Genomic DNA, 72,089 nt, shown 5'->3' on the forward strand with positions numbered 1-72,089 from the left:
CTGTTTATGCTTCACTGGCTGTAACCTGCAGCAGCTCTCTCATTTTTCACATTTTTTAGTAGAGAAACTCCACTGTGGTTTTGAGATCTACACAATATAGAACTAGAGCACTGCACTCAGAGCGCAAACCTCCACCAGCGGTAGTTTCCAATTCCACAAATTTTTACCTTTGAAAAAAATGTCAAGATCAAAGTCCTGTTAGAAGTCGCTTTTTGATGTAAAATTGAAATATTCACTAAATCCGCAATACAGATCAGATGCGGATCAAACTTAGTCTGTTCATTGAGAGTGCCAGTTTGAACTTTTGATTGAGATATAATGCAAAATGTACATCAAATGGGCTTTTCAATATTAAATTCAAATGTCCACAAAATCCACAGTCCGGATCAGATCTAGATCAAATTTTGTCAGGCAATAGTGAGTGCCATTCTGCACCTCACTATCAAATATGAGAGTGATTGTAGCATGTTTGATTAAGATATAATGTAAAATATACTATTAATTAAATGGTGTTTTCAAAGTTAAATTTACATGGCCACAAAATCTGTAATCCAGTTCAAACTTTGTGATAAGGGATGCCATCCTACATAACACTCTCAAATATGAAAGAAATTTGATATTTTTTGACAGTTATGAATTTTTGAAAATTTGTTCACTGTTAAAGATGACCTTTGACCTTGAAAGTTGAATCAGTTCTTGCCTATCAAGATATGAATCTTCGGTAAAAATTTCACAAGCATTTATGAAAAATTGTGGGCTCCAGGCTGTTCACAAACAGACAAACAGTTTAAAATTGCAATGCGGTCAAGCACAGAACTCGTGCACCAACACATTCTCACGACCAATTTGTCCCACTTTGGCACTCGGTTGATGCCCCTTTGCGTTGCTATGTGATGAGATAGGAACCCCTGGGGAAATGCGTTTTTTACAGTAGTGTCATTTCTCTCTGATCAGAGACAGAATTATCTCGACTTCCGCGTCATCAGGGAACATTCACCTATGGTTGGGTAATGATTATGGTCATGGTTGGATTCATGGGTCGCATTTTCCCGTGCGTCACATAGTAATGCAAATGGTCTACCCAACTCGTCACGTATTCGTGTTTGATCAAATGTACCTTTTGCATCAAAATGCAACTATAGTTACGAACATTGCTATCATGAGGCAGCATAAAGCGAGAAACATGATGTAAAGAACTTTTATTCTGTTATTTACACACCACATTATTTAGACATGACACACATACTATGGGTGGGTCCACAATGCGCGTATGCTATGCTATGAGTGCATTTTGCTACAGCAGAACCAAATTGAAAACAAAGTTTAAGCAAATAATAATACACTAATGGAAAATATTAAACTTTAAAAATTTGTTTGTACCATATCTTTATGCAGGTTTTCTTCCAGGCCGGAGACTAGCAACGCACAGCTAGCTAGCTGCAGTGTTCAGCTGGAGATCAGGTGGTCAGAATAGGTCATCAAATGCTTCACCTCATCCATGTTGCCACAGAACCCCCTTTGGTCCTGAATGGCAACCATCCAGGCAGACACCACACCGTGTAAATAGCTAAATGGGGTTGAACACACATCAAATGTATTGTGCTATGCACCACAGATCATCAAGATAGGGCCCTTACTCTTTTTCATACTTCTATCTATAGGTCTTTGCTTTTGTTTGGGGTTCTGGGCTCTGTTTTTACAAGGTTTTGACATTTTGCATAACAAAAATTAGTTAAGCTAAATAAGCTTAAATGGTTTAAGGCAATTGATTACCTCAAACTAAGCTGAATTCACACATCAAGTTTTACAGATATTACAGCTATGATGGGGTAGGTAGCATGCAGATAAATGGGACTGATATTTTGGTCAGATGTTTGCATTAGAAGGGGCGCCATCCAGTGGTACTGCAACATCAAAATACAAGCACCTATTTATAGAGTAAAGTTAGCTGTAACATTAATAGACAACACATCCAATGGAATGATCTTTCTGTACAGCATCATCCACATCGATATTTACAAAAAAAATATCATTTGTACAAGTCTTGTGCTGTTCAGTCTAAATTTACATCCAGATGTTTCCAAAACATTTAATTATATTATATTTCATGTTGACATCAGTTGATTGGCTGCAGAAAGCCACCTATAAATTAATAGGTTCAGTCAGGCTGCCTGTGGTTCACTCAGTCATTCATCTTCAACCGCTTATCTGGGATCATGTTGCGCAGCTGCCTTTAATTCTGAGGTTCAGTTTGTCTTTTGTCATCAGATATGTAACTTGGACACGTTTGATAGATCATTAAATGAGTGACACCTCATATGGCTTCAACAAATAGAATGTTGTGCCAAAACCGTTTATGTTCTTTCATATTTCAGGTTAATTCATTTTATGCATCAATACTAATAAACTTCCTGCCAAAAAATATCCTTTTGAAATCAGACTTAAGTCTACATTTGATTACCTCTGCCTTCTCTTCATTTAATCATAGAATTAATTAAAAAGACAATTTTTCCCAAAACAAATTTTAAATGTTGGTAGACTGTTGGTTATCTCATGTAACCTTTGTTCTCTGATGGAGGGAAACGAGGTACAACAGTGTCTTTGGAAGTCTGAATCTGACCTGGTCCTTCTGTGCTGGGTTGAGATGTTCTTCTCAAGTCAAGGTTTCCTACAACTTCCAAAGAAATGTGGGTTATGCTAACGGGTGACTCTGCTCAGATGTGAGCTAGAATGTTTTTCTTTTGGAATATGTGCCCCTCAGCCATTTGAACAGAAGGAATTGGCAAGGTGGAAATTACTAGTCATGAGTTAAATGTAAGGTGGTGAAAAGGTTTGATCTGTGTGAGAATAATACAAGTAACCTTGAGGAGGTCATGAACTGAATTTGTTGGTATGATCCTTAAAACAATTTGTCAGTCAAATGGCTTCTCCATTGGGGAACCAAAGTTCTAACTCTGCAAGGTGGGAGTTTCAGGACAGACAATGCTGTTGGGGAATTAAACCTGTGGTCCTGTGACTGTGGTTCACTTGGTAAACCTGTCAAGTGGACCTTCTTAAAGGAAATGCTTTATTACCCAACACATTTGCACACATTTGCTCTCTTCATCAGTTGACATGGTTATTGTTGTTGCCTTCTTCTGCAGCAACAAACTTTATCTCAGCATTGGCAGTCCTGGAAGCAGTGCTGCTATCTCGGACTTTGTGTTTGAACAGGAACGGGAAGGTCTTCCTGAAGGATTTTTGGAAGCTGGCGCCCATGAATCCGTAGACGATTGGGTTAACTGAAGAGTTGGCGTAGGACATGCAGTTAGCCCATGTCTTGATCTTATAAGTGGCGTAGGTTGGGCGAAAGTTTGGGCAGAAAGACTGGAAGAGGACAAAGAACTGGATGGGACCCCAGCAGATGGTGAAGAGGAGCACGATCACGACCACCATTTTGGAGACTTTCCTCCTGATGCTGATGGTCCGCTCAGAAAGGAGGTTGACCTGGGCAGCAGAAACATGCACAGCACACAACAACGAAGGGACTTTCAAGAGTAGGCTTATGCTGAAGGAACACAAACATGTTTTATTGACCTTTCTTTATACCTGATAGTTGTTGTCCACAGGTTCTACAGTGGGCTGACCCACTCTCTTCACCATCAGCGTGTAGCAGAAGGAGATGGTGAGGACAGGCAGCAGGTAGGCAGCAATGAACTGATAGAGGATAAAGGCTCTCTCATGTGTCTTTGAGGGAAATCTCTCCATGCAATATTGCCTCGGGCCGTACCAGTAACCCTCCTCAATACGCTGGTACATCAAAATTGGTGTGGACAAGATGAAGGAACCTGAGCACGAGAACAATTGTGTTAGTGGTAGGAACCATTTACATAATACACTGGCTTCAAAAGGAATATTTATCAGATGATCAGTACTGACCAATCCAAATGCAGATGCTGACAATCATGGCTACTCTTGGGGTGCGGTGACGAAGGGATTTCAAGGGGTAGACTGTGACGTAACAACGGTCTCCACTCATGGCAGTGAGAGTGATGCAGGTGGCTTGTACTGTCACCTGGAAAGGCAAATACTGCTTAAGATAACCATAAGATCGTAAAGGTATACAAAATGAGATGTCACAGTGCAATATGTATGAAGTTCTGTTATTTCTGTGGTAAACGGCATGTTATTGGCCTTAGGAAGCATCAAATCTAATGAAAGGCGTCAGCGGGCTGATGCATACCCTATGCACCACAGTATAAATATACATATGTCTGTAATTTTTTTTTTTTTTTTTTTTTTTTTGGACTATGACTTCATCATATGACTTCATTTTGAAGTCCTTAATACCACTCAATTACAAACATTTTGCCTATTAATATATGCTTTAGACCATCCATCTAGGCTTCTTGGTTAATGAGATATACAAATAGTGTTTTTCAGACCATATTTTCATTGATCTTTGACAAAACTACTCCAAAATCTAATTACCTCTAGATATCTATCCAAGTGATATTCCCACCAACTTTGATCCATCTAATATTTCTAGGTTGTTGAGCTACCAAAAAAGACGTGTGTAATAATGTTTTAATTGACTTTTGACCAAACTACTCCAAAATGTAATCAAGTAATATTCTCACCAACTCTGAAGGAAAACCACCCAGGGTTTTTTTATTTAACTTGTCCACAGACACACAACACACACACATCAGTGAAAACAATACCCTGCTCGCTGTTTCACTGACATTCAAGGTAAACAGCTTCTACTTTTAAAAATAGACATTACTCAGAATATACTCTTCAAATGTCACCTAGAATTATATTTATTGATAACCTAAACAGGGGAGAAGATGGCTGGGAGGTCCTGTGACCAGCGGATCCTTGGTTCAATTCTCAATTTAGACAGGAAAAATCATTAAGGTGGTCTTCAACAAGATCCTTAATTCCCAAGTTGCTCCTGGTGTGCAGCTGGGCATCTTGCATGGCAGCACTCTGAGCACTGATTTGTCCATTTTTGCATACAGAGGGTATAATTCTTCACACCCAGCAGTAGATGCAAAAAGTGTCAATCCAAGTCTCTTTGCGGTCAGGCTTTCATGCTTTTTGTGGCAGGAATTTTTGTGTTGCTGGCCTCTTTTGCCTGCTCCATCTGCATTGAAATATGTTCCCCCCCCTCAGAAAAACTCTTACTACTGAGTGCGCTCTTTGCATAGTGAATTTTAAAGGGGATTGTCAGTTTACAACCAGATTGATTTTTCATGTTATGCCCAAAAGATGCTCATGACGAATGCAACACCTTTGCAGCGTACACCCCAGTTTGCACTCAGATACACAGTAGTATGGATTGTAGATTGTGTCCCACAGATCAACAAGATAGAGCCCAAAGAAAATAAAGTGGAGGATTTTCAGCATTTTTGGCAGAAATCAGATGAAAGTGTAAAACCAGGAACTATGAGGCTGAGACATGGGCAGTAAAGGGAGTGCAGGAGAAGTTGGATTTTGTGGAAAAGAGAATATGAAGATGAATGTGTGGTGTTACAAAGCTGGACAGAATAGTAAAGGAAAGAAAGCACCTGTTGAACATGCTTTTCTCTTTGAAAGCCTGAGGAAAACGGGACGTTCAAGACGTTCAGAAGAACAGCGCAGTTTGATTAAAAAGATTATTGGAGAGGGGAAAACCTATACAGAGGTGCAAAAAATTATAGGCTGTTCATCTACAATGATCTCCAATGCTTTAAAATGGAGAAAAAAAAGACGCGTAGAAAAAAACCCGGAAAACAACCATCAAAATGGATAGAAGAATAACCAGAATGGCAAAGGCTCACCCATTGATCAGCTCCAGGATGATCAAAGACAGTCTGGAGTTACCTGTAAGTGCTGTGACAGTTAGAAGACGCCTGTGTGAAGCTAATTTATTTGCAAGAATCCCCTGCAAAGTCCCTTTGTTAAATAAAAGACATGTGCAGAAGAGGTTACAATTTGCCAAAGAACACATCAAGTGGCCTAAAGAGAAATGGAGGAATATTTTGTGGACTGATGAGAGTAAAACTGTTCTTTTTGGGTCCAAGGGCCACAGACAGTTTGTGAGATAACCCCCAAACTCTGTATTCAAGCCACAGTTCACAGTGAAGACAGTGAAGCATGGTGGTGCAAGCATCATGATATGGGCATGTTTCTCCTACTATGGTGTTGGGCCTATATATCGCATACCAGGTATCATGGATCAGTTTGTATATGTCAGAATACTTGAAGAGGTCATGTTACCTTATGCTGAAGAGGACATGCCCTTGAAATAGGTGTTTCAACAAGACAATGACCCCAAGCACACTAGTAAACGAGCAAAATCTTGGTTCCAAACCAACAAAATTAATGCCTTCCAGATGTGAAGAAATCATGAAAAACTGTGGTTATACAACTAAATACTAGTTTAGTGATTCACAGGATTGCTAAAAAAGCAGTTTGAACATAATAGTTTTGAGTTTGTAGTGTCAGCAGCAGATGCTACTATTATTGTGAACACCCCCTTTTCAGCTTTTTTTTTTTTTTACTAATAGCCCAATTTCATAGCCTTAAGAGTGTGCATATCATGAATGCTTGGTCTTGTTGGATTTGTGAGAATCTACTGAATCTACTGGTACCTTGTTTCCCATGTAACAATAAGAAATATACTCAAAACCTGGATTATCTTTTTACTCACATAGCACTACTATTATTCTGAACACTACTGTAAATTACAAAACAATTCACAAAACGAGAACACTTAGTGCTGACACTACAGACATCCAGGTACTTTGCTAAATAATTCTGTTACTTTTAAGTGTGAAAGTATCAGGCGTGGCACAAACCAGAGGGACACAAATGCAAGCTCGCAAGACTGATCAAGTTCAAATGGTTTAATAACAGGCAGGGGTTCGGTACACGGGTGGTCCAGCAGCGATGCAAAGGTAGCAAAAGAGCAAGAGGAGGCAAGAACAAAGCAAGGAATTGGGCTGGAAGGTGTACAGAGACAATGATCTGGCAGTGAGCTGTGAGACTGTGAGGGCTTAAATAACTGGTGGTCTAGTCAGTTAAACAAGATGCAGGTGTCAGTGAAAGTTCTGGAAGGGGCGTGACCGGGGAAGACAAAGATTGTGCACAGTGCAAGAAAGTGAAGGCAGGAAAACACAGAGTGGAGTGATGAAAGAGACAAAGACACGTGAGCAGGTGCAAGAGTGGAAGTGGTAGAAAACACAGAACAAAAAAAGTCATAGTCACAGACGAGGACACAAGAGCTGGTGTAGGGGAAACCAAAACAAAAAAACAAAAACAGAAACCATGGACAGATTAAAATACAACTCTAACCAGGACAGAGCATGAACATGAGAACTGAAAACAAAACTGGACATAACTGAAATCACAAAAGAGAAGAGCCAAAATAAACTACTGATAAACAGAGAATAAACAAACCCGATGACTACAGAATAATGCAATTAATGAAACAAGATAACTGATAAACAGAAATTGCAATACATAACAAATGGAACATAATCAGATTAAAAACACTGACGATAAATAATAACAAAACCCTGTGACTAAAGCATAATATAATAAATGTGATAAACAATGAAACTAAAACTAAAGCAACTAAGGGACCAAGAGTGAAAGCAAATAATAAACAAAGCAAAACAAAATATGTGGCAAAGAAAAGATACACAGAGAATAAATGAAACAAAAGCAAACATAACATGAACATGACAATGATAATAAGACATGGCATAGAGGTTCAGAACATGGAAAAAAGGTCCAAAATCATAACAGCTGGCCCCAAAAGGGCCAGACCATGACAGAACGTTACTATTATGGACTGAAATTGGTGAATTAACATTTAGGAACATTTTTCAAAAGTGTAGATGCTCTTTGATAATAAATTTGTTTTGTTTTCTGATTTTGGCAGCATCCATAGGCATAAACAGGCACTGTTGGGGTGTTTTTCCTCAAAAGCATCTGTTGTTGCACAGTTTTCTTATTCACAAACTTAAAAAGTGCCCTTCTACATCAACAAAACTGCATGGTTTCACAACAAATGCTTCAGACGCAGTGTGCATCAATTGTACCTTTCCATGCGCTCATGAATGTAAGAATACATAACAAAATTTTAATTTCTAGAGATAGGCTTTGAGGAAGTAATTCGAGAATAATAATAATAATAATAATAATAATAATAATAATAATAATAATAATAATCACAGATTGTTAAAATGTCAGTCAAACTCCGCAGCACCTAAAACTGAGACTAAAGTTAAGGGAATAATATATATATATATATATATATATATATATATATATATATATATATATATATATATATATATATATATATATATATATATATATATATATATATATATATATATATATAAGTGATGTGCTGTGGAATTGACTCGGCAGACTAGATGGATGAGGTTTCCAGATGGGATGTCATAAGGAAACGGAAAAGACTTGTTATTACTTCTGACCTCCTGAAGTTTAGTTGGAGGTTGAACATAGTGGGAGCTGAGCACCACCTTGCAGCTGTTATGCTTCCATCATTAGAAAGCAAATGAGACTTCCAAGAAGCTGCTTTATCCTTGAGAAACAGCTTTAACTTAGGTTATCTTTCCAACAGGTTTTACTAATGAGCTGCTGTGCGTATGAGTGATTCAGGCAGAGAGAGCGAAACACTGATGGAGGAACCATGTAGGGGACAAGAAAGACTGTTAGGAAGGCTGTTTTTGTGATAAGTTGTTTTTTTTCATTAACAAATCATTTAATTACATTTTTAATTGGATTCAATGGTGCTTGATCCAATTAAGCACAATACAAGAATGTGAATTTCAGAACAAATGTAAAATTTATTTAAGTTCAGAAATATATTTGTATATAGGCTTCCTGTTAATTCTAGAATAGAATTTAAAATTCTTCTTCTTACTTATAAGGTTTTGAATAATCAGGTCCCATCTTATCTTAGGGACCTCGTAGTACCATATCACCCCAATAGAGCGCTTCGCTCTCAGACTGCAGGCTTACTTGTAGTTCCTAGGGTTTGTAAGAGTAGAATGGGAGGCAGAGCCTTCAGCTTTCAGGCTCCTCTCCTGTGGAACCAGCTCCCAATTCAGATCAGGGAGACAGACACCCTCTCTACTTTTAAGATTAGGCTTAAAACTTTCCTTTTCGCTAAGGCTTATAGTTAGGGCTGGATCAGGTGACCCTGAACCATCCCTTAGTTATGCTGCTTTAGACGTAGACTGTGGGGGGGTTCCCATGATGCACTGTTTCTTTCTCTTTTTGCTCCGTATGCATCACTCTGCATTTAATCATTAGTGATCAATCTCTGCCCCCCTCCACAGCATGTCTTTTTCCTGGTTCTTTCCCTCAGCCCCAACCAGTCTCAGCAGAAGACTGCCCCTCCCTGAGCCTGGTTCTGCTGGAGGTTTCTTCCTGTTAAAAGGGAGTTTTTCCTTCCCACTGTAGCCAAGTGCTTGCTCATAGGGGGTCGTTTTTACCGTTGGGGTTTTTCATAATTATTGTATGGCCTTGCCTTACAATATAAAGCGCCTTGGGGCAACTGTTTGTTGTGATTTGGCGCTATATAAAAAAAAAGTTGATTGATTGAAGTTGATATAGACTACTGTCAGTGCTCAGACCACTTACTTATAAAAACTGAACTTAAAACCTACCTGTATTGCTGGCAAAATCATAGTGAAACCGGAAGGTGAGACAAGTGCAGTATATTGTGCTACATATACTGGCACAATATAGTGTATATTTCCTATTATGTGGTAAGCATTTCATCTACAAGAAATCCTTCTGGGGTTTGCCATCTGACCAAACACATTCACAATGTCTTTCTTGGCTGCTTGAGAGTTGTTTGACTCTGCTGCATTTATCATCATGACTTTAAAGTTTTTCATAGTGAAAACTAGTGTTCATTCAGGGTACCATTTCAATGCTTGCTTGGACTGGGTGTTGGGTAGGATTGTGCTTTTGTTGTCAAGTAAAGGTTTACAGACCCAAATTTCAGCACTTGAGAAGCTGAGTGAGAAATAAGAGTCTGGGTTTGGGATTGCCCTGGTTTAAGATTAAAACAGCCATCAGAAGTCTTTACAATAGTCACATTTTAAGCTTCCTATCACATAGTCAAATCTAAGTTGATCTTTCAATCTGTGTGGTGCTTCAAAGTTCTCCAGTTGCAATATACAGTTTGTTTAATTCAGAGAGTTACGAGATGCTAGTATTTATTATTTTTGAGTTATTATCTACAAAATTTGGCTAGAATGGACAAAAATCCCAAAATATTTAAATTTCTTTGAAATAACTCACCAACACTATTCATACATCAACTCTATATCCCAGTTGGATTTATTTGTACTTCCATCTATCCTCCAAAGGATGGCACTATAGTCTTTTGGAATGGATACATGAACACTATATGTTAGCTTCACCAAGCTTTCTGTTTCCTTAGGTCAGGTGAGGTGAAGTCAGGTCAGGTCTGGGAGCATGCAGCAGTCCTGAGCATCACTGCATCCACCATACTATGGAACAGCCTTGGATACTGGAAGGCAACCACCCAGGCAGAGAACCGGTTGCTTTCTATCTCTCAAAGGTCTCCATATATCTGGATCCTCAGTCTATTGTCTTCAAGACACCTTTACTATCACCATCATGTCAGATCACAGGGCATGCTCTGGTGCAGCATCCACCATACTGCGGAACCGTTGTAGCTCCTGAATTGCAACCACACAGCCAGACAACCATTCCATCTCCACCTGTCAAACCTAGTCATCTATCTGCTGCAGTCTGGGCAAAATTTCCCCTTAGCCTTTTCCAGCCACTCTGGTCACCAAAGCTGAGGCACTTTCCTGCTGGATAGACAAAGAAATGAGTTATGTGGCTAAAATGCTGTAGCTGGTGTTCGCTCACAATGCAAGTGATACTTCTCTTCTGGGTCTCCCTATGTAATCGTTTGTTTGACACAAAGTCATTCCAGTGGTACCTAAAGACGATCCAAAGAGACCTACTTATTGCCCCATCTCACTTGTTATGGTCCAAGTCTCGCATCCATACATGAAGACAGTAAGTACCAGGGGTCTTGTTCATGAAACAATGCCCAGGATTCCAAATAACAGTATTCATATGAATGTAAGCCAGAAATGGCGTGCAAAAAAACAAAACAAAAAACAGGCTATAACACAGAAAAGTTATCTGTATAAATCACACCCTACCTACATTAAGCACAAATGGTCAATGAAAAACACCTTATGAATATTTAAGTATAAACATGAAACCTGAAATGTACTTATCATTGCAGGAAAAGAAATTTTCTGCAACAGAAATCGAATACATTTTTAAAAAATTGTAATAAATTTGCCAAAAAAACAAAAGAAAACATTTTTCATGTTGTCATTATGGGGTTTTGTGAGTAGAAGTTTGAGGGGAAAAAATAAATTTACTGCATTTTGGAATAACACTAACAACAAAATGTGGAAAAAGTGAAGCGCTGTGAATACTTTTTGGATGCACTGTACATTCATGTTTGCGGTCAGTTAATGCTGTTATTTATTGGTTTTGGTTTATATCTCCTGGATTTGGCTGGTTTGGTGAGCAACTTTAGCAGTAAAGCTTTGCGTGATTGATTTGAAGTGGATGTGAACTTAAAACCAGCTTGAAAAACTTGTCACCTGTTCTCAGTGTATGACATTAAGTGGATTTCCTGGATGGTTTGGGGTATAAAAACTGGCTGCTGTTCCCGTGCCAACAATATTTTTCTGATAAAATTAGAAATGTATAAGGGCTCCAGATCCTCAGCTTGGTTGGTTGGTTTGGCTTCCTGAGCTGGAGTAAAAAAGTGACTCCACAATAAAATTCTATTGAAAAGAAAAAAACTGTAAAAACTGAACAATGGCATAAGCATGGTTCTGTATTTGAATAGATTATCAAGTACATTGTGTGGTATGTTTAGCTCAAGTCCTCACCTTCCACTAGCTGCACAAAACAAATCAATCTACTGCCAATATTTATGATCATTAAATAGTTGCTGTAGCCAGAATGAGAGACTTTAGTGCTTCATATATATATATATATATATATATATATATATATATATATATATATATATATATATATATATATATATATATATAAAAATATGATTATTTCTGAAAATATAGCTTTTTTTTACCACTTAAACCCTCTGACATGACCTCAGTCCCTCTTGATGCACATCGTGTTTACACTCCTACATATTTTGAACATTGTCTGTTTATTGCTGTCTATCAGCCTTTAAAGTACTATTGTGATTATGCATTATGAGTTTTAATGAGGTCTATTTGCCTTCACACTCCTTTTGAGAGCAGGGCTTTCATTAGCAATGAAGGCTGCTCATCTGATTAATCCTTCAAAATATTCCAGGCCATTCAGTGTTAATTAAAAAGACCTTTCAGTCTTAATGGCGACTGTAGCTCTCAAATTAATCCGAAATTCAGTGATTAGACAGGGCCACTGCTCAACCGAGAATTCTAGCTGACAGTTTTAGATTATATTTACTGACAGCAGACCTGTTATAGGCTGGCAGATCTACACCCATCACCTAAGACCTGTAGACCTTTGTAATACTGCTATGAAACTGAAAATTTGGGTTTAGACATTTGTGTCTTAGTGTTGGTTTGATCACTCAGGTCAGTAAATTAGGTGACATTCACTGAAGATGGTCCTTTTTGGGTTTTGATTCTGTATTTGGAAATAAAAACAACCAGCTCTGCATTGTGTATGCTGACAGGAACGAAAAAGAAATGAAAAAAATCAGACGTCTGTAGCAGCTGTAAGATCGATAAAACTCCGACCAGCATAAGGCCTGTGGTGCGCTCTCAAAAAACTAATTGGATGCCTTTATGTCTAGTTCTTCCTGCTCGCGTCACCAGGCTCAATGCCCCCTCTGTCCCTCCCTCCCTCCTCCACGCGTGGACAATCATGTTGTTTCACCAAAGAACTTCACTTCGGTACAATGGCAGAGGGAATAGAGCCGAAACTACCACTTCCACCGTTATGTTTAATGGCTCACCCCGATAGAAAGCCAAGGAAAAGAAAGCCGGAGTAGAAAAGGCTGCGATGAAGGCTCAGGATAAAGCAAGAGGTCAGACGAGAGTCAACATCGATGCATAATTTTCTCTGTGGAAACAACTGAGGCATCTGAAGGGCCTGAAAAGTGACACAGAGGTTGCTGTCTTTCTGTTGGACAGGTAATTACTTTTGCTTCAGGGGGATTTGTTAGTTTCATTAGTTGAGTATATCATCAGAGCAGTCCTTTTGAACACCGCGCAGATTGCTGCTGCGTTCAAGTAGCATTCGAAAGGACTGATGACATTCAATCATTTTTATACTTATATTTATTACTCCTTTTGACAGTTTTTGTAATAAATCAATATATATGGATTAGTAACGTAATACAGTGATAGAGCAGCCACCACGGCACACCAGTGTTTGTTTTTTTTCAGACCTCATGCACAATCCTGTGTGTCCTGTGCCTTTCAGTCCAGCCACTCCTCAGCCCCGCTGAGTCCCACAGTCAAATGCGCGTTCAGGTTTGTGGGGGCGTGGCTTTGGACGAAGCACTGATGGGGTAGGGGGTTGGGGGTGGAACCTAGAGGAGGTTCTGCTTTCAAAATTTCCGAGCTCTCTTGCTAGCTCTCCAGGACTACCAACTCTAGCTTTAAGGAACAAGAATAAGTTCCCTCTTATGTGGATCCTGTTTGAACTCACTGTCAGAACTTAAACAGTAAGACATCACTCTCAATGAGTGACTTAAAGTGAGTCACTCATTGACAGAGTATCACCTTAGCAACACTAATTTGCGATGCTTTCTTACCAGTTTTTCCGTGTTGGGGGGCACAGCAGCAGGCACAGCATTCTTTCCAAACAACCTGCATCTTGTCAAGTTTCCCTTCTTTTAAAAAAAAAAGCTAAAATAATTCCAAACGCCTGATTTAAATGTTTTAGGTGCGTCAAAACTCTCCTAAAACTGCTTGTACCATTGTGGCGGGTCTCTACTTTGAAATAGATTTGTTGCGATAGAAATGTGCTTTCAGGCTTCTGTCCATGGGGCATTCAATGTGCATCAGAAAAAAAATCGATGCAAGCACGGAGCAACTGATCCATCATGATTTCATCCGTCAATTGAATCGATGCACACTGAATGAATCGATACACTCGCATCGCACACATTTGTATCTAGATACCGATTTGTATCGATTAATCTCCACATCCCTAGTAGATATTAACTGCAAGCGCACAAATCATCTCTGTATGTGCGCACTCAGAGGAAACTTCTCCCCAAGTGAGGAAAAAGGTGCTGTGAGCGAGGAGGAATATGTGATCAGTTATCCACTTGGTGCGAGCAGAAATCCACTTCGAGAGAGCGGGGTGATTTTTGAGTGGTTGTTTGATGTGCTGGTCACATATTCCTCCTTGCTCGGGGAGCAGGTTTCTCTCAGTGTGCATGCAGAGATAATTTGCACTCCTGCAGTTAGTATCTATGCGTGTGAAATCATATAATATGCCCAAATCAATATTTTATCACGCAAGTGCTTTCGGAGCTAATCTGACGCCACAGTATCCTTTGGCTATTGGGGGAGTGAGGCCTATTGACTACGTTTCTGTGTAGGCTCTCAGTTGTCCAGGTGGTTTCCATAGTAGAGAAGCTGGAATCTTCAACTGGACTGGGTTGCTTGAAGCGAGGACGTTTCGCTTCAAATCGCAGAAGCTTCCTCAGCTAAAATTCTTGCTCTGGTGGTGTGACTTCTGTCTTGACTCTTTCAAGACAGAAGTCAGACCTGTCTTGACACTTTCAAGACAGGTCTGACTTCTGTCTTGACTCGTTCAAGACAGAAGTCAGACCACCAAAGCAATGATTTTTAGCTTGTGCTTAGAAAACTGCTTTCATGTACATAGAAGAGGTATTTTTGGTCCGCTTTTTCCACTGAACAATGACCAAACATGTCAGATAAGGTTTTAAATAGAACAAACCATAACAATAATTAAGAAAAAATTCTTGCAGCAATAAGACTGAAATGAGGTTTGAGGATTTAGCCGAGTCACAAGACCTTTACTTACCAACTGCAACAGCCAGCTCCATAAATATTTGGACAGTGACACGTTTTTGTAATTTTGCCCTGTACACCAGAATGGAGTCGAGATGAAATAATCAAAATGTGGATGGAGCAAAGAGTGTAACAAAAAATAGTGAATTAAATATAATGATGGGTGAAACTGCAACATGTACTAGCTTCTCTTATATTATATATATATATATATATATATACACACACACACAAAAAGTATATTGGGGAGGGGGGTCCCAGCCAATTGGCTAGCTAACCCTATGTCGTGGCGTGGCATCCATTGTAGTTGGCATAGTTAGAGTCGTCCATTTATGGCGAGATCTCAAAAACTGTCTGATAAATTTTCAATTTGGCAAGGGTGTAATATTGGTCATTGACATTGTTCCCATCTAAAAATCACATTTGCAGCTTTGTTCATTTGGAAATGGTGGCAATTTTTGTCCAGAAAATAGCCACTTTGAGCACTTAAAAGCAATTTTCTCAAAAACTGTCTAACTTAAAAAAAAAATTTGTCAAGGGCATAATATGGGTTGCTGACATAATCTGCCTTAAAAATTATAGTCACAGATTTGTTCATTTGGAAAGTTTTATGCTGAAAACAGCCAATTTGGATATTTAGACCCAATTTTCTCACAAACTGTCAGAAACTTTTTAAATTTAACAAGGGCACAATATTGGTCATTGACACTGTTCCCATCCCAGAATTATTTGCATAGGTTCATTTGTTTGGATTTGGCGGCCATTTTATGCTGAAAATGGCCATTTTGCCTTGGGCTTAATTGAGCCGGTAACCCACAGAACTCTTGGCACTCTAGTTATCCTACCTTTGTATTTTTCTATGTTATGTCCATTATTGTGTTTTATATATTTTGCCTTGTTATTTTTGAGAAAATTTGTGACTCTGAGAAACGCCCAAGGAATCATTTCCTCCTGAAATTTTTTGCATGAATATATATGTTTTTAAAAGCAAAGTTTGATTTACACCACAATTGTGTAAAACCATGTATTGAGTCCAAAGTGACGGCATCGACAGGTTGCGTTCTCTCTCAGGTGCACCATTAGAGGAATGTCAGTCTGTATCTGTCAAGCTTCCTTCATGTGCTTCAATAAAAGAGTGAAGTCTTCTGTCAGGGGGTGTGATTATCAGCTCTTAAAAGGCCATATTCTTTGCTGCACTATAATTTACCATGCACTGATAACTCTGCAGTATTCTGCAAAGTGTTTTTCCAAGCATTATTATTATTAGTATTATTATTATTATTATTATGGAAATTTGGTCAAAAAGGGCATAGAATCAGTGCCAGGTGGTAAATAGGGCGACTCAACTCAACACTATTTTTTCAGATGTGTGGCAAATCAAAGCAAAAAACAACCTAAAGTGTTGTTGCAAGGCGTTAGACTGCCAAAACAGCTTCAGTGCACCATGGTGTTGATTTTACATGTCAGTGTAACTCAGATGGAGGTATAGAACACACTGGTCCAAAACATTTTGGTGTTCTGATGATGGCGGTGGAGAGCGCTGTTCAACACATTGGTCCAAATCTCACAGATGTGTTCATCTGGTTTGAGATCTGGTGAATGTGAGTGGCACAATATACAGGTCATATCATTTTCAAACTCATCAAAAGAAAAGTTACTGGAGACTTTTTGAGAAAGTTGGGTCCAAATACCCAAATTGGTTCATTTCTGCATAAAAATGGCTGCCATTTCCAAATGAACGAATCTATGACTATAATTTTTTTTACATGAAATGTGTCAATGTCCAATATTACGCCCTTGACAAATTAGAAAAAAGTTAAGTAGACAGCTTTTGAGAAAACTGCCTTTAAGTGCTCAAAGTGGCTATAATCTGCATAAAAATAGCCACCATTTCCAAATGAATGAATCTACTAATATGATTTTTAGACAGGAACAATTACATATAATGAATATTTAGGTACCATTTCATGCACTTTGGTGCATTGACAAGCTGTGGAAAACCAAGTAAATCGGAATTTTGTCTCTGGGATAAAATGTATCAGTTTATTGTTAGGTATTCATTTCCAGTTTATTTTCTGTGCAAAACAGCACAGAACCCAACCTTTCTAGTCTGTTGTAGGACATGGCTCATGCTGGATTGCAAACCCCAGTCTGAACGCGACCAAGATTTGAAAAACAAGTCTAAGTGCTATCTGGCTAGAAAGCAATCCAGATTGAATCTGGCTTAAACTGTATTGTAAACCACGGTGTGAACGGGGTCTAAGACTGCTGGAATAGGCTGTAGCCTTGATTACAGTAAGCATGGATACAAAATTATGTCTATGTGCACACACACACACCTTTGTGTGATCTTCATTTAATTTGTTAATATACATCTATTCCTGCAACATGTTATTTTTCCCCCAGTTCTTTCTGTAATACTGCCCCTTACAAAGTACAAACTAGAACTATTCCACACTTTTAGTTTTAATCAAAATCACAGCAAAAATAATCAGGCCTGGGCCCTGCAAGAACCTCTCTTACAGACAAGATCCGCTCTTACAGAACCAAGAACAATGGATACAAGCAGTTTTTATACAGGATTACATATGCGTGACAGAGGCGGACCTTATAACGCAAAATCCTTCTCTTATTGGCCCCCTGTGGGTATTCAAGGGATGTCCATCCCCCTGCTCGAGGCCTGCGCAATAAGGGGAGACGTGATTTATAATTGTAACCTAACTCTCTTTATCCTAAGTGGCACAGACTGGTTAAATCCAGTTCTACATGCACATAACAAGAGAGAACAAAGGAAAAAGAGAATAAGAATGAAACTAAAAGTATAACCCTAAATAAAATAACTACCTTAATACCAAAACAAGTACAGAAAACAAATAAAGAAAACCATAACTGAACACAGAAATACAACCCCTGGCAATAATTATGGAATCACCGGCCTCGGAGGATGTTCATTCAGTTGTTTAATTTTGTAGAAACAAAGCAGATCACAGACATGACACAAAACTAAAGTAATTTCAAATGGCAACTTTCTGGCTTTAAGAAACACTATAAGAAATCAAGAAAAATAATTGTGGCAGTCAGTAATGGGCACTTTTTTAGACCAAGCAGAGGGAAAAAAAATATGGACTCACTCAATTCTGAGGAACAAATTATGGAATCACCCTGTAAATTTTCATCCCCAAAACTAACACCTGCATCAAATCAGAGCTGTTCGTTAGTCTGCATCTAAAAAGGAGTGATCACACCTTGGAGAGCTGTTGCACCAAGTGGACTGACATGAATCATGGCTCCAACACGAGAGATGTCAATTGAAACAAAGGAGAGGATTATCAAAATCTTAAAAGAGGGTAAATCATCACGCAATGTTGCAAAAGATGTTGGTTGTTCACAGTCAGCTGTGTCTAAACTCTGGACCAAATACAAACAACATGGGAAGGTTGTTAAAGGCAAACATACTGGTAGACCAAGGAAGACATCAAAGCGTCAAGACAGAAAACTTAAAGCAATATGTCTCAAAAATCGAAAATGCACAACAAAACAAATGAGAAATGAATGGACTGTGGACTGTGGATGACTGGATGAAAGTCATATTCAATGATGAATCTTGAATCTGCATTGGGCAAGGTGATGATGCTGGAACTTTTGTTTGGTGCCGTTCCAATGAGATTTATAAAGATGACTGCCTGAAGAGAACATGTAAATTTTCACAGTCATTGATGATATGGGGCTGCATGTCAGGTAAAGGCACCGGAGAGATGGCTGTCATTACATCATCAATAAATGCACAAGTTTACGTTGATATTTTGGACACTTTTCTTATCCCATCAATTGAAAGGATGTTTGGGGATGATGAAATCATTTTTCAAGATGATAATGCATCTTGTCATAGAGCAAAAACTGTGAAAACATTCCTTGCAAAAAGACACATAGGGTCAATGTCATGGCCTGCAAATAGTCCGGATCTTAATCCAATTGAAAATCTTTGGTGGAAGTTGAAGAAAATGGTCCATGACAAGGCTCCAACCTGCAAAGCTGATCTGGCAACAGCAATCAGAGAAAGTTGGAGCCAGATTGATGAAGAGTACTGTTTGTCACTCATTAAGTCCATACCTCAGAGACTGCAAGCTGTTATAAAAGCCAGAGGTGGTGCAACAAAATACTAGTGATGTGTTGGAGCGTTCTTTTGTTTTTCATGATTCCATAATTTTTTCCTCAGAATTGAGTGATTCCATATTTTTTTTTCCCTCCGCTTGGTATAAAAAAGTGCCCATTACTGACTGCCACAATTATTTTTCTTGATTTCTTATAGTGTTTCTTAAGCCAGAAAGTTGCCATTTGAAATTACTTTAGTTTTGTGTCATGTCTGTGATCTGCTTTGTTTCTACAAAATTAAACAACTGAATGAACATCCTCCGAGGCCGGTGATTCCATAATTATTGCCAGGGGTTGTATTTCTGTGTTCAGTTATGGTTTTCTTTATTTGTTTTCTGTACTTGTTTGGTATTAAGGTAGTTATTTTATTTAGGGTTATACTTTTAGTTTCATTCTTATTCTCTTTTTCCTTTGTTCTCTCTTGTTATGTGCATGTAGAACTGGATTTAACCAGTCTGTGCCACTTAGGATAAAGAGAGTTAGGTTACAATTATAAATCACGTCTCCCCTTATTGCGCAGGCCTCGAGCAGGGGGATGGACATCCCTTGAATACCCACAGGGGGCCAATAAGAGAAGGATTTTGCGTTATAAGGTCCGCCTCTGTCACGCATATGTAATCCTGTATAAAAACTGCTTGTATCCATTGTTCTTGGTTCTGTAAGAGCGGATCTTGTCTGTAAGAGAGGTTCTTGCAGGGCCCAGGCCTGATTATTTTTGCTGTGATTTTGATTAAAACTAAAAGTGTGGAATAGTTCTAGTTTGTACTTTGTAAGGGGCAGTATTACAGAAAGAACTGGGGGAAAAATAACATGTTGCAGGAATAGATGTATATTAACAAATTAAATGAAGATCACACAAAGGTGTGTGTGTGTGCACATAGACATAATTTTGTATCCATGCTTACTGTAATCAAGGCTACAGCATATTCCAGCAGTCTTAGACCCCGTTCACACCGTGGTTTACAATCCAGTTTAAGCCAGATTCAATCTGGATTGCTTTCTAGCCAGATAGCACTTAGACTTGTTTTTCAAATCTTGGTCGCGTTCAGACTGGGGTTTGCAATCCAGCATGAGCCATGTCCTACAACAGACTAGAAAGGTTGGGTTCTGTGCTGTTTTGCACAGAAAATAAACTGGAAATGAATACCTAACAATAAACTGATACATTTTATCCCAGAGACAAAATTCCGATTTACTTGGTTTTCCACAGCTTGTCAATGCACCAAAGTGCATGAAATGGTACCTAAATATTCATTATATGTAATTGTTCCTGTCTAAAAATCATATTAGTAGATTCATTCATTTGGAAATGGTGGCTATTTTTATGCAGATTATAGCCACTTTGAGCACTTAAAGGCAGTTTTCTCAAAAACTGTCTACTTAACTTTTTTCTAATTTGTCAAGGGCGTAATATTGGACATTGACACATTTCATGTCAAAAAAATTATAGTCATAGATTCGTTCATTTGGAAATGGCAGCCATTTTTATGCAGAAATGAACCAATTTGGGTATTTGGACCCAACTTTCTCAAAAAGTCTCCAGTAACTTTTCTTTTGATGAGTTTGAAAATGATATGACCTGTATATTGTGCCACTCACATTCACCAGATCTCAAACCAGATGAACACATCTGTGAGATTTGGACCAATGTGTTGAACAGCGCTCTCCACCGCCATCATCAGAACACCAAAATGTTTTGGACCAGTGTGTTCTATACCTCCATCTGAGTTACACTGACATGTAAAATCAACACCATGGTGCACTGAAGCTGTTTTGGCAGTCTAACGCCTTGCAACAACACTTTAGGTTGTTTTTTGCTTTGATTTGCCACACATCTGAAAAAATAGTGTTGAGTTGAGTCGCCCTATTTACCACCTGGCACTGATTCTATGCCCTTTTTGACCAAATTTCCATAATAATAATAATACTAATAATAATAATGCTTGGAAAAACACTTTGCAGAATACTGCAGAGTTATCAGTGCATGGTAAATTATAGTGCAGCAAAGAATATGGCCTTTTAAGAGCTGATAATCACACCCCCTGACAGAAGACTTCACTCTTTTATTGAAGCACATGAAGGAAGCTTGACAGATACAGACTGACATTCCTCTAATGGTGCACCTGAGAGAGAACGCAACCTGCTGATGCCGTCACTTTGGACTCAATACATGGTTTTACACAATTGTGGTGTAAATCAAACTTTGCTTTTAAAAATATATATATTCATGCAAAAAATTTCAGGAGGAAATGATTCCTTGGGCGTTTCTCAGAGTCAAAAAATTTTCTCAAAAATAACAAGGCAAAATATATAAAACACAATAATGGACATAACATAGAAAAATACAAAGGTAGGATAACTAGAGTGCCAAGAGTTCTGTGGGTTACCGGCTCAATTAAGCCCAAGGCAAAATGGCCATTTTCAGCATAAAAATGGCCGCCAAATCCAAACAAATGAACCTATGCAAATAATTCTGGGATGGGAACAATGTCAATGACCAATATTGTGCCCTTGTTAAATTAAAAAAGTTTCTGACAGTTTGTGAGAAAATTGGGTCTAAATATCCAAATTGGCTGTTTTCAGCATAAAACTTTCCAAATGAACAAATCTGTGACTATAATTTTTAAGGCAGATTATGTCAGCAACCCATATTATGCCCTTGACAAATTTTTTTTTAAGTTAGACAGTTTTTGAGAAAATTGATTTTAAGTGCTCAAAGTGGCTATTTTCTGGACAAAAATTGCCACCATTTCCAAATGAACAAAGCTGCAAATGTGATTTTTAGATGGGAACAATGTCAATGACCAATATTACACCCTTGCCAAATTGGAAAATTTATCAGACAGTTTTTGAGATCTCGCCATAAATGGACGACTCTAACTATGCCAATTACAATGGATGCCACGCCACGACATAGGGTTAGCTAGCCAATTGGCTGGGACCCCCCTCCCCAATATACTTTTGTGTGTGTGTGTATATATATATATATATATATATATATATATATATATATATATATATATATATATATATATATATATATATATATATAAACATATATATATATAAGAGAAGCTAGTACATGTTGCAGTTTCACCCATCATTATATTTAATTCACTATTTTTTGTTACACTCTTTGCTCGTGTACAGGGGCAAAATTACAAAAACGTGTCACTGTCCAAATATTTATGGAGCTGGCTGTTGCAGTTGGTAAGTAAAGGTCTTGTGACTCGGCTAAATCCTCAAACCTCATTTCAGTCTTATTGCTGCAAGAATGTTTTCTTAATTATTGTTATGGTTTGTTCTATTTAAAACCTTATCTGACATGTTTGGTCATTGTTCAGTGGAAAAAGCGGACCAAAAATACCTCTTCTATGTACATGAAAGCAGTTTTCTAAGCACAAATGAATGAGAGTACCTGCTGTAGAAAGGCAACAAATTTGCACATGAAGTTGCCAAAAATCCATCCAGGGAGGGGATAGAGGGTGGCCGTGAAAGGGACGCAGCACACCAAGAAGATTATGTCAGTGGTAGCCAGGTTTGCTGCACAAAGAGAACAAAAAAACGTATATGTCAATAAACATCAACAATTATTTTATTTAATTCAAATAAACATCATCAGTTATTGCTGAATAAACTTAATATTTTGCTCTGGAGGTTGGTAAGGTTCAACCTTACTTGTGTGAAGCGCCTTGAGGCAACCTTGTTGTAATTTAGCGCTATATAAATGAAATAAATTGAACTGAAATCGAAGCATAATAAGCTCATTCATAACAGTTAGTCATTGGTTTGTTGACAAAATGAAAATGAGAAATTTTACCAGATTTGGCTATGGTTCCTGCTGCCAGACCTTCAAAATTGTACAATTTGAAGTGGCAAATTGAAAATACACAAAAAGTGTATTTCACAAAAAAAAAACAACTCAAATATCACAAATACATTTTTACACTAATATGAGGTGCTGTTTCAGGCAATTTGAAAAAGGTCATAATTTGCAAAACTGCGATGGAATTTTTTTTTTTTTTTTTTTGCACTATTACAGGTTAAATGATGTACAAAAGAGTCACATTACATTCTAGAATATGTGGTGTAAGGAGAAGTTGGAAAGCTTTTTAAACCTTGTTAGAGATAATGTTACAGTAATATTGGATTTTTACATTTTTAAATGCTAATATTTAGCAAGTCTTGTGCAACCATTGCCAGTACTATTGTAATGTCATTTATCACTATTGTTTTGTCAAAATTCTGAAAATATCACTTACATTTCTCACATATCTGTAATGTGAACCTGCCTAGCAATACAGTCACCACAGCTCCCTGAGGAGAAGTTTTGAAATAAAAGGTGAAAGTCTGTATTTTCCCAAACGTTTTTACTTTAGTGGAGCAGCTTAACTAAAATTTCCATAACAATTGTGCATTTTGTGATAAAAGCATCAAATTTGGTACACATATTCTAAATTAGTTAATGTTTATTTTCAGATGTGGAGCCATCCTGGAGCTGACCTCTAATGAGCTACAGGGATCAATAAAGAATTACATAGGGGTCAAAATTTTAAAATGCTCCTATCATGTTGAAAACTATACATTATTTGTCTCATATTTGATGTATTGTATCGTATTTGATCATAACGATTCCAAAAAGGTGTAGTTTGGACTATCTATGACTGAATGTTCTGGAGTTATGAGGTAAAAACAGCAAAAATGGTGACAAACGTCAGTTTCAGTTTGTACAGAGGTCAAAACTTAAAGTTGCTCCAGTTTTGGTAAAAAAAAAAAGTGGTCTATTCATTATTTAGATGATGCGGGCACTGGGTGTGGCAACCACAAATTTGTTAAGGTCTACATTCAGGACTATTATGAATAAATACTCTCAACTATTTTGAATTATTAGATTTTTTTTATAATTAAACAAAACTGCATTAAACATTTTTGTGCCTGAATTACTTGCATTAACCAACCTTTAAAAAAAATTAAGGCATTCCCTTAAACTGAGCTGAACACTCAACAAAAATATAAACGCAACACTTTTGGTTTTGCTCCCATTTTGTATGAGATGAACTCAAAGATCTAAAACTTTTTCCACATACACAATATCACCATTTCCCTCAAATATTGTTGACAAACCAGTCTAAATCTGTGATAGTGAGCACTTCTCCTTTGCTGAGATAATCCATCCCACTTCACAGGTGTGCCATATCAAGATGCTGATTAGACACCATGATTAGTGCACAGGTGTGCCTTAGACTGCCCACAATAAAAGGCCACTCTGAAAGGTGCAGTTTTGTTTTATTGGGGGGGATACCAGTCAGTATCTGGTGTGACCACCATTTGCCTCATGCAGTGCAACACATCTCCTTCGCATAGAGTGGATCAGGTTGTCAATTGTGGCCTGTGGAATGTTGGTCCACTCCTCTTCAATGGCTGTGCGAAGTTGCTGGATATTGGCAGGAACTGGTACACGCTGTCGTATACGCCGGTCCAGAGCATCCCAAACATGCTCAGTGGGTGACATGTCCGGTGAGTATGCCGGCCATGCAAGAACTGGGACATTTTCAGCTTCCAAGAACTGTGTACAGATCCTTGCAACATGAGGCCATGCATTATCCTGCTGCAACATGAGGTGATGTTCTTGGATGTATGGCACAACAATGGGCCTCAGGATCTCGTCACGGTATCTCTGTGCATTCAAAATGCCATCAATAAAATGCACCTGTGTTCTTCGTCCATAACAGACACCTGCGCATATCATAACCCCACCGCCACCATGGGCCACTCGATCCACAACATTGACATCAGAAAACCGCTCACCCACACAACGCCACACACCCTGTCTGCCATCTGCCCTGAACAGTGTGAACCGGGATTCATCCGTGAAGAGAACACCTCTCCAACGTGCCAAACACCAGCGAATGTGAGCATTTGCCCACTCAAGTCGGTTATGACGACGAACTGGAGTCAGGTCAAGACCCCGATGAGGACGACAAGCATGCAGATGAGCTTCCCTGAGACGGTTTCTGACAGTTTGTGCAGAAATTCTTTGGTTATGCAAACCGGTTGTTTCAGCAGCTGTCCGAGTGGCTGGTCTCAGACGATCTTGGAGGTGAACATGCTGGATGTGGAAGTCCTGGGCTAGTGTGGTTACACGTGGTCTGCGGTTGTGAGGCTGGTTGGATGTACTGCCAAATTCTCTGAAACGCCTTTGGAGACGGCTTATGGTAGAGAAATGAACATTCAATACACGAGCAACAGCTCTGGTTGACATTCCTGCTGTCAGCATGCCAATTGCACGCTCCCTCAAATCTTGCAACATCTGTGGCATTGTGCTGTGTGATAAAACTGCACCTTTCAGAGTGGCTTTTTATTGTGGGCAGTCTAAGGCACACCTGTGCACTAATCATGGTGTCTAATCAGCATCTTGATATGGCACACCTGTGAAGTGGGATGGATTATCTCAGCAAAGGAGAAGTGCTCACTATCACAGATTTAGACTGGTTTGTGAACAATATTTGAGGGAAATGGTGATATTGTGTATGTGGAAAAAGTTTTAGATCTTTGAGTTCATCTCATACAAAATGGGAACAAAACCAAAAGTGTTGCGTTTATATTTTTGTTGAGTGTACAACACATCGGACAGAGCAATGGGACAGCTTAGTTTTTCTTGTAATCAATGAAAAACAGAGTTAATTAGTATGCAATTTAACTTTTGCGTCATACTGAAAAAAGAGAACAGTCAGTCCAACATAATAAACTGTCAATTGGTAACGCTCAAAGGAATTAGCTTCATCCAAATTAACTCAAGTAATATTTATGCCAACTTAATTTGGACAAACTCAAATCATTTAAGAGTTATGAATTGAAGCAATATCATATTTTGTTTTTCTGAAACTGTTTTAAACTGTGTGTAATATCAGTTAATTCTGTTTTACACAGAAATTTTCACGCGTTTTATCTTCACAAACCATCCATTTTTTCTGCTTTGATAATCTCAAACCAATGTTTATTGCCAAAGAGCCGTACCCAGATTCCCATTTGTCAGCTGGTGAATTTTAATTCATGTCACCTCCAGTACTGCATTAACACTTGAATCCATAAAATAAATAAGTAAATTCATCCAAAAGAGAGCTTACCGCGTAGCGCTCTCTCTTTCATCTGTCATTCAGATAAATACATGATACACATCCTTATTTGTTTTACTCGCTCATCTAATCAAGTTATTGTCACTGGACCGTTACACAGACAGGGCGGGCAGATGGTGCAAGCACAAGCCTAATATTGATGAGTTTTAATCTCACTCAGTGGCCTCCGGATGTTTTCTAAAATCATATTCCTGTCACATGCAGGGTGCACTATATGCAAACATATGCGCTACGACAGTGATGTCATGGTTTCTTCAGAGGATCACGACTGCATGGTGCATGTCATAGTTGGGTTGCACGATTTGATGAAAAGAGGTATATTGCAGTTATTGTTGGAAATGCTGCAGTTACAATACAGTAATTGTGTTTTCTTCTGATTTCCCTCATTATCAAAGCTTAATGAGCAAAAGCACTGTGAAGTATAACATATTTATTAAGACAAATCGGTGGGATTTCTGTGTGATGTAGCAAGTATCTGTGTTTTTATGTAGGATTTTGGTATAGAGAGGTAAATATGAGCCAATGAATGGGAGATAGTCTGTTAATGAGCAAAGGTAAAATTGTAGCATTTTAGGACTGCGTTCATTACATAGAAGTCAAAAACTAGCTGGAAGCTGCATGTGTACTAGCTTAGGTCAAAACATAACAACAGCCACGAGTAACTAGGGTTGGGTATCGAGAACTGGTTCTTTTTGAAAATCGTTAAGAAATTATTTGATCCACCGACATCAATAGTCTTTTGCTTAACGATTCCCTTATCGGCCCTTCAGAGCGGCCGTTGTTTTTGAGGGTGTTTGTTGGGAAAATGATCATTTCTCTACGTTGATTACAGACCCACTGCAGAGTCTAATCAACCGCTTCTGTAATCAACCACTTTGAAGCTTAAACCAACGAAGCAGTGCTCCGACCCGCTGTTTCATTGGTTCTCTACTTCGCCGTTTTACCGAAGCAGCAACTCCGCTTCTTAACTCCTCTCAAACCCATTTAAAGATGTCAATCATGAGTCACTTTTGTGCTGATTAAAGTCACTAACTGGGACTCTAGTCTTGTTGCGAGAAAGAAACAAGAATCGTCCTCCGTTCTGTTCGCACAGCTTCATACGCTGCGCCGCTGTCTGCTGAGTCAAGTTAGAGTCCAGTCGGAATTACTAACTTCTAAACGAATTGCCATTTTAAATCAAATTACACCTCTTTCCAAATGTTATAATACAAACGATAACCTACAATCAACCAAAACCGTTTTTTTTTTCCCCAAAATGAAACATCCCTCGTTCTTTATGAATTACATCCTGACTTGCAGCGCAGCCAGCAGAGCTCAGCTTAGAGGTATGGAGTTAAATTTGTGCCATTAATGTCTGAAAGGAAATGCTTTTAACAAAAACTGATTTTGTTTATTTCTATTTATGTCCAGAGATCAAGAATCCAGTGACCAATTTCATATTTATTTACTTTAAGACTCAATAAAATGTTGCTGACATAGCAAACCTGTAAAGCCTATGTCTTTACACGGTAGGGTATACTGCAGCCACCGCACCTGGCAGGAGTTACCTCCTGCTCCTTCTGTAGGATGGCTAGCAACGAAGTCGCTCCCCTCAGACGTCTTCAACTGAGGGCAGAGCTGCACGACAAGAACCCGTAGACTTCATAGGGTTTTCAAATGGGCACCCCACCTCACTGATGTCTCGTCAACAAGCCCACGACACCTCAGTGGGGCTTGACAGCAGAACCAGCGTCCTGGAACTGCTCCCTCTGCCATTCAGGGACCTGCCGCACAACTCTGACCCCCCCCCCCCCCACTTCCCTGCCAGCCTGGCCTAGCCACCGGTCGCTCCTCCTTAGCCACAGCCACCTGGATGACTGCTCTGCCTGCTTGGAGATGCTATTAACCAGGTTCTTGCGGGTTGTTCCTCTAATTCCAAGCATCCCTAGTGTTCTCCAAAGGGACTGCCCTGGGAACCCCCTGCAACCCACCTCCACTGGTAAGTTCCAGACTCTCCACCCCTTCTGATGGCTCTCTGCAAGGAGTGGCTGGTACTTTCCCAGCTTGCGCTCATGCGCCTCCTCAATCCTCTCCTCCCAGGGTACCGTTAGCTCGATCAAGGGCACTTGTTTTGTTGTGTGAGACCAGAGCACGATATCCGGTCAGAGGCTGGTGACTGCGATTTCTTCTGGAAACTTGAGCTGCCTACCAAGGTCAACTCTCATCTCCCAGTCCTCTGCTGTGCCAAGGATGCCTTCACACCTGTCCTCCTTGCCTGCTTTTTCCCCTGGCCTGAGAAAGCTAATGAAGCGAGGGCCTTTGGTCTGGGCCTTAGTTCTTTTCCGCTTCCTCTCTTTCTCGAGTCCATCAGCCATTTGCGTCAGCACTTTATCATGGCGCCACCTGAACCTCCCCTCGATCAGGCTTGCTTGGCAAGATGACAGAATGTGTTCCAGGCTTGCTGATCTCCTGCACTGCGCGCAGAAGGGGTCCTCCGTCAGCTTCCACCTTTGCAGATTCGTTGGTGTTGGCAGCACATCATACACGGAGCTCAGCAGGAACTTTAGCCAATGCCCCTCCATGCTCCAGATGTCCTTCCAACTGAGGGATCTTCCCCTGACACCGTCCCACCGGGTCCAGCTGCCTTGCTGCCTCATGGCCACTGCCCTAGCTTGCTTGTTCTCCTCCTCTGCAGCCCTGATCAATTCCTGCACCATTCCACGACGGTCTTTCGCCTTCGCCTCCTTCCAGCTAGCTTGGGTGATGACTCCCAAGCCCAACCTCCCCTGGATCACAGTCCCCACAATGTCTGCATATTGCAGTCGCTCCTCTGCTTCCCTCAGCACACAGCTGGCATCCCATTTCCGGCCTGTCTTCAGTGATGTTTGCCTGACGCACCACCTTATCGTCACTATCCCGTAACATCATGGCCAACCAGACCTTGGCTGTCTTGAATTCCTCCACGACAGATGTGATCGGTAGTTGTAATTTACTCCCTGAGCTGTAGAGCCCTAAGGAGCAAAAGCTTTTGGGGACTGACAGCCATCTCCTGAGGAAGCTGTTAATCTTCCGCTCCAGAGCCTCCACTGTTGTCAAAGGAATCTCGTACACCAGCAGTGGCCACAGGAGCCTCGGTAGGCCTACTTTTAGTACACAGAAAATTCACAAGAGGTATTGATAAGGGAATCGGATCGATAAGCGGAATCGATAATGGCATCGATATCCCAATACTCATCCCTACAAGTAACACCCATGAGTAAAAATATACATATGTTCATATGTACGAGGTCTATTAGAAAAGTATCCGACCTTATTATTTTTTTCAAAAACCATATGGATTTGAATCACGTGTGATTGCGTCAGACAAGCTTGAACCCTCGTGCGCATGCGTGAGTTTTTCCACGCCTGTTGCTTGCGTCATTTGCCTGTGAGCAGCCTTTGAGTGAGCAGTGGTCCACCCCCTCGGCGGATTTTCATTGTCAGGAAATGGCGGAATGATTTGGGCTTTTTTTCCATCAGAATTTTTTCAGAAACTGTTAGAGATTGGCACCTGGAAACCATTCGAAAAATTTATCTGGCTTTCAGTGAAAATTTTACGGGCTTCACAGAGAATAAGGACTGTTACTAAAGCTTTAAGGACGGCTTTAAGGACGCTCGGCGCGCCACACTCCGTGCCGCCATCGAGAGCCACAAACCACCGGATCATTTCTAAACGGATGGCTCTGTGGAGCCGGACCGTCATGTGCACTTTCTCTGGTTATCTCAAGAGCTGGACATCAACCATTTTCCGGCAGATTTCACTTTTAACAAGAGATTTTGTCATGGAAAGCCGAGCGGAGGCTTCGCGCGTCACGACCGATTTGCTGATGGAGCGAGACAAAGGAACACCTCCGTTTTGGTCTCACAGGACGGCTTTGAGATGGCGTTCAGACAGTTGTCGGTGGTTTTTCCATCGAGTGATTATCCGAGAAATTGTGGATGTGCCTGGACATGCCAGAACATGTCCCGTGAGGCTTCATCATGGCGAATTCCTCCGCACGTCTGTCTCAATGTGCCGAAAAAGTGCTGATGTCCACGTCTTTTCACAATTCCTGTGCTAGTCAGACGACGTCCCGGATAAAACACAGCGTCCAGTTTGGAAATGAACGGCACATTCTACTGTTACAGGAGTTTTTGTCATGGAAAGAGGAGCGGAGGCTTCGCGCATTGCGGCGGTGCCGCATGGCGCACAGCAACGCCGCGATGAAGCCTCACGGAAAAACCACCGACAGCTGTCTGAACGCCATCTCAAAGCCGTCCTGTGAGACTAAAACGGAGGTGTTCCTTTGTCTCGCTCCATCAGCAAATCGGTCATGATGCGCGAAGCCTCTGCTTGGCTTTCCATGACAAAATCTCTTGTTAAAAGTGAAATCTGCCGGAAAATGGTTGATGTCCAGCTCTTGAGATAACCACAGAAAGTGCACACGACGGTCCGGCTCCACAGAGCCATCTGTTTAGAAATGATCCGGTGGTTTGTGGCTCTCGATGGCGGCACAGAGTGCGGCGCGCCAAGTGTCCTTAAAGCCATCCTTAAAGCTGTAGTAACAGTCATTCTCTGTGAAGCCTGTAAAATTTTCACTGAAAGCCAGATAAAGTTTTGGTCCTGTTGGATCTAACAGCGGCCTTCGATACAGTGGACCATCAGATCCTCTTGTCTCGCCTGGAAAACTGGGTGGGCATTAAGGGTGTTGTTTTAGGTTGGTTTAGATCCTACCTTTCAGAGAGAAGTTTTTGTGTCCGTATTGGAGCTGTTGAATCTTGTGCAGCGCCCCTTGCATGTGGGGTGCCTCAAGGCTCCATACTTGGTCCGCTTCTTTTTTCTTTGTATTTACTCCCAATGGGATAAATTTTTAGGAGACATGATATCTCTTTTCATTTTTATGCTGATGACTGTCAAATTTATCTGCCACTGAAGCAGCAAAATGCATACTCTGCGAACCATCTCTTAGAGTGCATTGGTGAGATTAAGGCATGGTTGTCCATACATTTTCTACACCTGAATGATAAAAAGACTGAGGTGTTGCTGTTTGGACCTAGTGACACTTCCAAAATCAATGTGGATCTGGGTCCCATGAGTCAGTATCTGACAGACAGCAATACACCTGGGTGTAAAGTTGGACAGTGATCTTAAATTTGATGCTCAGATTAGGTCAGTGGTCAAGTCTAGTTTCTGTCAACTTAGACAACTGGCCAAGGTGAAACGATTTCTTTCATGACATCATTTTTAGATTTTAATCCATGCTTTTATCACTAATCGCCTGGACTATTGCAATACACTTTATATTGGGCTGAATCAGACTCTGCTTACTCGCCTACAGATGGTGCAGAATGCTGCTGCTCGACTTTTGGCTGGTGTTAGAAGGTGCGAGCACATTACACCGGTTTTGGCCTCACTTCATTGGCTCCCAGTTTGTTTTAGAATTGATTTTAAAATTCTTTTATTTGTTTTTAAATGTCTTCATGGCCTTGCCCCGCTATATCTGTCTGACCTGCTCCATTTATATGCCCCTTCACGCTCACTCAGGTCAGCTGATTTGTCACTGTTGGTTATCCCAAGGTCAAAGAGGAAGCGTAGAGGTGACCAAGCATTTTCAATCGTTGCCCTGAGACTGTGGAATGATCTTCCTTTGCACATTAGGCAGGCTGATTCTCTCTCTGCTTTTAAATCGTCTCTTAAAGCACATTTTTTCTCTTTGGCTTTTAACACAGCTTGACACAGTTTTTTTGTGTGTGTGTGTTTGCTTTTAACTGTAACTTTTTATTTATTAAATTATTTTAACTTGCCTGTTTTTGTTGTGTACAGCGCTTTGGTTGTTGGTGCATTTTAAAGTACTTTATAAATAAATTGAGATTGAGGTAAAGATAGAGAAAACCAATGTCTTTAACTTGAATTGAATTCCACAGAATCAGACTGATCTTAATGGCCAAACTGTGCACAAAAAGGGTGTATAAGAGAAGAAGACCAGAGGACCCTCAGTTCAATTCACCCTCAGACAAGAAAATTACTAAAGTCCCTTAATGTCCTTTAACCTTATCTCCATGTGTCTGTCTCAGAAATTATTCTGTGCTTTAAATGTCTGCAACAGATGGAAACGTGCTGCAGAAATGAAGTTCATTCACTTCTGGGATCAGGTGTGCACTGTCTGCGGCAAAGACTAATTTAAAATGATTTCAGGGTAATGGACAAGGACTGAGTCTAGGTCACCATGTTTTCTTGTCAGTCAGAACAATTTTTTTGTAAATGACACACAGACACCCGAATAACCAAGACTTATCAGAGGAAAAACTGCTCATAAACTACATTTTGTAACATTTACACAGTTTTTAAAAAAAATCTATATTGATAGATTGATTATAGGTAAGGACTATACAATTTGCTCCGGTATGCTGGCTCTATTATAAAAATTCTTAAGAATTCTGTTTGGGATGATGAAAATAAATCCCATGATCCACCAAAACAAAAATAAAATAAAATTTAAAAATGTTAAATTACTCTGTTTGGCCTCTGTGTGGAGAGGAGAGGTCGCGCAACAGCATGTGCGTGCTCAGTGACGTACTCGTCAATATTTACGTGTTCGACCTGCCAAACAAAAGGGATCTTTTGACGGTGGAAACGCAAACCAAGCCAGACTTAACTGTTCCAACCCGTACCATACTGTGCAGTACCGACCCGGACCGCTCGGTGGAAACAGGGCTGTCAGCATGTACGCTGGCTGAATCATCAATGTGTGACAGCTGCATTAAAGTATTCAACGTATCCAGCATATTCGGCGCATTTTTCATACGTCAGCATATGCTGGCTAAATTGTCAAGGTGTGACAGGACCCTAAAAGGCAATATTTTACTCAGTGTGCCACTTTGTAGTGTAGCTTCTGCTGCTACATAGATTAGCTCCTTACCTCAGTTATGTGCATGTTCCATGTCTTCTTTTCTGTTTTTTTTGTGGGAGTGTTACAGCGCCACATACGAGCCTGGCGTATATACTACAGCATTTTCCCTCGAACATTTTTTGTAATCGAATTACTCGAGTAATCATTTCAGTCATAATCTGCAGCAGTGGTGGCCACAGTTCCACTAACCGCTAATTATTGAAGCCAATGTTTTCGTTATCGGATTAGGAAGGAATAATGGCTTGTTTTGTGTGTGTGTGTAGAGTTGAATTTAGCGCCTCTCAACTGCGTCACTGCTGCAAAATATGTAGTAAACAGGAGCTTCCAGCAGAGGGCAAGGCGCACAAAGGCAGAAGTGCTGACTCATCCACCCTTTTCATGTTTCAAATCCCGCAAAACCTTGGGCACTGCGAGATCTCAGTAACATTGAGAACTGCATTGAGACGCTCTTATCGGGCTGCACTTTAACCGCTGCACACGGACAACACCATTAACATTGCAACATAAAACTATTTCTATATTGTGCTTAAAACTCTCAGGAATATATTCTCTGGGTTTTAGACATTGTTATTGCCTTTGTTTTATGTAAACATGCGAGAATCACAGGTTGTCTCTCTGTTATTTTCAATGGGAGTTGCTGTGAGCTACGCTCGCTTCCTGATCATGTCGTTCTGGGGGAAAGTGAAGTTTGCTCTTTAACGTCTTGATTATTGTTCTTTACAACACTGTTTGTCCTCTTTGTTCCAGCCTAATATATATAATATGTCTGAAATTTGGTTTGCGTTTATTAAATTCCACGCAGATTAAACGTAACAGATATGGATTATTCATTATTGTTTTAGCAAGTTTTCAGGGTATCATGCATGCTGTCTCTTTTTAACGTGACGAAAAGCATAAAAAAAATTACATTTTTTGTAGTCTAATATTCATTTACAATTATCATGTGGATTCTCTGTTTTGACTGCAGTGACTCTCTAGCGCGCAAGGGATTATGGGATACGTGAAAACCCTGGATTGTTTGGGTCTACGGTCGCCTTTGATGCTACTTGTTAGTAGTTTACTGAAAGTTATCGGTTAGCTGTAAGCTTCCAATAAATTTTTGGATGCTTTATCGGTTTAGTTTTATAAAAGATTAACTTTTCAGTTAGTCGATTAGCTGTTATCGAAGCTAACTTTTTGGTTAGCTGTGCCCACCACTGATCTGCAGCAAGGAATTTTCACACCATCTTGGTTTTTCAAGCCTGAAATAGTACTTCAACCCCAGCAGTAAGACATCAGCTAACAAGGCGAACGCATAAGCTGATGCTGCTAGCCTCCACTCTCTCAAACGTAATATTATCTTTTCTCTCAATCAGACGTTTGGAAACTCAACCTTCATTCCACCAGGTGTGGCTTCATGATATCAGGCACGTGACGTGGTTTCCATCCACTTCAGATCCCACAGCTGCTTTCCAGGAATGTAGCAATTTGTTTACTTATGATTTGGACATTTTTCTGTGGATTTTATGCTTCTTGACTTGACTCACCTATGTAGAAGTTGGTAGCAGTCCGCATCTGTCTGTGTTTGGAGATTACATAGATGACCAGCGAGTTCCCCACCAGCCCGACCAGCATGATGAGGGAAAAGAAGAGAGGCACCAGCCAGGCGTCTGTGAGGAAAGGGTGCTGATCCCCATCTCCATCATCCCCAAGTCGTCCCACGGACAGATTTGAGTCAGACCCGTTGACCCAGACGTGCTCTGTGGCGTTCCAGAGATCCTGATCAGAGGGGTACATGGTGACGGGACAGAGAGATAAATGTGAGGGAGGTGAGAAGAAGCAGGACGCGGGCTGAGAGAGGAATCGGACTGAGTTCGAGGCTCACAGCGCAGAAAGTGATGAGTGTTTAAGTGAGGAAAGAAACAGGAGAGTGGAGGCAAATAGAAAATTAAAGAGGCTCCAAATAGAGAGAGGAGAGGCGGGGTGAAGAGGGCAGGCAATCTGGGAGAAACAACCCTCAGGTTGTGTAGTGGCATTTATTAGACTGTAATCTGAAGCTTGAACTGGAATACGATGAAGAGAGGGAAGAAAATGTGAAGAAAATGCCGAACTGAAGAAAGGATCAGAAAGAGGCTTTCCTCATCAGTTTGGATGAAAATGCATTTGTTGCCCCTGTTGCATTTCCAGCCTGCTCATTGCAAAAACAAAAAAGCTCAGATATTGCTTTTGTTTGCTGCCTGCTACCGCAGCAATCCATTTACCGCGTCCTCTGGCTGAGTTTGATTTCTTTTTGCTGCACAGAGGTTCAGACTGCTTTTCACTCTGTGTCCATCTGCAGCTTCACTTTGGGTCCATGTTTGATCTGTAACCTTGAAACAAGCATTCCTGACAAAACGCTCCCAGTTTCACGCTCCGGCATCATCCGCTCTTCATTCTTTCCTCCCCACGGGCAGAATTCAGCTGCACCAACCTTGGATCTTGGAGGCTTTATGTTAACAGCAGGACACGCGAGTGCAGCAAGGAGAGCTGGTTCACATACAGACAGTCTGAGTGCACGTGGGCTACTGCATGAGTCTGGGATAAATAGCTGATGTCAGAGTCTCCTAGCAACGTTATCCTCAACCCCCCATTTGTGTGTGTGTGTGTGTGTGTGTGTTAAATGCAACTATTTTCCAAAACACACTGTCACATTTTTGCCTCCTTGGTCTATTTTAGCAGCCTTCTTCCCCTTCTGTTCTACAGGGAATTACAATTTAATTTAATTGATATAATCACCATCACCTCACACTGTTAAACACTGAAGTTTTTCCCTTCGATAAATAAATTGTAAAGGGACACACGCACACACACACACACACACACACACACACACACACACACACACACATGCACCTATTTCAGGCTGGAGGCTTGTTGTGAATCAGAGGGTCCTGGTGGACTCTGGGAAAACATGTGCAGTAAAACTTTACTTTTAAAGGAGAGTTTCACAAGCCCAAATCAGAAAAGTTGGGACAGTATGGAAAAATGAATTAAAAACAATGTTGTGATCATTACATTTATTTTGACTTGTGTTTCATTGCAGATAGCATGAACCCGTCATGTTTTGTTTGGCCAGCTTCATTTCATGTCCTGCATTTAAGGCTTGCAAGACATTACAAAAAATGTTGACACGCTAAAGCATTTACCACTTTGTAATGTTGCCATTCCTTCTCACAACACTAAGACATCTTGGTATTGAGGATACCAAACAGTAAAGAATACAAGGTGCTATTTGTCCCATTCTTTCTCCACACATCTTAAGTTGTGCAACAGTACAAGATTGGCATTTGTTGTTTCAATATTCCCCACACATACTCTAGTGGGCACAGGTCAGAACTGCCAGAAGGCTATTCCAATAGCCCTACCCCGTTCTTCCACAGCTCTGCCTTTGTAATGTGTGCAGAATGTGGTTTTGCATTGTCTTGTTGAAAAATACATGGATTGCCCTGAAAAGACATTGTCTTGAATGCAGAATATGTTGCTCTAAAATCTCAGTGTAGTTTTCTGCATTAATGTTGCCATCACAGAAAGGTAAAGTACACTTGGCATTGACACATCCCCTAACTGTTACAGTTGCCGGCTTTTGGACTTGTTGCTGATAACAGTCTGGATGGTTCTTTTTGTCTTTTGTCCAGAGCACACAGCATCCATTTCTTAAAAAAAAACAAAAAAAAACAAATCTGGAATACTGATCTGTCTGACCACAATTTAATTTAACCTTTATTTAACCAGGTTAGTCCCATTGAGATTGACATCTCTTTTACAAGGGAGACTTGGACAAATATAAACTTTCCATTTCACTTAAGCTGCATGTCTGTAGATGTGAGAAGAAGCCACAATACGTTTCATCGACACTGCTTCTGGACAAGCTTACCACAAGGCTTCTTATTGCACAATAAGTTTTTAAGTGCCATTTGTGACTGTAACTGCATACTGTAGTGCTTGACAAAGGTTTCCCAAAGTGATCCCTTGCCCATGTGGTTATATCAGTTATTGATGAATCACAGCTCATGATACAGTGCTGTCTGAGGGATCAGAGATCATGGGTGTCTTAGCTTAACACTCAAATTCCTGCAGATTCCTTGAATCATTTAATGATATTGTGCACTGTAGAGGGAGAAGTATGCAAATTCCTTCCATTTTTTTCTTTGAGGAGTATTGTTGTTAAAAATGTCAATAATTTTCTCACACATTTGTTGACAAACTGGAGATCCTCTGCCCATCTTTGTTCCTCAAACACTCAGCCTTTTGTGTACACTGCTTTTGAACCAAATTCTGATTAAAATCACCTGTGATATCACCTGTTTAGTTTCTTTATTTTATCCAATTACTAGCCCTACATTGCCCCATACCAACTTATTTTTAATGTGTTGCAGGCCTGAAATTCAGAAATAGATGTATATAAACAAATTAAATGAAATTGACCACACAAAACATGAAATATCTTGGGCTGTGCGTGCAGTGAGGTTTTTATTTATGTATTTATTTATTTATTGCATTTTCAATACTGTCCTAACTTGTTTGAGTTTGGGTTATCCTGTATTAAACAACCTTTACTCATATTGTCTGTGGAGATTCTCAGTCATCCAGGTCATGGTATTTAAGTAGGTCGAGACAGGTCACCTGGACTTGTTTAGTCTTTAATGCAACTCACAGAGTGATGATTGAGGAAATGTATGAGGATATAAAACTCTAATATCCATTCCTGTCCATTTTTTCCTGTATAAATCCTTTTCAAATTAGTTGAATGCATTCTTTGTCAACTGATGTCCAGTGAGTCTGTTGGAAAGTTTTGTACATGCTCAAAACTTTGAGCAGACATCAGACAGAGAGCTTCCCTGGTAGTTGCATATTTATCATTTTGCTCTGTATTTGTTTGTAGCTTACTCTGGTACTTTTTAGTTTTATCCTGGAAACACTGCACACCTGCATTCAGTGTTGTCCACTCATTCCATCAGAAAGCTAAATCCACCAGAGACCGACGGATTACGCGATTTTGCCACCAGACAAAATATTTAAATATGTAACTAATCCATTTGTTGTGTCTGTCACAGTGTGACACAGCCTACAGGTGGGAGAGAGGTGGCATCTCAATTTTTTTTTTAATTCTCTTTAGTTTCTCAGAACTTGCAGCAACATATTGAATTAAAATGTCATTCCTTTTGTTCTTCTTTTCTTCATCACCTCCATTGTTGGTATTCTTATTCATATTTTCTACGCTTTGGATGCCTCGGCAAGTACCCCATTTTTGTCATTTACAGCATGGCTATTTCCAGTATACATCCCACTTAATCTTATTCACTTTTCCTCAACTAATTTCACACAATAACTATTTCTCGCAAATGAAGCCGTAATTAAATATGAGCCGAGCACTCAGAGGTTAAGCCAAATGCACCACTGACTTGAAAATGTGTCGTCCCAGATGAGGGACCAAAATCAGCATCAATCTCATCGATCTCCAGGTAATTGGGTTCTACACCACCAGGTGGGAACCAGTGTGAGTTTTGATGGACACAGTCTGGATCTCCTCAGTCTTCTAGGCAGGACTCATCAGTAGGAAGGCAACATTGACTGACAGTTATTTCAAGTCTCATAATATCAGGTGCTTAAAATGCAGCCTTCTCTGAACAGCTGAGAACGGCTTTCCTTCCTCCTTGCCTTCTTCAGTACAAGTAAATGGACTACATTTATATACAGCTTTTCCATCTGCATCAGATGCTCAAAGTGCTTTACAATTATGCCTCACATTCACTCATTCTCACAAACACACTCACACACCGATGTCAGTAGTTTGCAGAGAGCTCATATTTAATCGTGGAATTAAACATGGTGTTCAGTTTACAGATCAAGTTCTTTTGGCTTTGTTCTCTTCAAGAATTAGTTCCTGCGTCTCTCTGTTTGCGATTGGGAGTTATATTTTCTCTTCTGGCTAATGAGGTAATTTACAACTAACTCTTGGAGGATGCGTTTGAGGTCACAGTCAGTTCTTTTTGACACCTTCCATTTGTTGTTCTTCAGGACTTCTGGATCTGATCAGTTTATTTAGTTCAACTGTCTTTCTCTTATACTTTTAAAATTTAGAACAGCCAACTCAGAATGTTTTCTTTCTGCCACCGGAAAGAAATAAATGTGGCATCTTTGCTTGGTTTATTGTTTTTCACTTTGCTACTGTATAGTATTTGCAGCAATTCGGTGCAGTTCTTTTATTCCAGGATAGCTCAACTCTTGATTCTTGTACAACCCCAATTCAAATGAAGTTGGGACATTATTTGAAATGTAAATAAAAACAGAATACAATGATTTGCAAATCCTCTTCAACCTATATTCAACTGAATACACCACAAAGACGAGATATTTAATGTGATCCCTAAATTCCTTGCAATTGAACATTAAGAAGCATTGTTCTTAAACTATTGGACTATTTTTTCACACACTTGTTCACAAAGTGGTGATTCTTGCCCCATCTTTGCTTGTGAATGGCTGAGACTTTTGGGGATGCTCCTTTTATACCCAATCATGACACTCACAATTAGTGTCCTCAGTTCCCAAATGCTTATTGAGTGTTGTTAGAAGGAAAGGTAATGTAACACAGTGGTAAACATAACACTGTTCCAGCTTTTTTGCAATGTGTTGCAGGCATCCATTTCAAAATGAACAAATGTTTGCACAAAAATAATAAAGTTCAGTAACATAATAATCAGTAACATAATAATCAGTAACATTAAATATCTTGTCTGTGGTGTATTCAACTGAATATAGGTTGAAAAGGATTTGCAAATCATTGTATTCTATTTTATTTACATTTTACACAACGTCCCAACTTCATTGGAATTGGGATTGTATGTGGATTTTCCTGATGGGCTTTTTTTCACGGCTCTCATTTTCAACATTTGCTCACCACTATAGCTGGAATGAGCCGAGGCAGATGCATGAGATGGTGTCATGACACAGCCAGCGCAGTTGAGTGTAGGTGGCCCCTACGCTGTGATTCGGATCCCCTACGCTGTGATTCAACCAGCGTAGGGGGCCGTTTCTGTTTTGTTTTTGTTTTGTTTTAAAGGACATATCGCACCTTATTTAACGTCCTAGTTAGCAACACAAAGTATTTATGACTGCAAGTCTATCTGCGCACATGTGGTAATAAGTGGTCGCTGATACATTTTCAATTCAATTTATTTCATTTGTATAGCGCCAAATCACAACAAAGTTTCCTCAAGGCTCTTCACACAGGTAAAGCTGGGCTTACACTGTGTGAGTTTTGGTCCTTTTTCAGCTGATTTTTCACTTGTGCAAGAATTTTTTGGATCGCGCCGAGTTTCAGCTTAATCATGCGTCCTGCATCGTGTAGTATACATGGAGTAACGAGCTGCGTTTAACCACTCACGACCACCTCCTGATCGGCAATCGTATGGTCGGATGAAAATCAAACCTGTTTGATATTCTGGTTGGCCGTCGTGAGGGTATTACGCTGCTGAAGCAGCGCTACAAGTGTCTACACGCTGATTACGTCTCGCACTGTGCATGTGCAAACACCGGAGAGAGCAAACAGTGATCATCTCTTTGGGAAAGTGGCTTCTGTTTCATAATCCCCCCTATTCGTCAACTCATGTAAAGTCTTGTGTTTTGTTTTTTTAAACTTTGTCTCCCATCGAGTTTTTGTAAAAATACGAAATGTAAATAAAGTTTGAAAAAAAAGAAAAAAAAAAGCTTCTGCTGATGTTTTGCTTCTGGAAACACGAGTCCGACGTGTGGTTTTTGAACGTACAATGTGAGTAGTCAGATCGCATCAGAGCATCGGGTGGTATAGTGTGAGAACGTAAATCGTGCGCTCTGAACTTTTACACCCTGCGGTTTTGTCATACATTTTGAGTTGGAGCCTAGTACAACGATTGGAAATATCGTACAATGTCTGCCCAGTTTAAGGTCTAACCTTACTAACCCCCAGAGCAGCAGTGGTAAGTAAAAACTTCCTCTGAGGAAGAAACCTCAAGCAGACCAGACTCAAAAGGGTGACCCTCTGCTTGGGCCATGCTACAGACACAAATTACAAAACAATTCACAAAACGAATATACAGGAAATGTTGCCGTGCACAGGACAGGAAGGTCTTCAGCACAAATACCACACCCATCTCTGGATGGAGCCGCACCTTAAACAGAGAGAAAAAAACAGAATCGGGCATCAGAAAGACAAAAACTACAGTATAATTTGACAGCATTAAACAAGAAAAACAGAAGAAATACTAAGGTGATTGCCGGCCACTAGCCCTAGGCTTCACTAAAAGACCCAGAATTTAGATAAAGTTGAGGCTGTGGCCCACTCTGTTTCCTAATAAAATTAATTTAAAAGAGTAAAAAAGCATACTAACATACTATGCCAGTATGCTAGCCATATGAAAGGGAAAATAAGTGTGTCTTAAGTCTGGACTTGAAAGTCTCCACAGAATCTGACTGTTTTAAAGCTCTGTGACCTGCAGATTTCTTATTCACCCTAGAGACACAATGTAGTCCTGCACCCTGAGAATGCAAAGCCCGGGGCGGTACGTAGGGTTTAATAATGTCAGCTAAGTAGGGAGGTGCCAGTTTGTGAACAATTTTATAGGTTAGTAGCAGAATCTTAAAATCTGATCTCACAGGGACAGGAAGCCAGTGAAGAGGTGCCAAAATGGGTGTAGTGTGGTCGAACTTTCTGCTTCATGTCAAAAGTCTGGCTGCAACATTGTGAACCAATTGGAGAGCCCTAATGCCGGACTGCAGTAAACCAGAAAATAGAATATTGCAGTAGTCCAATGTAGAAGAAACAAACACATGAATCAGGGTCTCAGTATCAGCAATAGACAGGATGGGACGAATCTTCGCTATATTTCGCAGGTGGAAGAAAGCAGTCCTCGTAATATCTCTAATGTGGAGGTCAAAGGACAACATAGGATCAAAAATTCCCCCAAGGTTTCACACTTTATCAGTGTGATGTATGACATGATGTGTGACACAAGAGCCTAGGCAAAGCGATAGCTGGTCAAATTGATGCCGATGTCTCACTGGACCAAGAACCATCATTTCAGTCTTATCAGTTTAAAAGTAGGACTTTAAGTGTTTCTCCCAGATTGCCTGCCCTTTTCACCCCGCCTCTCCTCTCTCTATTTGGAGCCTTTCTTTTGGCTTTAAAGTAAGGCTTTAACAAAAATAAAAATCTTGGGCTTCACTTCACAAAATGTGGCCTTCAGAATGCAGAAAATAGTGTTTCAGAGGGTTATAAATTTAAAAATTTTACAGGGGGAGGGGGGTGCCTCCAGACCCTCCTACAATACTATGCCAGGGGACCCTCTGATATATGCACAATCAAATTTGCAACATAAAATTGACTCTGCACTGACTGAGTACATATACAATGCAGTGTTAAATCAGCTGTCACAGTATAAAGTAACTACGAGAGCTGATCAACTTGATTTATCAGTATTTGGAGTGGGACCATACAGTCAGGTCCATATGTATTTGGATAGTGATGGTTTTTAGAATTTTAACTCTGTACCTTACCACAATAGAGTTAAAATGAAACATACAAGATGTACTCAGAGTATAGACTTTAAGCATTAATTGGGGAGGCAGGGGGGTGAGAGAGAGACATTTCTTAAGAGGTCAAAAGTAATTGGACAATTTAAATAGAAAGAGCGATGATAGATGAACATTTTGAAGTCACTGTGTATTTTTTTGGGCTTCATTTACATCAGCCTTTAAGAAAAGAAATTGTCCGGCACGTTTCACACAAGAACGCAGAACAAACCTATACTCAAGTGTCATGTGTGGTTCCTGGCAAATGCAGTTGAAATTTCAGGTGGTATTTTTAAGAAAAATGTTTCACTTGTTAAGATGTCCTTGAACCCGACTGCACCACCGTCTCTCCTCCACGCAACATCAACTCACTGCAGAGTCAGTTTTATTCTGCAAGCTGTACTGTGGAGCTGTCAGACTGACTGTTCCCTGCACCAGTTTGCTCTTGCTTGCCTTCTGCACCAGCTGAAAACACAGTGTGAATAAATTGAGAATCAAACAAATGAAAGCTTGAAAAAAAGAGACTGATCTGACTGGTCATCTTACATTTAAAAAACTGAGGGCCTGGTTTACTCAGATCCTATATGAGTGCTAAATTGCCTAGGCTTTCTGAACTTTTGCATATTGGGGTGGAGACAGTTTATCACGTGATTTACTAAGAATAATTGTGCAAATGATAGCAGATGGTAAGCAGTGTGCAGTTGAGGATTTTGTGTACGTTAAAGCAAAATGAAATAAAATCAGCCACTTTCAGTTATGTTCATCAAAAGGCAAACTGACACATTTTAAGTGAAAATATTACTTATTAAGCATTCACTCAATCAAAAATGAATATTCCTTGAAAATGGTTTGTCACAGGAGGTGCACAGTGTTTAGTACCAGTGTCGCTTACCTTAAACTGTCAGCTTAAAGAGATAACTTTCAAATGCTCACTTCGACAACAGCACAAGCACTTTCACATAATTGGAGGGATGTGATACAGACAGCCTCGTCTCATGTTTTTTTTGTTCCTCCATCATGAAAAGCGTGTTACAAAATTAATTTGTTTCCCCGTCACGAAAAGTGCCCCATTTTCGTACCCCCAGCATGAACCCATAGATGAAGGTACTTTTCAGAATCCAGTCTCACAGGCTGCTGTGAGACTGGGTTGGATATTGAATGAGAATCATTTGTTTGTGATTCACACGGGACAGACATGCAAAGGATGTTTACTTTTATTTCTATTACATAGTATACAAATAATGAATGTTTATGAGTTCAACGGTAGGAATATTTCAAGAGGTGAAAGATGGAACGTACCATTCAACGAGGCCTCATGAAATGGTACATTCCATATTCCAGGGGAGGTGATGGTCTATCAATCAATCAATCAATCAACTTTTTTCTTATATAGCGCCAAATCACAACAAACAGTTGCCCCAAGGCGCTCCACATTGCAAGGCAAGGCCATACAATAATTATGAAAAACCCCAACGGTCAAAACGACCCCCTATGAGCAAGCACTTGGCCACAGTGGGAAGGAAAAACTCCCTTTTAACAGGAAGAAACCTCCAGCAGAACCAGGCTCAGGGAGGGGCAGACTTCTGCTGAGACTGGTTGGGGCTGAGGGAAAGAACCAGGAAAAAGAGATCGATCACTAATGATTAAATGCAGAGTGATGCATACGGAGCAAAAAGAGAAAGAAACAGTGCATCATGGGAACCCCCCACAGTCTACGTCTAAAGCAACATAACCAAGGGATGGTCCAGGGTCACCCGATCCAGCCCTAACTATAAGCCTTAGCGAAAAGGAAAGTTTTAAGCCTAATCTTAAAAGTAGAGAGGGTATCTGTCTCCCTGATCTGAATTGGGAGCTGGTTCCACAGGAGAGGAGCCTGAAAGCTGAAGGCTCTGCCTCCCATTCTACTCTTACAAACCCTAGGAACTACAAATAAGCCCGCAGTCTGAGAGCGAAGCGCTCTAATGGGGTAATATGGTACTACGAGGTCCCTAAGATAAGATGGGACCTGATTATTCAAAACCTTATAAGTAAGAAGAAGAATTTTAAATTCTATTCTAGCATTAACAGGAAGCCAATGAAGGGAGGCCAACACGGGTGAGATATGCTCTCTCCTGCTAGTCCCCGTCAGTACTCTAGCTGCAGCATTCTGAACCAACTGAAGGCTTTTTAGGGAACTTTTAGGACAACCTGATAATAATGAATTACAATAGTCCAGCCTAGAGGAAATAAATGCATGAATTAGTTTTTCAGCATCACTCTGAGACAAGACCTTTCTGATTTTAGAGATATTGCGTAAATGCAAAAAGGCAGTCCTACATATTTGTTTAATATGCGCTTTGAATGACATATCCTGATCAAAAATAACTCCAAGATTTCTCACAGTATTACTAGAGATCAGGGAAATGCCATCCAGAGTAACGATCTGGTTAGACACCATGCTTCTAAGATTTGTGGGGCCAAGTACAATAACTTCAGTTTTATCTGAGTTTAAAAGCAGGAAATTAGAGGTCATCCATGTCTTTATGTCTGTAAGACAATCCTGCAGTTTAGCTAATTGGTGTGTATCCTCTGGCTTCATGGATAGATAAAGCTTGGTATCATCTGCGTAACAATGAAAATTTAAGCAATACCGTCTAATAATACTGCCCAAGGGAAGCATGTATAAAGTGAATAAAATTGGTCCTAGCACAGAACCTTGTGGAACTCCATAATTAACTTTAGTCTGTGAAGAAGATTCCCCATTTACATGAACAAACTGTAATCTATTAGACAAATATGATTCAAACCACCGCAGCGCAATGCCTTTAATACCTATGACATGCTCTAATCTCTGTAATAAAATTTTATGGTCAACAGTATCAAAAGCAGCACTGAGGTCCAACAGAACAAGCACAGAGATAAGTCCACTGTCCGAAGCCATAAGAAGATCATTTGTAACCTTCACTAATGCTGTTTCTGTACTATGATGAATTCTAAAACCTGACTGAAACTCTTCAAATAGACCATTCCTCTGCAGGTGATCAGTTAGCTGTTTTACAACTACCCTCTCAAGAATCTTTGAGAGAAAAGGAAGGTTGGAGATTGGCCTATAATTAGCTAAGATAGCTGGGTCAAGTGATGGCTTTTTAAGTAATGGTTTAATTACTGCCACCTTAAAGGCCTGTGGTACATAACCAACTAACAAAGATAGATTGATCATATTTAAGATTGAAGCATTAAATAATGGTAGGACTTCCTTGAGCAGCCTGGCAGGAATGGGGTCTAATAAGCATGTTGATGGTTTGGATGAAGTAACTAATGAAAATAACTCAGACAGAACAATCGGAGAGAAAGAGTCTAACCAAATACCGGCATCACTGAAAGCAGCCAAAGATAACGATACATCTTTGGGATGGTTATGAGTAATTTTTTCTCTAATAGTCAAAATTTTGTTAGCAAAGAAAGTCATGAAGTCATTACTAGTTAAAGTTAATGGAATACTCAGCTCAATAGAGCTCTGACTCTTTGTCAGCCTGGCTACAGTGCTGAAAAGAAACCTGGGGTTGTTCTTATTTTCTTCAATTAGTGATGAGTAGAAAGATGTCCTAGCTTCACAAAGGGCTTTCTTATAGAGCAACAAACTCTTTTTCCAGGCTAAGTGAAGATCTTCTAAATTAGTGAGACGCCATTTCCTCTCCAACTTACGGGTTATCTGCTTTAAGCTACGAGTTTGTGAGTTATACCACGGAGTCAGACACTTCTGATTTAAAGCTCTCTTTTTCAGAGGAGCTACAGCATCCAAAGTTGTCTTCAATGAGGATGTAAAACTATTGACAAGATACTCTAACTCCCTTACAGAGTTTAGGTAGCTACTCTGCTCTGTGTTGGTATATGACATTAGAGAACATAAAGAAGGAATCATATCCTTAAACCTAGTTACAGCGCTTTCTGAAAGACTTCTAGTGTAATGAAACGTATTCCCCACTGCAGGGTAGTCCATCAGGGTAAATGTAAATGTTATTAAAAAATGATCAGACAAAAGGGAGTTTTCAGGGAATACTGTTAAGTCTTCTATTTCCATACCATAAGTCAGAACAAGATCTAAAATATGATTAAAGTGGTGGGTGGACTCATTTACTTTTTGAGCAAAGCCGATAGAGTCTAATAATAGATTAAATGCAGTGTTGAGGCTGTCATTCTCAGCATCTGTGTGGATGTTAAAATCGCCCACTATAATTATCTTATCTGAGCTAAGCACTAAGTCAGACAAAAGGTCTGAAAATTCACAGAGAAACTCACAGTAACGACCAGGTGGACGATAGATAATAACAAATAAAACTGGTTTTTGGGACTTCCAATTTGGATGGACAAGACTAAGAGACAAGCTTTCAAATGAATTAAAGCTCTGTCTAGGTTTTTGATTAATTAATAAGCTGGAATGGAAGATTGCTGCTAATCCTCCACCCCGGCCCGTGCTACGAGCATTCTGACAGTTAGTGTGACTCGGGGGTGTTGACTCATTTAAACTAACATATTCATCCTGCTGTAACCAAGTTTCTGTTAGGCAGAATAAATCAATACGTTGATCAATTATTATATCATTTACCAACAGGGACTTAGAAGAAAGAGACCTAATGTTTAATAGACCACATTTAACTGTTTTAGTCTGTGGTGCAATTGAAGGTGCTATATTATTTTTTCTTTTTGAATTTTTATGCTTAAATAGATTTTTGCTAGTTATTGGTGGTCTGGGAGCAGGCACCGTCTCTACGGGGATGGGGTAATAAGGGGATGGCAGGGGGAGAGAAGCTGCAGAGAGGTGTGTAAGACCACAGCTCTGCCTCCTGGTCCCAACGCTAGACAGTCACAGTTTGGAGGATCCCAAAAAATTGGCCAGATTTCTAGAAATGAGAGCTGCTCCCTCTAAAGTGGGATGGATGCCGTCTCTCCTAACAAAACCAGGTTTTCCCCAGAAGCTTTGCCAATTATCAATGAAGCCCACCTCATTTTTTGGACACCACTCAGACAGCCAGCAATTCAAGGAGAACATGCGGCTAAACATGTCACTCCCGGTCTGATTGGGGAGGGGCCCAGAGAAAACAACAGAGTCCGACATTGTTTTTGCAAAGTTACACACCGATTCAATGTTAATTTTAGTGACCTCCGATTGGCGTAACCGAGTGTCATTACTGCCGACGTGAATTACAATCTTACCAAATTTACGCTTAGCCTTAGCCAGCAATTTCAAATGTCCTTCGATGTCGCCTGCTCTGGCCCCCGGAAGACAATTGACAATGGTTGCTGGTGTCGCTAACTTCACATTTCTCAAAACAGAGTCGCCAATAACTAGAGTTTGATCCTCGGCGAGTGTATCGTCGAGTGGGGAAAAACGGTTAGAGATGTGAACGGGTTGACGGTGTACACGGGGCTTCTGTTTAGGGCTACGCTTCCTCCTCACAGTCACCCAGTCAGCCTGCCTTCCCGACTGCACGGGGTCTGCCAGGGGGGAACTAACGGCGGCTAAGCTACCTTGGTCCGCACCGACTACAGGGGCCTGGCTAGCTGTAGAATTTTCCACGGTGCGGAGCCGAGCCTCCAATTCGCCCAGCCTGGCCTCCAAAGCTACGAATAAGCTGCACTTATTACAAGTACCGTTACTGCTAAAAGAGGCCGAGGAATAACTAAACATTTCACACCCAGAGCAGAAAAGTACGGGAGAGACAGGAGAAGCCGCCATGCTAAAACGGCTAAGAGCTAGTAGCTACGCTAAGCTAGCGGATTCCCAAACAGGGAATCCGACACTAGACAGGCTGTGGAGCAGCACAGGTAACGCACGACAACAGTGCTAAAATAAAATAAAAATCCACTAGACAGGCTGTGGAGCAGCACAGGTAACGCACAACAACAGTGCTAAAAAATAAAATAAAATAAAAATAAAAATCCACTGGACAGGCTGTGGAGCAGCACAGGTAACGCACGACAACAGTGCCAAAAAACAAAATAAAATAAAAATAAAAATCCACTAGACAGGCTGTGGAGCAGCACAGGCAACGCACGACAACAGTGCCAAAAAAAATTAAATCAAAATCAAAATCCACTGGACAGGCTGTGGAGCAGCACAGGTAACGCACGACAACAGTGCTAAATAAAAATCCACTGGACAGGCTGTGGAGCAGCACAGGTAACGCACGACAACAGTGCTAAAAAAATAAAATAAAAATCAAAATCCACTGGACAGGCTGTGGAGCAGCACAGGTAACACACGACAACAGTGCTAAAAAATAAAATAAAAATCCACTGGACAGGCTGTGGAGCAGCACAGGTAACGCACGACAACAGTGCTAAAAAAAATAAAATAAAAATCCACTGGACAGGCTGTGGAGCAGCACAGGTAACACACGACAACAGTGGTAAAAAATAAAATAGAAATCCACTGGACAGGCTGTGGAGCAGCACAGATAACACACGACAACAGTGGTAAAAAATAAAATAAAAATCAAAATCCACTGGACAGGCTGTGGAGCAGCACAGGTAACGCACGACAACAGTGCTAAAAAATAAAATAAAAATCCACTGGACAGGCTGTGGAGCAGCACAGGTAACGCACGACAACAGTGCTAAAAAAAATAAAATAAAAATCAAAATCCACTGGACAGGCTGTGGAGCAGCACAGGTAACACACGACAACAGTGCTAAAAAATAAAATAAAAATCCACTGGACAGGCTGTGGAGCAGCACAGGTAACGCACGACAACAGTGCTAAAAAAAATAAAATAAAAATCCACTGGACAGGCTGTGGAGCAGCACAGGTAACACACGACAACAGTGGTAAAAAATAAAATAGAAATCCACTGGACAGGCTGTGGAGCAGCACAGATAACACACGACAACAGTGGTAAAAAATAAAATAAAAATCCACTGGACAGGCTGTGGAGCAGCACAGGTAACACACGACAACAGTGCTAAAAAATAAAATAAAAATCCACTGGACAGGCTGTGGAGCAGCACAGGTAACACACGACAACAGTGGTAAAAAATAAAATAAAAATCCACTAGACAGGCTGTGGAGCAGCACAGGTAACACACGACAACAGTGCTAAAAAAAATAAAATCAAAATCAAAATCCACTGAACAGGCTGTGGAGCAGCACAGGTAACACACGACAACAGTGCTAAAAAATAAAATAAAAATCCACTGGACAGGCTGTGGAGCAGCACAGGTAACACACGACAACAGTGGTAAAAAATAAAATAAAAATCCACTAGACAGGCTGTGGAGCAGCACAGGTAACACACGACAACAGTGCTAAAAAAAATAAAATAAAAATCAAAATCCACTGAACAGGCTGTGGAGCAGCACAGGTAACACACAACAACAGTGGTAAAAAATAAAATAAAAATCCACTACACAGGCTGTGGAGCAGCACAGGTAACACATGACAACAGTGCTAAAAAAAATAAAATCAAAATCAAAATCCACTGAACAGGCTGTGGAGCAGCACAGGTAACACACGACAACAGTGCTAAAAAAAATAAAATAAAAATCAAAATCCACTGAACAGGCTGTGGAGCAGCACAGGTAACACACGACAACAGTGCTAAAAAATAAAATCAAAATCCACTGAACAGGCTGTGGAGCAGCACAGGTAACACACGACAACAGTGCTAAAAAATAAAATAAAAATCCACTGAACAGGCTGTGGAGCAGCACAGGTAACACACGACAACAGTGCTAAAAAATAAAATAAAAATCCACTGAACAGGCTGTGGAGCAGCACAGGTAACACACGACAACAGTGCTAAAAAAAATAAAATCAAAATCAAAATCCACTGAACAGGCTGTGGAGCAGCACAGGTAACACACGACAACAGTGCTAAAAAATAAAATAAAAATCCACTGAACAGGCTGTGGAGCAGCACAGGTAACACACGACAACAGTGCTAAAAAATAAAATAAAAATCCACTGAACAGGCTGTGGAGCAGCACAGGTAACACACGACAACAGTGCTAAAAAATAAAATAAAAATCCACTGAACAGGCTGTAGAGCAGCACAGGTAACACAAGACAACAGTGCTAAAAAATAAAATCAAAATCCACTGAACAGGCTGTGGAGCAGCACAGGTAACACACGACAACAGTGCTAAAAAAAATAAAATCAAAATCAAAATCCACTGAACAGGCTGTGGAGCAGCACAGGTAACACACGACAACAGTGCTAAAAAATAAAATCAAAATCCACTGAACAGGCTGTGGAGCAGCACAGGTAACACACGACAACAGTGCTAAAAAAAATAAAATCAAAATCAAAATCCACTGAACAGGCTGTGGAGCAGCACAGGTAACACACGACAACAGTGCTAAAAAATAAAATCAAAATCCACTGAACAGGCTGTGGAGCAGCACAGGTAACACACGACAACAGTGCTAAAAAATAAAATCAAAATCCACTGAACAGGCTGTGGAGCAGCACAGGTAACGCACGACAACAGTGCTAAAAAATAAAATAAAAATCCACTGGACAGGCTGTGGAGCAGCACAGGTAACACACGACAACAGTGCTAAAAAATAAAATAAAAATCCACTGGACAGGCTGTGGAGCAGCACAGGTAACGCACGACAACAGCGCTAAAATAAAATAAAAATCCACTAGGCAGGCTGTGGAGCAGCACGACAACAGTGCTAAAAAATAAAATAAAAATAAAAACGAAAGCGTTAGCAAGCTAGTTAGCTTGCCAACGCTGATGAAGGTTAGCTGATAAAAGTGCTCCGTCGCGATGCTTCGACCATTAGAGGTCTTCTTTAGGCGTTGGAGCACGGTGAAAAAGTAAAAAAAAAAGTAAAAAAGTCTTGAAAAAGACTGTTAATTCAAAGAACTCAAACAGCTCAGTTCAAACAGCTAACAGATACAGCAGAACACCGCTGTGTTATATATATTACATATATAACAACACAGACACATAAACACAAGTGATTAAAGCGTTGGGCCTGAGACCAGAGGATCCTCAGTTCAAACCCCAGCCTGTCCGTAAAATCACTAAGGGCCCTTGGGCAAGGTCCTTAATCCCCTAGTTGTTCCCGGTGTGTAAAGTGCACTGATGTGTAAAGTGCTTTGAGCGTCTGATGCAGATGGAAATGCGCTATATAAATGCAGTCCATTCCATTTTATATAGCACCACAATTGCACGCTAAAAAGAACTATTGCACGGTCAATGAAACAATGGCAAATGGTATAAATAATCCATGTCACATGACATACAAACCACCAATAAAATGACAAGGATCCACTCAACTGTGATATAAAAAGACATGATAAATGTCACATTGTGTCGAGGTTGTGGATATTTAATTTAGTTACAAATTTAATTGTGGTGTTTCCTGTGTTAAAGAAGATTATTGCGATTAAATAGAGAAATGCACGGGGAATGACTTTGAATCATGTTTGTGCGTCTGCACTGGTCACGCAACACTGGCTCAGTTCGCACCAAATTTCAAAAGCAAAGGTTGTCAGAACCCGCTAAATTTCCTTTTGACCTTGCTAAATAGTGGTGCGTCTGCAAACCTCACCTATTTGCATGTTCAACAGCCACAATATTGGGTACTCAGGAGGACACTTACCAAATTGCATATGCTACATTGCTTTGTGCCTCACTGGGCTGAAACTCAAAGTCACCGGCATGAGAGGGAGGTGCTCTAACCATGATTTTAAAAGCCTTGGCGTTCAGCATCTGTGGCGAGAATGTCTTTTGTCCCTGGTAAGTAAGGTTTTAAGCCTCGGTCCCACCGAATAATGAAGGCTGAAGAAGGAGCCACGCATGGGTGTGGGGTGATTATTTGAAGAATGACCCACGTTTTCATCTTAACACGTATCCACTATGAAGGTGCCACTATGTGCCTCTCTGTACCCTGCATGTGCCGCGTAGCAGCCTCTAGTGAGCCACGACGGACCTGTCATTACAGCCTTGAATGGCTCGCATCAGCCACACTAAGCTACGTAGTGCCATGATAGTGCCATGTTGGCGCACGTTTAGGCATGAGTTTGGTCCAAACCTCCAGCCCTCCCACACCTGGTCCCTTTAAAGTGTGGTTTTTCAATTCACAGATTCACAGCAGCATTTAAAGATGTCCCTTTTTTTTTAAACACAGTCCAAAAATAGACACTCCATCACAGTTCAGTTGTGCGCTGTGCGCCAGGCTGCAGTCCACCTGTAATGCACCAGACCAGCTCCCGAACCACGGGTTCCTGGAGAGCCGCCTCTGTGCTCCTCGCTGGCTCCGCGGCTCTCTGGCTTTTTTTCTTTTTTTTTTTTTTTTGCGGCTTTAAAACACACAAAACTTTGTCCATTTATTTCTGCAAAATCGCTCTTTTGCGTCCTTTCATGGACATCCGCCTCTCTGCTCTTTCTGGCTTCCGTTCCATCCGTGGCTTGCTGGCTTTATGCACAATCATTTTTACAACGTGATTCCACTTTAACTTTGTATTTGTTTATTTCTGCAAAAGCGCTCTTTTGTGCGCGGTGCCGTTCTGCATATAGAATGAGGTGGCCGTTTTATTATATACACCTGTGGATCATTTTCAATATATATATTTCTTTATTTCTTCCGCAGCTTACAAGTCACCATGATACAACTTTTAACTTTGTGTTGTGTCTTCAAAATCGCTCTTTTGCGCGTTCTCCACCTGTGTTGCTGCACAGCTCCTGCTCTAGTTGCTCCACTGGAGTTATTATCTTCCATGGCTTTAAACACACATCCACTTTCACGCAGTCACCCAAATTTTAACGTTGTGTTCGTCCAATATTGACTGAAATATCACTCTTTTGTGAGCTGGCGTTCTGCCTAAATTGTTGTGAAGGTGTCGTAACACGGACCCACAACAGGGGGCGCAAATGAACGGACAATGAATAAGCCAAAAAGTAACAATTTAATGTTGTGACAACACACAACGAAATACACAAAATTTGTAAAGTCATTTAACACCAGGTGACGTGTGGGCAGGCTCGAAGATAGAAGACCCCCGACGAGAGAGAAGCCGCGTCCCACACGGCTTCCACCACCAACGGTCTGAAGAACACCGGAGCCGCCAAGTCCCGAGTCCCCAGGTGGCCTCTGTCTTCGGCTGTCGACCCTGGTACTGCTGGCAGAAAGCAAAGACAAGATGAATGAGTGTGAGTCCGCACACTCAGTAATCCACAGTCTGCACACAGTTAGGAGGGAGCACCTCCACCTCCAATCACACACTCATGCAGCACCTGTTTAATCCACTTATCTGGTTTGGGGTGTGAGGCGAAGCCGTCGCTGTCACACCAAACGCCAATCCCACAGACAAGGATGAACACCACAGGATAACGGCTGCAAAAGAAGCTCAGATTATCACTCAACGATATGAGTCAGCAGAGAAAATTACCTCTTCGGTAGTTGATTTCTCGGCAAGGAGGTGGAGTTGCAGTCCGGCTTATAAAGTGGTGTAGATGAGTGACAGCTGGTGCGATGAGTGACAGCTGTCACTTCTGGGTCTGGCGCCCTCTCGTGCTTGGAGCCCGCACTCCAAGCAGGGCGCCCTCTGGTGGTGGTGGGCCAGCAGTACCTCCTCTTCAGCGGCCCACATAACATAAATGCTCGTTTGAAGCGTGATGAGGAGTCACTGCCTCAGTGCGCACACACAGCGGCGCTCATGTGATACATTAATTCCAGAAGTGATTCCAAGTATTTTCGGCATCCAAGGTTTGACAGAAAATGATTAATCCGCTACAAAATAATTATTTTATATAGAGTTCAGCGTACAGAGCAGGTGGAATTTGGTGCACAAAGAGGAGACCCGCTCCAAAAATAGCCTCTCAGGTCTTGCTTCAGTGCGTACACACAGTGATCCATTAACAAGATATTAAATCAACATACTTTTCCATACAACAGACATATTTTTATAGCAAGGAACTGTTTTATCAAGCTATAAAAAACATTAAAAATAATTTCCTTAAGCTGCTCAAAATACATCCCACATGGAGCAGGAAAGAGAGGAAAAAAGTGTCCAGATGAAACAGTCCTCTGTGATGCCAGAAGTGATTAGAAGTGTTTTCAACATCCAAGGTTTGGCAGAAAATGATTAATCCACTACTAAATATATAGAGTCCAGCGCACAGAGCAGGTGCAATTGTGTGCGCAAGAGGAGGAGCCGCTCCAAAAATAGCCTCTCGGGTCCTGCGAAGGTGCCAGGCGCACGGATAATGGACTTTTTGCAGACTCGTAAGCACCACGCAAATGCCTCTAAGCCGTCGCAGTAAGTCGAACACAAACTGCGCCATGCTGTTGTTGCTAAATTTTGAACATCTTGAAATTAGCGCCACGCTCAGAGAGGAGCCTCTTTAACTGAAGATAATGCCTCTAAGAGCCACTCTGAGCCACTATAATGCCACGATAGCTCACGAAACAAAAAAAACAGGGTGCGTGGCTCCTTCTTCACTCGGTGGGACCAAGGCTTTACTCTCTGTTCAGCAACTCCTGCTGGGCATCATTACAAATATGCATTATTTTGTGCATTGGAAAGACGCTGTCTTCAAAGCAGTTGGCTGTCGCTTGATGGCCATTCCCAGGGCATGGCCGCTACGTCTCTGTAACAGAAATATAGCTGTTTCAGAGCATTTTTCACCATCTTGGATTTTTTTTTTTGGAGCAAACAATCAGCTGACAGCGCTGCACTTTTTCCATTGGGTGATTTTTTTTTTATTTTTGCAAATTTATTAAAAATAAGAAAGTAAGAAATCACGTGTACATAAGTATTCACAGCCTTTGCCATAAAACTCAAAATTGAGCTCAGGTGCATCCTGTTTCCACTGATCATCCTTGAGATGTTTCTACACCTTAATTGGAGTCCACCTGGGGTAAATTCAGTTGATTGGACATGATTTGAAAAGACACACACCTGTCTACATATAAGGTCCCACAGTTGACAGTGCATGTCAGAGCACAAACCAAGCATGAAGTCAATGCAATTGTCTGTAGACAGGATTATCTCAAGGCACAAATCTGGGGAAAAGTTCAGAAACATTTCTGAAGGTCCCAATGAGCACAGTGGACTCCATCATCTGTAAATGGAAGAAGTTTGGATACACCAGGACTTTTCCTAGAGCTGGCCGTCCGTCTAAACTGAGTGACTGGGGGAGAAAGGCCTTACTCAGGGAGGTGACCAAGAACCCGATGGTCACTCTGTCAGAGCTCCAGCATACCTCTGTGGAGGGAGAAAAACCTTCCAGAAGGACAACCATCTCTGCAGCAATCCACCAATCAGGCCTGTATGTTAGAGTGGCCGGAAAGAAGCCACTCCTTAGTACAAGGCACATGGCAGCCCGCCTGGAGTTTGTCAAAAAGGCACCTGAAGGACTCTCAGACCATGAGAGACAAAATTCTCTAGTCTGATGAGCCAAAGATTGAACTCTTTGGTGTAAATGCCAGGCGTCATGTTTGGAGGAAACCAGGCACCATCCCTACAGTGAAGCATGGTGGTGACAGCATCATGCTGTGGGGATGTTTTTCAGCAGCAAGAACTTGGAGACTAGTCAGGATTGAGGGAAAGATGAATGCTGCAATTTACAGAGAAATCCTGGAACGATGGTTCATCTTTCAGCAGGACATTGACCCCAAGCACACATCCAAGATATCAAAGGAGTGGCTTCAGGACAACTCTGTGAATGTCCTTGAGTGGACCAGCCAGAGCCCAGACCTGAATCTGATTGAACATCTCTGGAGAGATCTGAAAATGGCTGTGAACTAGTGCTCCCCATCCAACCTGATGGAGTTTGAGAGGTGCTACAAAAAGGAACGGACAAACCTACACAAAGATAGGGGCACCAAGCTTGTGGCATCATATTCAAAAAGACTTGAGGCTGTAATTGGTGCCAAAGTCACATCATCAATGTGTTGAGCAAAGGCTGTGAATACTTATGTACAGGTGATTTCTTAGTTGTATAGCAAGGCTTAGTGCATAATGCAAAGCCTGATAGTAAAATCAAAACAAACAAATAACAACAAAACCTGTCGCATCTTTCAGTACTTTGGAGCTTGTAATGTTGAGATTGCAGGATGTTTCTTCAGCTCATTTGCAGGCTACATATAAGTTTCATTACTTTGAAAAACCATCCATCTTTGATAAACCTCATCAAAGGTATCGAGGCTCCCTGTAGTGACACCTCCTCTCTCTTCTCCTGCAGAAGCTTCATCTGCAGGTGCATTTAAGCATCAAAGTAAATAACGTGCTTATCTTGAGTACAGCTCCAGTAAAAAGACATACAGATGTAAAACAGCACATAGGGCACAATGTATAAGGTACTGCATTAATTGACTTTTGAATTGGTGATGTGCATATTCTCACAAAGTCAAACACCAGATCCAATGCATCGATTTTTATTTTGTTGCCAAGTCTGTGAAGCATGCAGTGGGACAGCTACGACATTATTTGAAATTCTGAGAGATGTGGGCTTAGGTTGGATTAAGGAAAGACACAAAGAGAAGGAATGACAAAAATTCAACAAAGATTACTGAGAGAGGGGGATGAATGAAGAATACCAAATTGGGAAGAAGAGAGACTACTGAGACTGAGATAAGAAAAAAAAGTAGCTGATCTGACCCTGACAGGATATATTAACCGTAAAATCACACTGAAAGTTGTTGGAATAAATTCCACACATTCATCTTTGTGACATGGAAGTGAAAATCTTTTTGGGAAATCATTTTACTCACAATGGCAACAAGAGCAATAAGAGATTTCTGATGTCCGCCAATCCGGATCACCTTCAAAATGCAGAGGAGTCTTCCATGCCCTAATATGCATTTGTGGTGTAAATTTGGTGAGAATCTGTGAAGTAGTTTTGATGAAATCCTTCAAAGCCTATATAAAGTGAAATCTTGATCCAGAATCCAGATCCGGATCCAGATCACCTCCAAAATTCAATGGAGTCTTCCATGTCCTAATATCTATCTGTGGTGCAAATTTGATGAGAATCCATGAAGTAGTTTTGACATAATCCTGCTAACAGTAATCCTTCAAACCCTATATAAAGTGAAAATTGTTCCAGAATCCAGATCCGGATCACCTCCAAAATTTAATGGAGTCTTCCTTGGTCTAATATCTATCTGTGGTGAAAATTTCCGCAAACTCAAAGTAGTTTTGACAGAATCTTACTACAGACTAAATAAATAAACACCGATGATTTTATTAAAACCTTGGCGGATGTAACTAGCTTGTTGAACTCACAAGAAGCTAGCATACGTTTAGCTTAGATTACTGAGCATTAGCTTGTCACTCATTAGCAACGTGCTTTACATGCTAAATTATCTGCCCATGTGATAATGCAATAAGCATTGAAATATCCTTAAATGCATTATTTAGACTTGCGCTGAGGTTACAAATGCTGTTATGTCACACACATTATGTTAGCTAAACAAACAGCTCAAGTTCAGAGCAATTAAATTCAGTGAACAATTGGGCACGTCTGCTTTAAATATTGTTAATTTTCCCTATCTACTATTAAAGGAAAACAAAGAGCATGTGTTCAACCGTCTGTACTCATCAAAAAATATATAATAAAATAAAACTAACCATATTATAGTGATAGAACGTTCGGGTCTGTGAGACCAGACAGTTACGAGTGAAGTGGTACTTGAAGTGGTAATGTTTCACAAGTGGTACCTCTAATTCAGAGAGAAGGTCCAATAAAAGCATTCATGATATTGTGGATTGCCTACAGTTTTGTTCAAATAAATAAATAAACAAACAAATAACATTGGCCTTAATGACCACCATGGCACTGCAATTAACATCAAGGCTTCATAAATGGCATGCAAAAAATAGCCCGGCCTGGACAAGTCCAGACGTGTCCCACTATGCCAACGTTACTATTTAAACTAATATATAAAATAATTTATTAAAAATATTATGGTACAAGATGCCAACATGATGCCATTCAGGATGTTTATTGGTCCTCACCTGCATTATTCAGAATCCCAAATTTGTTATGGTAGGCCATATGTTGCACTAAAGTTGGTTAAGTAATGTTACAAAAGTGTGACAATTAATAAAAACATTTGATTATGGCGAATAACCATTATTTTTTGATTTTCAATTCAACGGATTTACACAGCAGTACAGTTAAAGGTGATTAATGGTGTATGTCAACAGAATCATATGTTTTATTTTTGTAAATTAAACAACACTGCATTTTGTTTGTTAGCTATTTGACAGTATTGCATTTATTTGTGAACTTTAAAATAAATTTGGGGTTGTACTACAATATACACCATCAAATAATATGAAAAGGTTAGGACCAGTGGAACCTAGGACTAGTGGACCCTCCCCATTTTTACTGAGCAATTTTGCTCAGTAAAAATGTAGATATGCTTTCCCTGCTAATGCTAATTTTACTTCTTTTTCTTTTTTACTGTTCTTCACTTTCACCTTAATTTTCATGGAACTGTGGATGTTTGGAGACATTAAAATTTGACATTATTTATTTATGTAATCCCCATAATAGTATTATATCCAACCTGGTTATCATGGTAAATCCGTTATGGTCAGAGAGAAATTCAGTACTGCCGATGTTGAATTGCTTACGGTTTCACTACGTCCTTACTATCTGCCTTGGGAGTTTCCCTGCTCTTCGTCACTCTGATTTACATTCATTCTAAGGCAAATAGTGACAATGCCTGTGAACTAATTTTTCAAGCAACACAAAGGCTCCAAACACAGTCTCTTGATTCACCGATCATCATTCTTGATGATATGAATAACTGTTCACTATCTAAAACATTTAAAGACTTTCACCAATATGTTACATGCCCTACCAGGCATAATAAGACTTTGGACCTGTGCTGCTGTTCAGTCAAAGATGCATACAAATCCATCCCTCTCCCACCTTTAGGCTCATCTGACCACAATTGTGTACGCTTAATACCACACTCTTCTTGGACTGTGGTGGTACCTGTTGCCAAGGTTAGTCACCCATTGATTTTCAACCTGTTGACCTTCTTGGTCATGAAAACCTTTGAAAAGCTTATCAAAGCAGAGCTCCTTGCCAAAGTGGAGCCCCTCCTAGACCCGTATCAGTTTGCCTATAGGTCCAATTGGGGGGTGAAAGATGACACAATTGCCCTTCTGAATCTCCTTTACAAACATCTAGAGGGGATTGGGAATCATACTAGGATGCTCTTTACTGACTTCTCTGCTTTTAATACCATTCAACCTCATCTTTTAGCTGAAAAATTGTCAAATAATTTTAGCCTTGATACTAGTCTAGTATAGGCTGAATATTGGATTTTCTGATCCAGAGATGTCAGAGGGTGAGGGTGAACAGTGAGCTGTCCAGTGTGTTAACATCATCCACTGGCTCCCCACAGGGGTGTGTTCTGCCCCTCTATTGTACAGCTTATACACCAACAACTGTCATAGCCATTATAAAAATAGGCACATCATCAAGTTTGCAGATGATTCTGTTATTGTCAGCCTACTTAGACTGCACGAAACTGACCATGGCCCAGTAGTAGATGACTTTGTTTCCTTGTGTGAGAATGCATTCCTCAGAAAAATGAAGGACATGTCCATTGATTTTAGTTGTTTTTTTCCAATATTCCCCAGCACTGTGTTATGAAAGGCCAGGATATAGAAATAGTAACATCTTACAAATATCTGGAAACCTTGATAGATAATCGATTTAAGTTTGACTTGGACACTGCTTACATGTGTAAGAAAGGCCAACTACTGTTTGCTCTCAAGAAACTGGCCAAATTTGAAGTAGGCAAAACTCTAGTGACCTTATTGTATAGAGCTTTTATTGAGTCTGTCCTGTCTTTTTCTATTATGTATTTGCTGGTATGGTAACCTTTCGATCAAAGAGTAAAAAAAAATTGCACTTTTAAAAATTGTAAAGGTGGCTCGTAAGATCATAGGTGTGAAGTTCTGTAGCCTTACTGAGCTTTTTAACAAACAGATGTCTAAGAAAGCCATGCCATGGGATAAAAAAAAAGCTTTTCAACCTACCATCGCTGGTTCTCAAGACCAGGCACCTAAGTGGCTCTACTGTACTCTTCTTTTTTTAGATATACGAGGTCTGTTAGAAAAGTATCCAACCTTTTTATTTTTTGCAAAAACCTCATGGATTTGAATCACGTGTGCTTGCATGAGCCAACCTTGAACCTTCGTGCGCATGCGTGAATTTTTTCATGCCTGTCGATTGCGTCATTTGCTGGTAAGCAGCCTTTGTGTGAGGATGGGTGTAGTCTCTCGGCAGATTTTCTTTGCAAGGAAATGGCGGAACGACTGGAGCAGCACGACTGCATCAAATTTTGCCAGAAACTGGCGACAGCCAGGTGGAAACCATTCGGATTATTCAGACGGCTTTTGGTGAAGATCCTATGGGCATCACACAGATTAAGGAGCGGTACAACCAGTTTAAAGACGTCTGCACAACGGTGAAGAGCGAGCCGCGCTCCGGGCGGCCATCAACATGCTGAAATGACCAGATCATTTCCAAAGTGAACGCTGTGCTGATGTGGGACCGTCGTGTGACTATCTGAGAAATTGCGGAAGAGGTGGACATCAGCACTTTTTCGGCACATTCCACTGTGACAGAAGATTTGGCCATGAAAAGAGTTGCAGCGAAATTCATCCTCTTCTACAATTTCTCAGATAGTCTTTCAAGAGGAAGAGGTGGGCATGTCACAACATGTCCTGTGAGACTTCAACACGAAGGCGCTTTTGCTCCGCCATCAGCTTCATGCCGAATACATCGGCATGAAGCTCATATTGCTCTAGCTTTTCTTTCTTCCAGAACTTAGGTGAACATTTTACCCTGTAAGGCAGTCTGAAGTTTTTTAATCATTGAAAATATTGCTCCAAAGCAAATAGCATAGCTCAAAAGAATAAATAAATAACAGAGGGTGCATTGTTTACAACCTACATGATGTTCCATTACCAAACTTGTCATGGACTCACTTGCGTTCATTCATAATTCGCTCCCATCACCGCTCACAGGGGAGCAATTCACCACTGCTGAAATGCAAAACCAGATGGGTGGAAAATGAAACATAAAGACAATTCATAAATAATTGTTTGTCACACTGTCAAATAGGTTGCTCCAAAAAATTGTTTATTTATAAGGCAGACAACAAAAGAGAAATTAGGTTTGGTAGGGGTGCACCAGGGCTTCAAGCTTGTTTTCATTTATTTTAAGGTTGTTTTATGAAATGATACTATACAAACAGCGCATCCAGAAAGTATTCACTGTTGTGTGGGCCGCTGAAGAGGAGGTACTGCTGGCCCACCACCACCAGAGGGCGCCCTGCCTGAAGTGCGGGCTTCAGGCACGAGAGGGCGCTGCCGCCTCTCAGGAACAGCCAGGGTGACAGCTGTCACTCATCCACTATGACAGCTGTCACCAATCATCAATTCATCAACCACTCCATATAAGCTGGAAGACATCTCCACCCCGCTGCCGAGATATCGTTTGCCTTTGGAGGTATATTCTCAGCCGTATTCAGTAGGTGCTACTGTTGCTGGTTTATTGTGTTCCCGTTTTGGAGGTGGAGGTGTCTTACCCACCATTAAGGAACTGTCGCTACTTATATTTGCTGGGTGTACACACACCCACACATAACTGTTTCTGCTTCCTGCCAGCAGTACCAGATCCGACAGCCGGAGACGGTGGCCACCTGGGGACTCGGAACATGGCGGCTCCAGTATTCTCCGGGTTCGGTGGCAGTGGAACTCGTGTGGGATCCGGCTCTTCTCTGGACGGACGTCTTCTATCCTCGAGCCTGCCCACACGTCACCTTAGTACATTTGACTTTGTTCAAATTCTGTATTTTCTGTATTTCGTTGTGCACGCTTCACAACAGTAAAGTGTTGTATTTTTGGCTCATCTATTGTCCGTTCATTTGCACCCCCTGTTGTGGGTCTGTGTCACGACACTTTCCCAACAGGATATCTTGGCCAACGTCATGGATCCCGAGGGGCGTCAACCATCTGTTGGACAGCCAATGGAAGAGCAGGACGCACAGGCATCTGCAGGGGCTGTGATCGGTGAGTTGCAGCAAATCCTCTCTGCCTTTACTGCTCGGTTGGATTTAATGACCAAGCACAATGTCATCCTCAACCACAGGATGGAGGCTCTCACCGCGCAGGTCGAAGCGCATGCTCAGGGCGCTGCTGCAGCACCTCCCTCTGCTGACCGGAGGCCTGAAACAGACATTCCGCTAGTCATTCAACGACCCCCCCCCACCCCCACCATCCCCTGAAGCTTACATAAGCCCTCCGGAGCCGTACGGAGGCTGTGTCGAGACGTGCGCGGACTTCTTAATGCAGTGCTCGCTCGTCTTTTCACAGCGTCCCGTCATGTACGAGTCAGACGCCAGCCGGGTGGCTTACATAATAAATTTGCTTCGAGGAGAGGCACGCGCCTGGGCTACGGCGCTTTGGGAGCAGAATTCACGGCTCCTAACGACATATACTGGGTTTGTGAGGGAGTTCAGACAGGTGTTCGACCACCCTCATAGAGGCGAGACCGCTTCAAGTGTGCTGCTGTCGATAAGACAGGGGTGCCGGACCGCAGCTAAGTATGCAGTCGACTTCCGCATCGCGGCAGCGCGAGCCGGCTGGAATGCTGTTGCGCTCCGCGCCTCCTTTGTAAACGGACTGTCTGTGGTCCTTAAGGAGAACCTGTTGCCGAAGGACGAGGCGCGGGATTTAGACGGGCTTATCGACCTGGTTATACGGTTAGACAACCGATTAACAGAACACCGACGGGAACGAGATGAAGGGCGTGGTCAGGCACAAGCCGTCCCTCTTCCTCACGGGTCCGAAAGGGAGCCGTCTTCCCCACGCTCCACAGCCAGGATACTCCACGTGACGACAGCTCCCCCTGCTGCCGTTGTTAGGGAAACGAGCAGGACCAAAATAAGATCAGATCAGAGAAAAAGGAGGCTGGTCCGTGGGGAGTGTTTTCTCTGCAACTCAACCGAGCACACGCAGAAAAACTGCCCCAAACGGTCAAAACAGCAGCACACGTCGTTAGAGACTGAGCTAAGGGTGGGTCATAATACTCACGCGGGGAAACCCCGACGATCTGCACGCATCCCAGTTACGATCCTGAGTGGGGATCTAACCCTTCATGCCCCAGCACTGGTGGACACGGGGTCAGAGGGGAATCTGCTGGATAGCAGATGGGCAAAGGAGGTTGGGCTCCCTCTGGTGGCCTTACCGTCACCATTGTCGGTACGGGCACTAGATGGCACCCTTCTTCCACTAATCCCACATCAGACACAGCCTGTGACAATGGTTGTGTCTGGAAATCACAGGGGGGAGATTGTGTTTTATGTAACACCTTCTACCTCCCGAGTGATTTTGGGTTTTCCATGGGTGTTAAAACACAATCCCCGGATTGATTGGCCATCTGGGGTTGTGACGCAGTGGAGCGAAACCTGCCACCGGGAGTGCTTAGGATCCTCGGTTCCACCCGGTGTGACGGCTAAGGAGGAGGTTTTAGTCCCCCCGATCTGGCGGCGGTGCCAGCCGAGTACCATGATCTTGCTGACGTCTTCAGCAAGGATCTGGCACTCACGCTGCCCCCGCACCGTCCATACGATTGTGCCATTGATTTGATACCGGGCGCTGAGTACCCGTCCAGCAGGCTGTACAACCTCTCACGTCCGGAACGCGAATCAATGGAGACCTACATCCGGGACTCGTTAGCTGCCGGGTTGATCTGGAACTCCACCTCCCCGATGGGTGCTGGTTTCTTTTTTGTGGGCAAGAAGGACGGCGGACTCCGTCCATGCATTGATTACAGAGGGCTGAACGAGATCACGGTTCGCAACCAATACCCGCTACCTCTGTTGGATTCAGTGTTCACGCCCTTGCATGGAGCCCAAATTTTCACAAAATTGGATCTTAGGAATGCTTATCACCTAGCTTGGATCCGGGAGGGAGACGAGTGGAAGACGGCATTTAACACCCCGTTAGGTCACTTTGAGTACCTGGTCATGCCGTTTGGCCTCACCAATGCGCCCGCGACGTTCCAAGCGTTGGTTAATGACGTCTTGCGGGACTTCCTGCATCGGTTTGTCTTCGTATATCTGGACGATATATTCATCTTTTCTCCGGATCCCGAGACCCATGTCAAGCATGTACGTCAGGTCCTGCAGCGGTTGTTGGAGAACCGGCTGTTTGTGAAGGGCGAGAAGTGCGAGTTCCACCACACTTCTTTGTCCTTCCTGGGGTTCATCATCTCCTCCAACTCCGTCGCCCCTGATCCGGCCAAGGTTGCGGCGGTGAGAGACTGGCCCCAACCCATGAGCCGTAGGAAGCTGCAACAGTTCCTCGGCTTTGCAAATTTCTACAGGAGGTTCATTAAGGGCTACAGTCAGGTAGTTAGCCCCCTGACAGCCCTGACCTCCCCAAAGTCCCCTTCACCTGGTCGGATCGGTGCGAAGCCGTGTTTAGGGAGTTGAAACGCCGGTTTTCGACTGCACCATTTCTGGTGCAGCCCGATCCTGGCCGCCAGTTTGTGGTAGAAGTGGACGCCTCAGACTCAGGGATAGGAGCCGTGCTGTCCCAGAGCGGGGAGTCCGATCAGATTCTCCATCCTTGTGCCTATTTCTCACGCAGGTTGACCCCAGCTGAGCGGAACTATGATGTGGGTAATCGGGAACTCCTCACGGTGAAGGAGGCTCTTGAGGAGTGGAGACATCTGTTGGAGGGAGCCACAGTACCATTTACAGTTTTCACGGACCACCGGAACCTGGAGTATATCAGGACCGCCAAGCAGCTGAACCCCAGGCAAGCCTGCTGGTCGTTGTTCTTCGGGCGTTTTGACTTCCGGATCATCTACCGCCCCGGGACCAAGAACCAATGATCGGATGCTCTGTCCTGGGTTCACGAAGTCGACGTCAAAACCGAGCTGTCGGATCCGCCGGAATTCATACTACCTGAGTCCACTATCATGGCCACCCTCACCTGGGACGTGAAGAAGATCGTCCGGGAGGCCCTGGCACGGAACCCGGACCCGGGTAAAGGACCGAAGAACCGCCTCTACGTCCCACCAGAAGCCAGAGCTGCCGTCCTGGACTTCTGTCACGGTTCCAAACTCTCCTGCCATCCGGGGGTGCAAAGGACCGTGGCAGTGGTTCGGCAGCGCTTCTGGTGGGCGTCCATGGAAGCCGACGTCCGGGACTATGTCCAGGCCTGCACCACCTGCGCCAGGGGAAAAGCCGATCACCAACGGGCACAGGGACTCCTCCAACCGTTACCTGTGCCCCATCGCCCCTGGTTCCACATCCGCCTGGACTTCGTCACGGGCCTCCCGCTGTCCCGGGACATGACTACCATCCTCACTATAGTGGACCGATTCTCCAAGGCGGCCCACTTCGTGGCCCTCCCGAAGCTCCCTACGGCCCAGGAGACAGCAGACCTCCTGGTCCACCACGTCATGCGTCTGCATGGGATACCCGTGGACATCGTCTCGGATCGAGGTCCTCAGTTCTCCTCTCAAGTCTGGAGGAGTTTCTGCAGGGAACTGGGGGCAACCGTGAGCCTCTCATCTGGGTATCACCCGCAGACCAACGGACAGGCAGAACGGGCCAACCAGGAATTGGAGCAAGTCCTGCGCTGTGTGACGTCCGCGCACCCGATGGCCTGGTGTGAACATCTGGCCTGGATCGAGTACTCACATAACAGCCAGGTGTCCTCTGCCACCGGCCTCTCCCCGTTTGAGGTATGTCTGGGGTACCAGCCCCCATTGTTTCCTGTGGTGGAGGCAGAGGTTGGTGTTCCCTCGGTTCAGGCACACCTGCGGAGGTGCCGTCGGGTGTGGCGCACCGCCCGTTCTGCCTTGTTGAAGGCCCGGATGAGGGCTAATGCCCATGCAGACCGCCGGCGTTCCCCGGCCCATGCATACCAGCCTGGGCAGGAGGTGTGGCTTTCTACGAAGGACAACCCCCTCCAAGTGGACTCACTCAAACTCAAGGACAGGTATATCGGTCCGTTCAAGATCCTCAAAGTCCTCAGTCCGGCCGCAGTGAAGCTCCAGCTCCCAGCTTCACTGCGGGTCCACCCAGTTTTTCATGTTTCCCGGATCAAGCCATACCACACCTCACCCCTCTGTGCTCCCGGACCTGCGCCGCCTCCTGCCTGGATCATCGACGGGGAGCCGGCTTGGACTGTGTGTCGGCTCCTGGACGTCCGCCGGAAGGGCCGGGGCTTCCAGTATTTGGTGGACTGGGAGGGTTATGGACCCGAAGAACGCTCCTGGGTGAAGAGGAGCTTCATCCTGGATCCGGCCCTCCTGGCCGAATTCTACCGGCGACACCCGGACAAGCCTGGTCGGGCGCCAGGAGGCGCCTGTTGAGGGGGGGGGTCCTGTTGTGTGGGCCGCTGAAGAGGAGGTACTGCTGGCCCACCACCACCAGAGGGCGCCCTGCCTGAAGTGCAGGCTTCGGGCACGAGAGGGCGCTGCCGCCTCTCAGGAACAGCTGGGGTGACAGCTGTCACTCATCCACTATGACAGCTGTCACCAATCATCAACTCATCAACCACTCCATATAAGCTGGAAGACATCTCCACCCCGCTGCCGAGATATCGTTTGCCTTTGGAGGTATATTCTCAGCCGTATTCAGTAGGTGCTACTGTTGCTGGTTTATTGTGTTCCCGTTTTGGAGGTGGAGGTGTCTTACCCACCATTAAGGAACTGTCGCTACTTATATTTGCTGGGTGTACACACACCCACACATAACTGTTTCTGCTTCCTGCCAGCAGTACCAGATCCGACAGCCGGAGACGGTGGCCACCTGGGGACTCGGAACTTGGCGGCTCCAGTATTCTCCGGGTTCAGTGGCAGTGGAACTCGTGTGGGATCCGGCTCTTCTCTGGACGGACGTCTTCTATCCTCGAGTCTGCCCACACGTCACCTTAGTACATTTGACTCTGTTCAAATTCTGTATTTGTCTGTATTTCGTTGTGCACGCTTCACAACAGTAAAGTGTTGTATTTTTGGCTCATCTATTGTCCGTTCATTTGCGCCCCCTGTTGTGGGTCCGTGTCACAACACTTTCCCAACATTCACAGCTCTTAACTTTCTCCACATTTTGTAGCTAATCTGATTTGTAATTCCAATTGATTTTTTTTTTTTTTTTACAATTGATAATGGTGTTCCTGTGTGACATAGTTGCCTATTTCTTAGCAAATAAACAAAAGTAGCCATCATCATCGTATTAACATGTATGTGAAGTGCTGTTTCAACCTTTAAATGGTTGAAATGTGCAAATTCCTGAATAAAGACCCATCACCTGCATCAGTTTTTAAGGTAAGTTAAAAACTATTCAGCCTACCCTTAACTGGGCATTTGTTGTTGTGCGCTGTGATGCGGAGGGAGTGGGCTTTCCTTTTTTGTATGTTTATGTTAAGGTCTGTGATGACCACTTGTCATGTATTTTTGTCTCGAAGTCAAGTCAAGTCAGACTTGACTTGACTTGAAGCACGACACTATGTGCTTGTGTCATGCTTCATCACATCCATGGTTTCATCATTGAAACCATGGATGTGATCACAACCACCCAGGCAAACGACTGATCCATCTCTTTCTGGTGCCAGTCTCCCAGATGCTAAAAAATGTGCCAGCTCTGCATGTGCACATGTCTCATGCATGCAGTTGATGTTTGGTGTAAAAAAAAACAGATTTAAAGATAGATTTAAATCGCATTTGCATTAGGTTGAAACTAGGAATGTCCAGGGCTGTGTAACATCAACATCTCAGTGTGTCAGGATTCGGCCCATTCAGGGCCCTGGTCATGGTTTTATCGTCTTGCTTTGCTTCAGTTTTTGATGATTCTGTTTGTGGTTTCTGTTTATCTTTACCTTCTGTGTTTTATCATCTTAGTTATGCTCTGTTTATGATTAGATTTGTTTCATTTATTTTCTTTGTAACACCTGGTTGCCATGTATTTAGTTTTGTCTTTGTTCCTGTCCGGCCTGTAGTTTGTTTTTCTTTCTTGCTCATTGTAATGCGTTTGTATTCTTTTACTCGTCGTCCCTTTAGTTACTTCAGTCTCAGTTTAGTTTTTGTTTATCACATTTATTGCTTTATGCTTTAGTCACTGGTTTTGGTTGGTATTTATCTTCAGTGTTTTCTTCTGGTTATTTGCCTTTAGTTATTTATTGCTTTCTCTGGTTATCAATTATTCTGTGTTGTCCTTCATTGTATTGTTTGTCACTGGTTTAGTTTGTCTTTTATTTTTCTGGTAATTGGTTATGGCATTTACTTTCATACTTTAATCTGTATCAGTTCTGTTCAATTCAATTTATTTTCATTTATATAGCGCCAAATCACAACAGAGTTGCCTCAAAGCGCTTCACACAGGTAAGGTCTGTCCTCTACCTTACCAACCCCCAGAGCAATAGGGGTAAGGAAAAACTCCCTCTGACGAAGAAACATCAAGCAGACCAGACTCAAAGCTTCTGCTGATGTTTTGCTTTTGGAAACACGAGTCCGACGTGTGGTTTTTGAACGTACAATGTGAGTAGTCAGATCGCATCAGAGCATCGGGTGGTATAGTGTGAGAACATAAATCGTGCGCTCTGAACGTTTACACCCTGCGGTTTTGTCATACATTTTGAGTTGGAGCCTAGTACAATGATTGGAAATATCGTACAATGTCTGCCCAGTTTAAGGTCTAACCTTACTAACCCCAGAGCAGCAGTGGTAAGTAAAAACTTCCTCTGAGGAAGAAACCTCAAGCAGACCAGACTCAAAAGGGTGACCCTCTGCTTGGGCCATGCTACAGACACAAATTACAAAACAATTCACAAAATGAATATACAGGAAATGCTGTTGGTGCACAGGACAGAAGGGTGTCCAGCACAAAAACCACTCCCATCTCTGGATGGAGCTGCACCTTAAACAGAGAGACAAACAGAATCAGGCATCAGAAAGACAAAAAATACTGTATAATTTGCCAGCATTAAACGACAAGAAAAACAGAAGAAATACTAAGAAGATCGCTGGCAACTAGCCCTAAACTTTACTAAAAGACCCAGAATTTAGGTAAAGTTTAGGCCACGGCCCACTCCAATTACTAATAAAAGAATTAAAAGAGTAAAAAGCGTAAAACAAAACTGTACCAGTGTGATAGCCATATGAAAGGGAAAATAAGTGCATCTTAAGTCTGGACTTGAAAGTCTCCACAGAATCTGACTGTTTTATTGACGCAGGGAGATCATTCCACAGAACAGGGGCATGATAAGAGAAAGCTCTGTGACCCGCAGACTTCTTATTCACCTTAGGGACACAAAGTAGTCCTGCACCCTGAGAACGTAAAGCCCGGGCCGGTACGTAAGGTTTAATTAGGTCAGCTAGGTAAGGAGGTGCCAGTCTATGAATAATTTTATAGGTTAGTAGCAGAACCTTAAAATCTGATCTCACTGGGACAGGAAGCCAGTGAAGGGATGCCAAAATGGGTGTAATGTGGTTGTACTTTCTGCTTCATGTCAAAAGTCTGGCTGCAGCATTTTGAACCAATTGGAGACCCTAATGCTAGACTGCAGTAAACCAGAAAATAGAACATTGCAGTAGTCCAATCTAGAAGAGATAAATGCATGGATCAGGGTCTCCGCATCAGCCATAGACAGGAAGGTAATCCCAAAACGCCACAATATGTGCCCAAGGGGTGCTATATAAAGGGAGAAAAGCAGGGGACCTAAGACAGACCCCTGTGGAACCCCAAATTTCATGTCACTAAGGTTAGAGGTAGTGTTACTGTACAAAACACAATGAGAACGACTGGTCAAGTATGACATCACCCATGCAAGGGCACTCCCAGTAATCCCAAAATGATTTTCCAGCCTATCAAGTAGAATATGGTGAATCACTGTATCAAATGCAGCACTGAGATCTAACAGCAACATAATCGTAGTGGTGTCCGAATCCATTGTAAGCAGAAGATCATTCACCACTTTAGTCAGAGCTGTATGGTTTTGGTTATTTATCTTCAGTGTTTTCTTCTGGTTATGTACTTTTAGTTATTTATTGCTTTCTCTGGTTATTAGTTATTCTGTGTTGTTCACACTGTTCTAGTTTAGACTTTGCTTTTTATTTTCTTGTGTTTGCACTCTGCCTTGCACTATAGTCATTAGTTGTATTTCCCTTTATACTTTAGCCACATGGTGAGTTCTGTTCTTAGTTAAGTCTCTGCCTTTTATTTTCTGGGTCCTGACACATGAGCACATCAGTTTGTGGTTTTCAGTTCTTTGTATCTCTGTTGTTTGTGGGTTTGTCACTGGCGCTTAGTTGTTTTGTCTGACACACCCACCTGTCTTGTCTGGCCACTCCCCTTCCAGAACCTTCCCCACACCTGTTTTACATCATGCCCTGATTGCTCCCCTTGTATTTAAGCTCTCACAGTCCCTCACTTCTCTGCTAGTTTGTTGATCATTGTGTCACATCCTTGCATTTTTGTCATAGTCTGTTTGTCTCGTTTATTCGATCTTGCTTGTTTGTCTTGATCTCCACCACGCCGTGAACCTGACCCCAGCTTGTGAACTGAACTGAGAATTTGCCTCTCGTCTGTCTGTACCGCCGCCCCGCGGACTGCCTTATTGTGTACCGAACTATTGTCTGTTTTTTGATAAAGCCTATTTTTTACCTCCACACCTCAGCCTGTGAGTCTGCGTTGTGTGTCCTACCACTTTCTGTGCCACGTCATACCCAGTTATGACACTGCTCCTTCTTTGAGAACAGCAAATTAATATTGTCATAAATAATGACTGCCCTAGCAGCACCTCTGTGTTTCATCCTGCATTTAAAGCTTGAGGCATCACTTTAACACATCAAGTCAATTTAAATCAATCAAGACTGATGAAGTGCTTCACACTCTGAAACCAGCAAGAACAGCAGTGTAGTTCCACGGAAAACAATGTGTGGCCTGGTGTGATTACAAAATTGTCCTTTTTATTTCAAAATGTCTAATGAAAAAGCCTCTTTTCTTGCAAAAGCAGTTTTTGCTCACAGATACAATAAGATGACTGACTGAAGAAAGGGGAACAAGAAGATGGGTCTCTTTTTTTTTTTTTTTAAGATGATAGGTTTCAGATAAATAGAATTACAGAAGGAACATTGCACCATCAACATTGTGTTCCTGAGTCCAGACAGATCAATTCCATTAAGACTTTTTCTGCATGCTGTTCCATGCACTCAGTTAGATGATATACTATTGAACTCTACCCAACCCTGAG

The 72,089-nt window shown here is 41.7% G+C and overlaps 1 protein-coding gene across 1 annotated transcript; it reads right to left on the minus strand.

Moving 5' to 3' along the window:
* Positions 1-2,329: 2,329 nt before the first annotated feature.
* Positions 2,330-35,784, minus strand: kiss1ra (KISS1 receptor a). Its single transcript, XM_034183505.1, has 5 exons — positions 34,812-35,784; positions 22,660-22,784; positions 3,919-4,054; positions 3,589-3,827; positions 2,330-3,486 (listed from the first exon to the last, which is right to left on the minus strand). Exons 1-5 carry the CDS (start codon positions 35,059-35,061, stop codon positions 3,106-3,108), a joined length of 1,131 nt encoding a protein of 376 aa, XP_034039396.1. The 5' UTR covers positions 35,062-35,784; the 3' UTR covers positions 2,330-3,105.
* Positions 35,785-72,089: the final 36,305 nt, after the last annotated feature.

The sequence above is a fragment of the Thalassophryne amazonica genome, chromosome 12 (assembly GCF_902500255.1).
Source record: "Thalassophryne amazonica chromosome 12, fThaAma1.1, whole genome shotgun sequence".
Lineage (NCBI taxonomy): Eukaryota > Metazoa > Chordata > Actinopteri > Batrachoidiformes > Batrachoididae > Thalassophryne > Thalassophryne amazonica.

Bases quoted from the DNA above. Each gene is read 5' to 3' on its own strand.
- kiss1ra (XM_034183505.1), bottom strand. From the start codon at position 35,061: ATGTACCCCTCTGATCAGGATCTCTGGAACGCCACAGAGCACGTCTGG. The intron at 22,785-34,811 runs GTGAGTCAAGTC...CTCTTTGTGCAG, and splicing joins TGCTACCAACTTCTACATAG to CAAACCTGGCTACCACTGAC. The intron at 3,487-3,588 runs GTATAAAGAAAG...TCTGCTGCCCAG, and splicing joins CTGTGGACAACAACTATCAG to GTCAACCTCCTTTCTGAGCG.